This window comes from Schistocerca piceifrons, chromosome X (assembly GCF_021461385.2).
Source record: "Schistocerca piceifrons isolate TAMUIC-IGC-003096 chromosome X, iqSchPice1.1, whole genome shotgun sequence".
Taxonomy (NCBI): Eukaryota; Metazoa; Arthropoda; class Insecta; order Orthoptera; family Acrididae; genus Schistocerca; species Schistocerca piceifrons.
Genome location: NC_060149.1, coordinates 83,738,574 through 83,810,662, shown reverse-complemented (window position 1 = coordinate 83,810,662; position 72,089 = coordinate 83,738,574).

Sequence of the window (72,089 nt, the reverse complement as noted above, 5' to 3'; positions counted from 1 at the left end):
ACGCATATTGTACGATGGTTTTGAACTTTGTCCACTGATCCTCAACACTATCTGTACTTGAGACAAAACTTTTGTGTTGAGCCGTCAGGTACTCTGTAATCTGCTTTTTGTCACTTTTGCTAAACAGAAAAATCTTCCTACCTTTTTTAATATTTCTATTTACGGCTGAAATCATCGATGCCGTAACCGCTTTATGATCGCTGATTCCCTGTTCTGCGTTAACTGTTTCAAATAGCTCGGGTCTGTTTGTCACCAGAAGGTCTAATATGTTATCGCCACGAGTCGGTTCTCTGTTTAACTGCTCAAGGTAGTTTTCAGATAAAGCACTTAAAAAAATTTCACTGGATTCTTTGTCCCTGCCACACTTTACAGCCTCCGATCCCCACGTTCTGTGAGGGGTTGTGGACGTCCAACCATTCAGCGCCTAGTGGTAGTTTTACTATCCTTCTCGCTCTTTCCGTAGTTGCTCACGACAGTAGCACATGAACATTCGAATAGCTGCACTGTTTTCGAGATACTCGTTCACAGGATGCGTAATAATGATCTACCCTTTGTCAAAGTGGCTTATTTCAATGGCTTTCCCCATCTGCAGCCCGTCCGTGCCTGATCTCCTTACACACCTTTGTTACCGCGTCACGTGCCCACATCCAGAGTTGCGGTGAGCAGTGGTCATAATGGTTTGGCTGATCAGTGTATAGTGTATTAGAGCCATGTGATAGCTTTTACCGCGAGCCACCACACATGGAATTCTTATGTCCTCATAGAGAAAAGAGAATCCACCATTATTAATATTTTTTATGCTGGAATTGATTCAATTTTTTCACGGTATCTGTCATGGGCTTTGGATCCCATTCAACTAGTAAAAAGTTTGAGAACCATACGTGGAAATCCTAGTTCCAGAATCTTCGCTATGCATTTTGTTCTGACAGGTACTACGTTTTACTACACGACCACCACTTCTCTGAGTTTCTAAGATGCAGGGACTTCGGAGGGTAAGTAACACATGTCGTCCCACGCCTGGACCACAGCGCAACAACAGTGGCGCATTGTAAGAAGAGTGTGTATGTTACAGGTTTCCTGCAGAAACAGTTCTGATGCGATACCAATATCGAGCGCATCTCAGTGTGTGACTGAAAAGGCGCGGCACCTGGAAATGTACTCGAAACGATAAACACAGCAGATCTCATATGGCTCTGTAGCCAATGAACAGATTTCTAACATAGAGGAACTGAACGACTGGTAGAACGTTCCGATCGTTGTTTACAGTATGGTGATTACTATGTTGAAAAATAGTGTCAAGTATCTGTATCACTTTGAAGTGTAGTGCAGCATTCAATATAAGTTACTTGGCTTGCCGTAATAATGTGTAACCTTTCGAAGTCCCCTCGTATTTTGTTCTCAGAGGAGGCATGGAAACCGTGTGGAATGAAAAAAATAATGCACAAAAAAGTTTTAAACAGTTGGACATACTGACAACAGCTTCACAACACATTGTGCGTTAAACAGTGAACATGGAACCAAATATAGCTTCATTATTTCATTCGTACAGAGGCTTGCATCTGATGTACAATATGTAGTCTACATAAACATAATAATGATCAACATGTAACTGTACTACGACAACTGAAGGTGGTTGAAGACTCGAAACGCGCTTTCGCATAAATAAAGGTTTATAAACAGTGACTGGTGGCTGTACTACGTCAGGTAATTTAATGCACAGCTACGGAGCAGAACCCACCAGTATCATGGATAAATTAATGTAAATGAACAATTACATTATTCTGTATCTTCACTCAAAATGTGACCTAGTTAAAGAATTTCACCTCATAGTATGCTATAAACTTGCAACATAGCACACGGAAAGGTGTCAGAGAAACAATCAAAACAGTCTACGTGGCGATGAAAACACTTACGTGAAGCCAGAGCTAGCTATGGCAACGGGTGTCTGTCACGTGATAAAAATGGATAACTTTCGTGCTGTACAGTTTTAAGGTGAATGTCAGACTATTCCCTCAATGTAAACCGTTTGTTAATGCCTTCCTCAGAATGTCAGGTGGCTCTTGCGCTCAAGTAACAAACTGGCTGCAGCTTCAGTTCTGCTAGCGTCGACGAGAACCTGGGAAAGCAGACGCTGTGAGACTCGGGAAGAAAAGAGCGAGACCTGTATAGCTAAACAGCGCGGAAGGGAAGTCGGCTAATTGAGATGGGAAAAGGATTCCGAGTTGTGCGCGCACGGCATCCGCAGATAAGTCTTGTCTCGCGTGGACCTGGGCCGCACCCTCAGGAAATGCACCAGAATAGATGGGACACCCCGCTCTAGCCATTACCTCTGCCTTCAGCATTAATTCCCAAAATACCTATCGATTCTGCCCTCTTTCGTGACCAGCTGCCAAGGATTTACACTTGCCGAACATCAGCCAGCAGACAAAGGGCTCACATAAGCTAAAGCCTCGAACGACCTACAGTGTTGAACTGTATCGTAGTAAAAATACGAGTAAAAGATCATTACGCTCGTAATTTTTTTTTCATTCTGAGTAGTCTAAGTGTATTCTGACAGGTGTATAATTTGAGTTTCAGATTGAGTAATACCTGCTTGGTTGATTCGGAAGCAGAGGTTTGATACAAAATTTCATTTACAAGATCAATGGGCAAATAATCAGTTTATAAGATTACACACAAAAAATGATAAAATGTCTGTACGAAGAGAAGAGATAGTGTGCTCTAACTGAAATCAAATTACCAGAAATTAAATTGATTCTGAACGTATCAGAACTGCGATGTTACACACAACTGCAGAAAGAGTACTACTTTCTAGTACGTATTCAGTAAAATTCACACGTAGGTTATACAAGGTATAGGACACCAGCAAAACATAGTTACTTTTTTTACTGTAAAGTATACCTCCACAAAAGTTAACACAGCCGCACAGTCTTCAACTTGAAACATATTACTAGCAATAATGAAAGTTTAATACTCTCGTTCCTATTAAATTTAAGCCAGTGTGCTATTTGGTAAGCTGTAAATAACCATCACGTAGCTGTATTCACAAACAAAACGTGTATACGTAGTCAGTAAACTGATTTGTTCCACATCATTACGATAAAAGTCTCGTAAATCATTTACTGAACATGTAACATACATACTGTATTTACGCTACGATACTAATAAATCAAACTATTCTATCCAACACGTTAGTCACAAACTATGTTTGTTCTTATTCGAAAACGCTAAATATTACTCGATAGTGTGAAGTCACATTCGAGTTAAGTATCTTAAAAAGAAACCCATTCTAATGGAGTAGATTGTAAGTAGAACACAGATTCCGAGTGTAACGATCAATCTGCAATGAAACTGTAAATTAGAGCCAGGGAAGAAAGGGAATAAACAGTGCCTTTCCCACGAAGTCGAGCAACGTAGGTAACAAATAGAACAATTCTAGTGAGCATGTAATTGCGTTATTTACTTCCAGACAAATGTCGGTACTTAAAATCTACTCTAAACTGTCTCCAGATCCTGTAGAAATTTGTAACATGGGCATACCTTCATCATTTCATCATTGGATATTATTCTTCAGGTATCATTGTTCTTTACGACTTTTAGCTACACTTCTCTTCCACTTAGCTCCTGGCTCTTCGTGGACGTTTCAGTTCGTGTTGATAAACATTTATTTGTTTCACTCTTCTTTATAGGGCAGCACCATCTCACTTTATCATATCCACTGTTTTTGCTTAACCGTCAACCTCAGCGCGAAGAGGGTCTCTTTCTTTTTCTGTGCCAAGTGCTTCTGCAAAAAATTTACAAGGCGTGGTGTTAAACAGACGGTATCCATTATTTTACACGATTTCATTCCATAGTTCGTCATCACATGAAACTTCATAAAGCTTCTTTCGTCTTCATCATCAGGCATTTATCATTCACTGGTAGCTGTGGGCTCCTTGCACACTTTTCCATATAAGACGCTCTTCAGATTTTCGCAACCAAGTTTGTCCTACTCGTTTCTTCATGTGGTCAATCTCTCTTCCATTAGATTGCCCTCTAGGATTTTTCTTGTCCCGAGGAACCCAACTCATCACACCTTCCATCATTGAATCTCGCTTTATGCACGGCCCAAATCCTCTTCAGTTCCTTAACAGCCATTTAATATCACAACTCCTGTACTTTCTCGTTTTTGTGTCCCTTTGCGTCATGTAAAACATGCATATTTCCATTAGTCGTAGGGCAGCCCTAAATTTTTGAACTATTTGAGCATTTAACGTCAATCTTTCACTTGCGAAAATCTGTACTGGTGTACACTGGTGATGGTCTTGGAACCGACTGCTAAACAGAGCATTTAGTTTTTCAAATGAACTACAAGCCTTTCTTACCCTTCTGATTATAAGATTAAGTGTCACTCCGTTTTTTTGTTTTCAGTTGGCCTTAATACACACGCATGTCTACAGGAACAGACACTGTTCTGTCGATTACAGTTGTGGTAAATTATACACAAATTTTAATGTGTCGCAGACAGCTGACGTCAATATAGATCCGTAAAATACGAATCCATTTCGTACAATTTACCGCAGTTGTAATAGTCAGAACAGTGTAGATTCCTTCATGCTTGCATATCTAAAGGTCACTGTAATGTGAAAATACGGACATTGCATCAACATAGACATTGTAACCATCAATAAAATGATGTAGATTCTTTCGTGGTACTCAGGTAATGCCTGCACGGTTTTTATTATGACAACTGCACACAGTGTGGTAGTTAATATTCGTTGCTTCGCTTACAACTTGTGTATGGGATATTGTGGTATATCCACTCCAAAAGCCTGCTTTCCTTTCACCTAATTAAAATTAATTTCTTTTCTAGATAAGCAGTAATGATTTTTGCAAAAATCTTTTATGCAACTGCCAAAACATTAACGGTCGATTTGATAATCACGTTCTAGAAAAATTAAATTAGTTTGTTTCATTAATGTTGAAATAAAGTGCACTTTTCTAGCAACTTCTATGATAGTTACGTGTAATTAATAAAACAGTAATATCAGAAAATTGAGTTCGCCTTGATGCAAAACACCTTGTTATTGGTTTATTTCTTTAATCTCCGAAACTAGTTTCGGCGACAAATATCACCATCATCAGTGGTTTTTTTTATCTAAAACATGCAGAAAATAGCATGGTTATACAAACACATTAGCACGTTATTACATTTTTACTATTCGTTTTTTAAATATAGTTTTCTATGGACACTTTTATACTACCTTATTTATTGTATGTTACAGCATGTTTTAAGCAATTATTGTCGCTGTCTGCGACATATTTTCTGTGCGCTTTTTATTTCTGTTGCCGTTTTTTACATAGCGAACATGTCATCTGCAAACATGTGAGTGGCTGTTAATAAACAAATACTAAAAGATGAACTTCGTATGTCAGCAATATATACTTGGGGTTGTGGTAGTGTTGTGGAAAGCCAGTTATCTGGTGTGAACTGAGATGTTACTTAGCTATTCCTGTACTCACGTTCGTTGGATGGTATGTGGCTGCTTATATACACAAAAAAAAAACTTTCGCACTCTGTTTCTGATCCAGAACACTACGCCATGACATGATGTTCGCTAAGTAAAAAACGGCAACAGAAACAAAAAGTGCACAGAAAATATGTCGCAGACAGCGACAATAATTGCTTAAAACATGCTGTAACATACAATAAATAAGGTAGTATAAAAGTGTCCATATGAAACTATATTTAAAAAAACGAATAGTAAAAATTTGATAACATGCTACTGTGTTTGTTTAACCATGTTATTTTCTGCACGTTTTAGTTTAAAAAAACCACTGATGATGCTGATATTTGTCGCCGAAACTAGTTTGCGAGAATAAAGAAATAAGCGAATAACAAGGTTTTTTTGCATCAAGGCGGACTCAATTTTCTGATATTACTGTTTTTTCTATGCAAACACGGACCAAATGGAAGAGTTCCAAGATAAAATCATTGTGTAATTAATAATTTGGCAAGAAAGAAGGGCACTAGATAAAGTAAACTGATTATTCATCTGCTTCTTGTGGCTCCTCGTCGAAATCGCGGCTCGTTGACATCATGGCTCACTGTAAGAATAGTTAGTGCCTAGGGAATATGATCAGGTTTTTACCTCTTAGATAACAATAGTTCTTGAATATATTTTATGCTTCGACCTGTTTTATTTTCTTCCTCTCACCTTTAGCACTTTTATATTTTCACACCAATAAATTTACAACTGTTTAACATGATAACTTCAACTTTCGACAACACAATTAGACTGCTACAACTACTGACTCCATTCTCGAAAAGACAATAACTAACACTATGCTACTCCAGACTACACCATACTAGTACTAACTCGTTCCAAAAACATGTTGACACCAGAAGCCTAGCGATAGATTTTTTTACATCTAAAGACATTAGACACATTTAATTAGTTGTTTTACAGATATTATGAGCTATTCAGATGAATTAGGGACTGACATTAATAATTTCAAATGTGATTACAATTTTGAATTAAATTGTAGGTATGAAAAATAATCATGTTTTCTGGAAAATAATAAATATAACGTTAATTTGATCCTGTATATTCATTTATAAATATAACTATAACTAGTGATAGATGTTTAGAGCCTGTCTGAACAGGATGTATTCACTGGGATAGAGAAGATAAATATCAGGGATTACAGACTAAGCATCACTTTCCTGTAGAGTTAACATGTAAAAAGGAGGAGTTGAAACATATGTAAAAGATGGACACACGAAGTCAAAGCTATTGAAAAAAGCAGTTTTTGTGTAGGTTAGAACCCGGAAAACTCTGCTTTTGAGTTGTTACTGCAGAATACATTTCTTGTAACACCCTATAGATCCCTTCTAGGACACTTCCAGCTATCTAAGAGAAATATAGATCCATTATTGAGCTACCTGTGAGGCATGAAGAAACAGTTAGTAGTTTGTAGCGATTTAGATGTACTGTTTTTAAAATATTCTGACACGAAAAATGAAGTAGAATCATTATTTGGGTGTGCCAGTCTGTTTTCAGTAGTGAATTCATGAACTCGTGTGCAGCAAGACGGCAGGACCCTGATTAATAGCACTTTTATAGACAGTGATCAGGTTGAAATAGTTAATTTGTACCAAATTTTTAATGGACTATTTGCTCATGATGGCACAATTAATGGAAATAAACAATTTAGCCAAGCGTAAGACATGTCCGTGCAAAGCAGTGAGGCATATTAATGAGAGCAGGGTACAGTGTTTTAGGAACAAGTTAAGACAGTTGGTATCGGATGAGGTATATTGTATATGGAAACAGATGGTAATGCGAAATTGAGTATGTTCCACAGTAAGTTTGTGCCAATTTTTGAAAGTAGTCTTTTTGACATCACTTGCATTGAAAAAAATGCTGTAATGTTTTAAGAAAAGTCATTAAAATATCCAAAATTATGCACGCACTGCCGGAAATTAATAATACAGATAGTAAGGTCAAAACAATATGAGATACTGTAAAACAGTAGACAGGACAACTGTGTGTTCAGGATATCATGAAAATTGAACGAATCTGACAATGTCGTGGCTGATAATTCACAAGTGGAAAATATTTTTGGCTATCACTTTCCAAATGTAGCAGCAAAGATAGGATTAAATGGTCCAGTGGAAGAAGCAAGAGAATATATTAAATATCTTATTTCATGAAACTTTAAGCAGGTACAAGTAGCACCAGCATCATTCACTAAAATTAATATATTCCTAAAAATTCCAAAAAACAAAAGCTCATATGGTGCTGAAGGAATTTCAAACAGAATTCTGAAAACTAATTCTCACTTAGTAAGTAATGTCATTAGTGATATATGTGGTGCATCACTGGCACAGCGAATTTTTCCAGAAGGGTTAAAACAGACAATTTTAAAACTCTTTATAACAAATGTAACAATATAGACTTAACTAATTATCGTCCAATAAGCTTATGGACGTCATTTTCTAAAATGCTCGAAAAAGTAATGTACTCAACGGTAGTGTTATATAGTAAGTAGAAATAGGATTCCAGAAAAACTGATCGACTGAGAATGCTATTTATACAGTCACTCACCAAGTACTAAAGCCTTAAATAATAAAATATCACAATTTGGAATTTTTTGTGATCTTTCCAAGGTGTTTGATTGTGTTGATCATTTGTAACTCTCTTAGAGACCTTACGTTTTATGCAACTGATGGTATTACACACAACTGGTTTGTATCATATTTAAGAAAAAAAGTGCAAATGCTGTGTTCAATAGTGCAAATATTAATGGAACGAAAGAAAATTTTAGTTAGTGGGGAGAAATAGCGAACGGAGTTCCACAGGGTTACATTTTCGTACACTTCTATTCCTTACACATGTGAATGATCTTCACGTTAGCTATGATCAAGAACTATTAGTTTCTGCAGATGATACGAGTGTTATAATAAACCGTATTATAGATAAAGAAAAAGAAGATATTGCTAACATCGGTTTCCAAAGAACTATTAAGTGTTTCTCTAAAAATGGACTTTCATTATATTTTGGGAAAACACACTATATACAGTTCCGTAAACTAATACCGATACCTAAAACTGATGGATCGCATAAACCGAAGTTAGTAAATGGAGTAGAGTATTCCAAAATTTTGGGTGTACATCTTGCTGGAAAGCTGAACAGAAAGAAACATATTACTGAACTGCTCAAAGAATTAAGTTCAGTTGTATGTGCTCTTCACTGGTCTTGTAAACAAACAAATCAACCTCTTGACATATTGTGGATAGCTTCAATCAATAACGTCTTACGGAATACTTTTCTTGAGCAAATCATCATTTAAAAAGAAAATATTGATCGCTAAAATGCGAGGAGTAATAACAATATGCGGCATTCACCTGCAGTCGTCATGTACACACATAAAAAAAAGTGTTGTATCACCTCGGTTCAGAGAGTACCGGAATTTGTACAGAACTGGAATAGAGATCAACATAAACGTAATTTTCCACCCTCTTTATTGCTAATGAAAACCACACATTGCATATTGCACCACCATATAGCGAGACCTTCACAGGTGGTGGTCCAGATTGCTGTACACACCGGTACCTATAATACCCAGTAGCACGTCCCCTTGCATTGATGCATGCCTCTATTCGTCGTGGCATTCTATCCACAATTCCACAAGTTCATCAAGGCACTGTTGGTTCAGATTGTCCCACTCCTCAACGTGTATTCGGCGTAGATCTATCAGAGTGGTTACTGGGTCACGTCGTCCGTAAACAGCCCTTTCAATCTATCCCAGGCATGTTCGATAGCGTTCATGTCTGGAGAACATGCTGGCCACTCTAGTCGAGCGATGTCGTTATCCTAAAGGAAGCCATTCGCAAGATGTGCACGATGGGGGCGCAAATTGTCGTCCATAAAGACGAATGCCTCGCCAATATGCTGCCGATATGGTTGCACTATCGGTCGCAGAACGGCATTCACGTATCGTACAGCCGTTACGGCGCCTTCCATGACCACCAGCGGCGTACGTCGGCCCCACATAATGCCACCCAAAACCCGCAGGAAGCCTCCACCTTGCTGCACTCGCTGGACAGTGTGCCTGAGGCTTTCAGCCGGACTGGGTTGCCTCCAAACACGTCTCTGACGATTGTCTGGTTGAAGGCATATACGACACTCATCGGTGAAGAGAACGTGATACCAATCCTGAGCGATCCATTCGGCATGTGTTGAGCCATCTGTACTGCGCTGCGTGGTGTCGTGGTTGCAAAGATGGACCTCGCCATAGACGTCGAGAGTGAAGTTGCGCATCATGCAGCCTATTGCGCACAGTTAGAGTCGTAACACGACGCCCTGTGGCTGCGCGAAAAGCATTTTTCAACATGGTGGCGTTGCTGTCAGGGTTCCTCCGAGTCATAACCCGTAGGATCGCGGACATCCACTGCAATAGTAGCCCTTGGGCGGCCTGAGCGGGGCATGTCATCGACGGTTCCTGTCTCTCTGTATCTCCTCCATGTCCGAACCTTGTTGAGAGCCCATTCTGGCACAAAAGTAACAATGCAGACGCGACTGAATCGCGGTACTGACCGTCTAGGCATTGTTGAACTACAGACAACACGAGCCGTGTACCTCCTTCCTTGTGGAATGACTTGGAACTGACCAGCTGTCGGACCCCCTCCGTCTAGTAGGCGCTGCTCGTGCATGGTTGTTATTACATCTAAGGGCGTGTTTAATGAGATTTCTGAACAGTCAAAGGGACTGTGTTTGTAATACAGTACCCACATTTAGCGTGTATCTTCAGTAATTCTGGGAACTGGATTGATGCAAAACTTTTTTTGATGTGTGTAGTTACCTCTTTAAGGAGTAAGGGATTTTAACTGTATTATCACAATACAAACATTCGCTAACGAGTTCCACAACGAACAATGTAGCACAATTTGAGAAGAACAATACATACGACACAAGAGCAGGAAATGACTGGTATTATCCATTACTGAAGCTGTCAGCGGCTCAATTGGGAGCTGAATACATAAAAAGATAAGATTTTTGACAGGTATCAAGGAAGTTTTAAATCCATCCTAACATCGTATCTCGTGGACAGTTCCTTCTATTCTATGGACGAATTTTTATTTAAGACCAGGGAACCTGTGAAAAAACCTAGTTTTGTAAGTGTAGTTACACGAGTGCTTGACTACGACTAAAAATATTTTCATTAATGTAAACTCTAATCATATACACATATCCTATAAACTGACTCGTTACACATCTTTTCAATAGAAGAACCGTTCAAATGACCAATGGAACACGTAACTAACAATTCAGCCAAATTAACAAACAGTCAACTTCTCTGCTTTCTTTCCTGTGGATTAAAGCATTTATAGCATTGTTTCAACTTTCTAGTATAGAAACTTCCTGGCAGATTAAAACTGTGTGCCCGACCGAGACTCGAACTCGGGATCTATGCCTTTCGCGGGCAAGTGCTCTACCAACTGAGCTACCGAAGCACGACTCACGCCCGGTACTCACAGCTTTACTTCTGCCAGTACCTCGTCTCCTACGTTCCAAACTTTACAGAAGCTCTCCTGCGAACCTTGCAGAACTAGCACTCCTGAAAGAAAGGATATTGCGGAGTATTGTCTTTGTACACAAATATTCTATGAATAACTGTAAAAGTTTTGCTTTCACTATCTCTCCCTTCTGATCTTATTATTTCGGCTGTTATAGCATCATATCCTAGAATTTTTCCTATTTCCATGCATTCTACTGCTGTCGTTAATTCTTTTGGTATTGCTTTCAGAACACACTCTTTCTCACACTCTATTACATGAATATTCCTTTCCATGGGTGCATATAGACTTCGAACAAACCTTGAAAAACTTTTAGTATAGTCTCCTGATTTGTCATAAGAATGTTATGTGACAAACTGCCTATTGGCTTCTGTCTCGGGTTATTCGGCCGACGTTCATCTAATGATTTTACTGACGTTTCCCTAGCACGAGTGGCTGGCATTGTCAAAGCTCCACCCTCCACTGCCGGTGGTGAACTGGAGCCGAGCTCGAGGCCGCAGACTATATGTACATGGCGCGCCAACGTATGAGGACTTCTCCGAGGTCATTTCCGGTGCGGTTCTCCTCTTGCTACCTGCGACAGTCGTTCGCTGCAGTACGGGAAGCCAGGATCCGTTTACCTTATGGTTTTTCTCTTTCTTGTTGAAGCTGTTCGCGTGTTTTTGTATTTCTACAGCTTCTCTGGACAAGCGCGAGTGATAGTGCTCGTCTACAGCCAGAATTTCCATGTCGGCGAATTTTATTACGTGTCGCCTTCCCTATCCCACGAACAATCTGAGCCAACTGGGTTTCACACGATCCATAATTGCCGAAACCTTTCTGATTCGTACACAGGACGCAAGTCATGCAGAATTCGTACATAGGAGGCAAGTCATGCAGAATTTATGCTCGCTGCACTATTGAATACTTTTCTCCTTTTTGACTTGGTGTAGAAAGTGCTTGGCAATTGCATCTCTATCATCGTGCAGTTTCTGGCACAATATTTTCATTGATATTACGTTATATGTACGCAGATATACCTCAGCAATAATTTCGTGGCAGTATTTTCCTTAATAGGGCTAAAAATGTCCTACTAACTCTACTTAGCAACTTAAGTAACTCTCCCACAATTTTGCTTAGAACACAGAGTTTTACTCTCAATTCTAAATGAAGTTATGACACGAGATACAATAGCTCTACAACCATGGCAGATTGATTACCAGCTCAGAACATCCTAGGGACGCTATAGTTAATGCAGAAAACAAAAAGGTAAAGTCATTGCGTTACTGATAAATCGGGAAACAAGCTCACGAAATGAGATGTTCATATACTTTCTACAAATCGTGTAATCAGCTTCGAAATAAACTACCGGTCGCTGGTAAATCTTATAACTGTGTTCCATCGATCAACTTCACTTCAGTATAACGTTGTTATAGGCTTAAGCTAACGGATCTAAATAAGATGTAAAGTGCTCCTCTGCCTCACAGAAGCTTTTAATTGGATGTACCGTTTCTTTAGGTTAAAGAGAACATCGATTGCGCAGGTTTAACGATCTTTTTCCGGATTCAGTCATTTGACAATAGCGAGGTGAATACAGGCACAGTACTGGATTAGATGTTACAAGAGACTGGAAAGGAAATGCCCGTGGCTTATTTCATGAAAACAGCAAGTAGTTTAGAACTTTGAGCTGGACTAGGACCCAAGCCCGGAACCTTGCATTTCGCTGGTAATGCTCTTACCAACTGAGCTACCGAGGAACCACTCTCGCGACTTCGTCTCTGCCAGCACCACTTTCCTACCTTTCAGACATCACCGAGCTCTCCTGAATACCGTGCTGAAATCCGTGCTGAAATGGCAGTTCTGAAATAAAGAATATATTGTGAAACAGAGTCATCGATTACGTCTGGATAGTTCACTAACTACAAGCATTGCTTGCGAAAATGAAGCTTCCGGTAGTCCAGTACCGAAACGATATACAATTTTAATCTGATAGGAAATTTCGAAACAGCGTACAATCGCTGCAGAGTGAAAAATTCATTCTGACAACAAATCAATAGGCTATGGCTAAACCATTTCTCCGCAGCAGCCTTTATTCCAGGAGTGGTGTTCCAGTAATGTATGCAAGAGAGTTTCTGTCACGTTTGAGGAGTAAGTGAGACATACTGGCAGAATAGAAGCTGTGTCGTGCCTGGTTGGTTCAGTCGGTAAGACCATCGAAGTTTCGGTACAATACACACTTTGCAGACTGAAAGATCCATTCGGGAAGCCAGGCGTTTTGCTCATAGTGGTTAGCGGAAATGATGGAAAAACAATTCTGGCTGGTCGAGTCAGCACGGTGAACCACTGTCGAATGCAGATTTTTTTACTGGTACATCGCTTTGCGGTAGAACAATTCCTAAAGCCTAAAATTTTCATGAATTAAAATGGGCTACCTCTCACGGAATAAAATGTGTAGGGTCACTTGAATTTCGGTGCAAACGCAAAGCCCACACCTAATGAGAACAAATCACATACATACTGCATAAACAGTGATCAGAGGAATAGCAGTCAAGTGGAAAATGTATCGCCGTTTACAATGTTCCCTCCCCTACCTCCCTTTATTGGGCACTCAGCAGTGTTGCATCACTCTTTGAATCCTTCTGCATGCTGAATATTCAGGACGACGGTCGTCCAAATTCCCGTGTAGCCACCCACTTTCAGTATTTCCGTGATTTTCCTAAATCACTTAGGGGCATAAGTACAAATATTGTTATCATTAGTACTTTCATATGTACTCACTTCGGTGTGTTAGTTGATTTTTCTCTGCGCCTAACAGTCTTTCCACAAACACGTCACATAATTTATTTACTACCTGATGTTTCCTGCATTGTGGTAACTGCACCACTGAGTGGGCTACACTTGTCAATATAGACTTACCATTTTGCATCCACACATCAACACTGACCTCATGCCCAGGAAAGATAAGCATTAGTGGCTTTCTCTTGCAACATATACTTTGAGCTACTAGCCAATCTATAAGCATCCTATTCCTAATAGCTACAACTGCTAGTATATAAATAAAGTAAATACTGATATAATGTAGTTCAGTACACTGTCTTCAGCCACCAATTGCTCTTATACCTATAACAAGAAAATCGTAAAACGGCAACCGAAATTTCTGTTGAATAAGTAGAATGAGTTTTACTTGAATGCTCATTTGGATGTATTCAGAAACCTTCTAGTTTGAGCAGCGTCGGTCTTCCACAAGCTCCGCCACAAGAAAACAAGACCTCCATACAGAGAAGCCAGGAGGCGGCGCCACTAAGATTCCACTCTGAATGTGTCATCGACTATCGAGACAATAATTAATACTCACTGTTTTGTTAATTACATCACATTTACGGTTAGGCTTAATTGTTTAGCCATGCTGAAACGATCCGATTTATTCGTGTAGTGTTACTTTCAAACTTTTTATTCTGATATTTACACAATTGTATGTTATTTACTTTGCCGGGCTAGTAGCATCTCATTATTACTTTTGACATGTTTTATGTGGAGTTTAAGTATGAACCTAACTCCACATATTGTAGGTCAGTTCATGTTTTATTGTCAGATGCTCATTTTGCCATATGAAGTAATTTTAATTAATGACTACACAAACTGAATTTTAACTAACAAATTTACGACACTGGTTACTCATGTACCCTTGCTATAGTACCCTCTGCTGGCCTCAGTTATTTGTATTAATCCTGTACACATCCAGGCCATCACCAGCAATTACTATGTACATACGTATACAGATTCTGACATTGATACCTACATCAGAACATTTTAAGTTATGTATGGTTGATATTCATAGCTGTTAATCATGTAAATACTTCTTATTTTCCTTATGTACACACTTCAGCTAACTGAACTTGGTTACACCACTGTTTTTCTATTTGTAACAGATATGAAGGTGGCAGTAGCCGAAACGGGAATTGTCAATTGTATAATTTGTGTGATCAAGATGGGCATTTACAAATAAAGTGCCATAATATGTTCGTAGACTCATTTACAGACTTTCTGTCTTCAGTAGATATAAGTGTGTGTGTGTGTGTGTGTGTGTGTGTGTGTGTGTGTGTGTGTGTGTGTGTGTGAGCACAAGTGTACACATGTATGTGGTGTGTCCGTGTCTATGTATGTGTAAATACGGATCTATACAGGGTGTTACGAAAAGGTACGGCCAAACTTTCAGGAAACATTCCTCACACATAAAGAAAGAAAATATTTTATGTGGACATGTGTCCGGAAACGCTTACTTTCCATGTTAGAGCTCATTTTATTACTTCTGTTCAAATCACATTAATCATGGAATGGAAACACACAGCAACAGAACGTACCAGCGTGACTTCAAACACTTTGTTACAGGAAATGTTCCAAATGGCTTCCGTTAGCGAGGATACATGCATCCACCCTCCATCGCATGGAATCCCTGATGCGCTGATGCAGCCCTGGAGAATGGTGTATTGTATCACAGCCATCCACAATATGAGCACGAAGAGTCTCTACATTTGGTACTGGGGTTGCGTAGACAAGAGCTTTCAAATGCCCCCATAAATGAAAGTCAAGAGGGTTGAGATCAGGAGAGCGTGGAGGCCGTGGAATTGGTCCGCCTCTACCAATCTATCGGTCACCGAATCTGTTGTTGAGAAGCATACGAACACTTCGCCTGAAATGTGCAGGAGCTCCATCGTGCATGAACCACATGTTGTGTCGTACTTGTAAACGCACATATTCTAGCAGTACAGGTAGAGTATCACGTATGAAATCATGATAACGTGCTGCACTGAGCGTAGGTGGACGAAACTAAAATGAGCTCTAACATGGAAATTAAGCGTTTCCGGACACATGTCCACATAACATCTTTTCTTTATTTGTGTGTGAGGAATGTTTCCTGAAAGTTTGGCCGTACCTTTTTGTAGCAACCTGAATAATACACTCCTGGAAATGGAAAAAAGAACACATTGACACCGGTGTGTCAGACCCACCATACTTGCTCCGGACACTGCGAGAGGGCTGTACAAGCAATGATCACACGCACGGCACAGCGGACACACCAGGAACCGCGGTGTTGGCCGTCGAATGGCGCTAGCTGCGCAGCATTTGTGCACCGCCGCCGTCAGTGTCAGCCAGTTTGCCGTGGCATACGGAGCTCCATCGCAGTCTTTAACACTGGTAGCATGCCGCGACAGCGTGGACGTGAACCGTATGTGCAGTTGACGGACTTTGAGCGAGAGCGTATAGTGGGCATGCGGGAGGCCGGGTGGACGTACCGCCGAATTGCTCAACATGTGGGGCGTGAGGTCTCCACAGTACATCGATGTTGTCGCCAATGGTCGGCGGAAGGTGCACGTGCCCGTCGACCTGGGACCGGACCGCAGCGACGCACGGATGCACGCCAAGACCGTAGGATCCTACGCAGTGCCGTAGGGGACCGCACCGCCACTTCCCAGCAAATTAGGGACACTGTTGCTCCTGGGGTATCGGCGAGGACCGTCTCCATGAAGCTGGGCTACGGTCCCGCACACCGTTAGGCCGTCTTCCGCTCACGCCCCAACATCGTGCAGCCCGCCTCCAGTGGTGTCGCGTCAGGCGTGAATGGAGGGACGAATGGAGACGTGTCGTCTTCAGCGATGAGAGTCGCTTCTGCCTTGGTGCCAATGATGGTCGTATGCGTGTTTGGCGCCGTGCAGGTGAGCGCCACAATCAGGACTGCATACGACCGAGGCACACAGGGCCAACACCCGGCATCATGGTGTGGGGAGCGATCTCCTACACTGGCCGTACACCACTGGTGATCGTCGAGGGGACACTGAATAGTGCACGGTACATCCAAACCGTCATCGAACCCATCGTTCTACCATTCCTAGACCGGCAAGGGAACTTGCTGTTCCAACATGTATCCCGTGCCACCCAACGTGCTCTAGAAGGTGTAAGTCAACTACCCTGGCCAGCAAGATCTCCGGATCTGTCCCCCATTGAGCATGTTTGGGACTGGATGAAGCGTCGTCTCACGCGGTCTGCACGTCCAGCACGAACGCTGGTCCAACTGAGGCGCCAGGTGGAAAGGGCATGGCAAGCTGTTCCACAGGACTACATCCAGCATCTCTACGATCGTCTCCATGGGAGAATAGCAGCCTGCATTGCTGCGAAAGGTGGATATACACTGTACTAGTGCCGACATTGTGTATGCTCTGTTGCCTGTGTCTATGTGCCTGTGGTTCTGTCAGTGTGATCATGTGATGTATCTGACCCCAGGAATGTGTCAATAAAGTTTCCCCTTCCTGGGACAATGAATTCACGGTGTTGTTATTTCAATTTCCAGGAGTGTATGTCGTTATATGTGATCAAAAGTATACACTATGTGATCAAAAGAATCGGGATACCTTGCTAAAAATGATTTACAAGTTCGAGGCGCCCTCCTTCGGTATTCTGGGATTCAATATGGTGTTGGCCCATCCTCAGCCTTGATGGCACCTTTCACTCTCGCAAGCATACGTTCAGTCAGGTTCTGGAAGGTTTCTTGGGGTATGGCAGTCCAGTCTTCACGGAGTGCTGCACTGAGGAGAGGTATCGATGTCGGTCGGTGAGGTCTGGCACGAAGTCGGCGTTCCAAAACATCCCAAAGGTGTTCTATAGGATTCAGATCAGGTCTCTGTACAGGCCAGTCCACTAAAGGGCTGTTACTGTCGTGTCACCATTCCGCCACAGGCTGTGCATTATGAACAGGTGCTCGATCGTGTTGAAAGATCCAATCGCCATCCCCGAATTGCTCTTTAACAGTGGGAAGCAACAAGGTGCTTAAAACATCAATGTATGCCTGTGCTGTGATAGTCCACGCAAAACAACAGGGGGTGCAAGCCCCTTCCATGAAAAACACGAAGACACCATAACACCACCGCCTCCGAATTTTACTGTTGGCACGACACACGCTGGCAGATGAAGTGCACCGGACATTAGCCATACCCACACCCTGCCATCGGATCGCCACATTTTGTACCGTGATTCGTCACTCCATACAACGTTTTTCCACTGTTCAGTCGTCCAATTGATGCGCTCCTTACACCAAGCGAGACGTCGTTTGGCATTTACCGGCGTGATGTCTGGCTTATGATCAGCCGCTCGACCATGAAATCCAAGTTTTCTCATCTCCCGCCTAACTCTCGTAGTACTTGCAGTGGATCCTGATGCAGTGAATGACATGGAAGAGCACATACAACACCTAAGGGAGGTATTCGAGAGATTAAGGTGTGCAAGTTTAACGATGAGTAAAGAGAAGTGTAATTTTGTGTTAGAAGAGGTGACATACCTTGATCGCATAATTAGTAAGAACGGAGTTAAGAAAGGCTCCTAAGGTTGTTAAAGCTATACGTGAATTTCCTGTAGCTGAATTGGTGTAGGGACTGCAATCATTCCTTGATGTCGCAGATTAAAAGGTTCATAAAGGTTCATAAAAAGATTTGTGGACATTACGAGACCATTAACGCAATTGTTAAATAAAGGTTCAACGTTTGTATTGTTGGAGGGTTGCCAGCGTGTTCTTGAGAAACTGAAGGAAGCTTTTAATGGTGAGTCCAGTCTTAGTATTTCCAAATTCCAATAAGGAATTCATTCTGTTATGCGATGTGTCCACCCATGCACTCAGTTGTGTGCTGAGTCAGGAAGGTGAGGGCGTGGAACACCCAGGAGCCTACGCATCAAGGCAGATGAACTCAGAGGAGAGGAATCACTCTATGCCAGAAAAGGAAACGTTGTGCCTTATTTATGGAAGCACCTGTTTCAAATGTTATCACTATGGAAAGAAACTTCCAGTGATAACGAATAACGAAATGTTGAAATCGTTGCTGGGGTTGAAGAATCCACGATGGGCAATACGATTTAGTGAATCTGATTTTGAGATCACACATACACCGAGAAAGAAACAAGGGAACAGAGATGGATTGAGTAGGAAAGCAGCGGTATTGTAAATAGGAGGTAATGAACTTACTCCGTGAACAGTCGCAGTTTTGTGTGCCAGATGGGTTGCTGTGCAGACAAACTAAGTTGGGACTGCGAATGGCAGTACCAACACAGTTGAGAGATTAAGCATTAAAGGAGGTGAATGATCACGTGTTTAGCCGGCCGCTGTGGACGAGCGGTTCTAGGCGCTTCAGTCCGGAACCGCGCTGCTGCTTTGGTCGCAGGTTCGAATCCTGCCTCCGGCATGGATGTGTGTGATGTCCTTATGTTAGTTGGGTTTAAGTAGTTCTAAGTCTAGGGGACTGATGACCTCAGATGTTAAGCCACATAGTGCTTAGAGCCATTTGAACCATTTGATCACGTGTTAGCGGGTCACGTGGCATGTAGCTCTCTACCAACAGGAGAGCAGAGAGGTACTGATGGAGGAATAGGAAGGCAGGCGTGGAGTAATATGTGCGGAATTGCATATAGCGTGCACAGAGAACGGATTTGTGTCAGACAAGAGTACCACTGCAGTGGATACCTAAAGCATTAGCACCGTTACAATTGCTCAGGATTGATGTCTTAGGTCCTTCGAACAAAACACATGCAGGGAACAAATACGTACTCACGATTATGGACCATATCTCTAGATACGTGGTAATGGTCGCGATGCCAAACCAACAGGCAGCAGCAGTGGCGCAAGTGCTAGTAAACAGTTGGGTACTGAATTTCGGGACACCTGAAATGATAGTGATAGAGCAGGGATCCAACTTTATTTCGGATTTGTTCAAAGAATTGTGCCGACTGTTGTGTGTGAAGGAACTAAGAAGCAGTCCTCTACATCCGCAAGCAAGTGGAAGAATGTAAAGCGCTCATAGAACTGTAGGGAAGATGTTGAAATACTATGTGGACGCACGCCATACAACTTGGGATGCCTATTTAAGGTATGGGGTCTCAGCATACAAATCGAAGCAGCACACGAACACGCGAATGTAGAATTGTCAACATATGACGTAATATTTGGGTGTAAGATGCCGCCACCATTCGACATGTTAGAAGCCAGGTAGGGTAAAACAAGACAGTCTGTTAAGGACTTCACGAGAGTGATAACGGTAATACGGAATAGAGTGCACGGAGTTAATACCATGGCAGTAGAAAATCAAGAAGAAGTGAGCCGTACAACAAGAATGCCACAGTACAAAGATGCCATATGAGTAATTTTGTGGACTTCCTACATCCCGAAGGGGAAGATGAAGAAATTTTTTGCAAAATATGAAGGCCCACATCAAGTTGTGGAAAGCAGGTCGCCAGTGAACGTCAAGATCCAACTGCCGACAAGGACGACGATCGTACATGTGGGATGTCTGAAACCGTTTCGGGGGAGTCCAGTTGTTATTCCACGTGTTGTGCGGTTGGAACGAAAGAAAAAACCGAAAAAGAAGGTGTAGAGGAGCGAGCGGGAGGTTACAGACGAATCAAAAGGAGGAAAACCCTGTGCATTAAGCCTACGAGATAAGGGACTTAAGTTTTTATGTTTGTTAGATATAAGTACAGCATAATGTTTAGTGTAGGCAAGATAAACTGCTGCGGGACAGCAGGGCTATTTTAGGGAGAGGAAATGGTGATAGGAAACCCTGCACTCAGATTGGGTACGTCAGGGTACCAGATGAAGAAGGCGCGGATCGTAGCCATTTTTATGTTCGTCGTAGTGAAAGCATTGCGTAAGCAGCAACTGTATGGGGGAGTGCTGTTTGCAAAGCAGAAAATGTAGTAATTACGAGTCACCGCTAGGTGATACAGGTGGTATCTTACACATGGGAAGCGTAGAACGAATTGGGAAGACTGGAGGAAGCATTCGACAGTTTCCAGCAAGGTACAAAGAGTCATGGAATGCTCAAAGGAGTTACGGGCGGATGCATGATGATACCTGGGACTTACCTATATGAGAAACTGAGACACGAGAAGACACAGGTTCTGGGAATTATACCCAGTGCAAGGAGGATGAGAGGTTGGATCGAAGCAGGAGTCAGCCTACTGAAAACTGTGTTCAACAGCTAACGAGGAGGATACGAAGAGAATGAACGAAATATTGGAAGTGGTAAAAGAATAGGTAAAGGCTGCAAAGGAGTGGCACAGAACGCTGTTCACAAATTTCGAGAAAGATGTTTTAAACAATACTCGGTTATCGTGCCAGGTGACTGGGGAAGTAAGGAGTTGCGCGTGAACTGTGAAAGCCTCAGTGAACCAGAACGTAAAGATGTTGAAAGCCAAAGTGGAGATATTAGGTAGGGAAATAGTGATGACGAAGTGGTAGCATCCCTTGCAAAACAGTGTGTAGGAAGCACGCAAAGGAGTACAGGAATTGCAAGAAGCCATCCAGTAGGCTTTGTGAGGACAACTATAAGTGAACTTATTGTCACCAGATCAGTACCTGGAGGGGTTACGGAACCTGCAAAAAGGACTACCCCCCTAACTGAAGTTTGTCGTATAACTTACCCATGAAAACTTGGCTTTCTATTTTAACCTAGCCGGAAGAGACGAGGACTGATGGAGTGAAGATGTATATTTCTGACTCCTTTCCAGCAGCAGGAAATCAGGCACAGTACCAGTGTGACGTACGCCATACATATCCCGTCAAGTGGAGGATACTGAAGAAGTTTGTCAGGGTAAGGGTGCATCGGATGTTGCTAATTGCAGAGAACAAGAGTGGACATGAATAAATGGAGGAAGTGAAGTTACGGAAGTGATACAGGGGTGAAGTTACGGTTTGCCCAAACACAGTAGTGAGAGAGGCTCAAAACTCAAGCACAGTGAAGTTATTGCTGCGTCAGAAAACGGGAAAGGATAGCATGAAAGAGCTGATTAGGCCTGAGTTGTACTTCCAACAGGTTGAGGCAGATTGGCTGTACTCTACCGTCAATAAAGTGATATTAGTAGTCAGTTCCTACGAACAAGGGAAGATCAAGCCAGCAAAGAGGATGGAACTGGATAGGAGTGGATTGCTAATGAACGGGACATCATGCGAAGTACTGAGACCTACTTTCCGTCTGCCCGCTACAGTTTCGAGCTTAACACATCTGAGCATTTCACAGCCTCGGTTCTATTGGCCAGAGGAACCTTGTGAATTCAGTGCATAGACAAACTCGTTAACGAGCAGGAGGGGCGAATCTCCGTGAAGACGCTAATGCAGCATACGGATCAGCTCAGGGAGAATCAGTTCCAGAAAGAAACAACATTGACCATTGCCATACCAAGCACCACAGCAACACCTACTCTGCTTAGCACAGGACTTGTTTACGTATTCAAGAAGCGGAACACGAGACCCAGCCACTGGTCAAATCCCGATGGACTGGATCCCAGAGCCTAAGAGGCAGCAGATGAAACTACAACTCTATGTTAAGTGAAGCTAAAAAGGAACGATCGGACCTTAGTATAAGTAGTGCACAAAAAAATGTACTGGTAACAGCAATTTTGAAAAAGAGCGGATTAGAGATAACTGGGCCACCCGCCAGGAAACTTGCTACTTTGATCTACATAAGGATAATCTATTTTAAGGCGACCTGAGGGACTGGATCTTGTCAAAGAAGAGGGCAGTGTAGTGCATCGACCACATTTAGTAAGAAAAATGCGTGAATTTGGAAGTGAATTGCAGCAATACCAGCCACAGGCAAGTGTGGGTGTTAGGCTTTACAAAATATAACACAGCCTTTGCAATGTTGCGAGGCAAGCCGGCCTGGGAGGGTGTGGAATTAGATGACACAGTGGACCACAGTTCACTTTTGGGCAGTCTGCCCTGAGACTGTGGGACCTGGAGCCACCGCCAATACGGGCAAGCACCGGCTATGGAAAGCAGTTAGCCGGCCATCAACTCAGGGGCTGTGGATCAGTGCCATTACGTCACCAGCTTGCAGTCTTCAGGACAGCACGGGGTGCACGAGCCATGCCACAACGCACACAGGCGCCATTAGTCGAGGCCGCCCGGAGCTGGATCACCACTGACACAAGCACTCGCATCTACGGGCCGCTGCCCCGCCCATACTGTGCTCTATCAGCAATGTGGGGCGAGAACACGAAGGAGGCCGCAGAATGACACTGCCAAGCTGCTGCTTCCTGTACTGATCTATGGTGGGGCACCACAATAAAGCATTTGATATTACAGGCTGTTTAATTGGCGACGCGCTTCCCCCCAACCCATCTTAGTAACTTGCAATTTAGATGATCTCCAAATTCTGTTTTATTATTTTGTAGTGACATATAGGTTCTTTAAATCGGGACAAAATATTTCTAGCCGTTTGACTTATACACTGTGTTGGGAATGCAGGAGGAAGGTGTAGGTTACCTTTAATCAGAAAGATTCTTAACACTTAATAATAAAATAATATTTATTAAATGTGGAGAAATACTCAACTTTAATTATGCTGCTTCTTGTGAAATGTCCGACACAATTAGAAGTTTGAAACTATTACGAGTCCTGTCACTGTGCCTGTGTGATGCCTACGTACAGTCCAGAGCTGGTGTACGATGCCTACGAAGCGTAAGTCTCGGAGAAGACGGACGAACACTGCAGTTTGTAGAATCGGCAGCAACTGGCGACTACACAACTTGTCGCACTGAAGAGAAGCACAGTGTCCCGGTATTTAACGAGGCATTGACCAATCACTATCCACACATGTGATGCCCATGGGTTGGCAGCTGCGGCCCCTGACGGACCACGGTCTAGTTCGTACTGTCAACCCAAACAGATGCTGCGCTACAAATGTTTAGAGCGCTACTTATCGACTGTGGTACGCTACTCTCTGGCGTCTGTTGTTGACCATCGTTGCATTTAATGTTGTACACTCGATTTATGTGTATCATATTTTCTAAATTGGAGAGTTTTGCTTGGGTGAAAGCCAGCTGGCTCTTACTGTAGAAAAATGTAAGGTAATGCGGATGAGTAGGAAAAAAACCAAATAATCGGATACTGCATTAGTAATGTCCTGCTTGACGCAGTCACGTCCTTTAAATATCTCGGCGTAACGTTGCGAAGCGATATGGAAAGGAACGAGCATGTGAGGACTGTGGTACGGAAGGCGAATGGTCGACTTCGATATATTGGGAGAATTTTAGGAAAGTGTGATTCATCAGTAACGGAGACCGCATATAGGACGATAGTGCGAGCTATTCTTGAATACTGCTCGAGTGTTTGGGATCCGCACCAGGTCGGATTGAAAGAAGACAACGAAGCAATACAGAGGGGATCTGCTAGATTTCTTACCGGTAGGCTTTCCCTGCCTCTGTCTGCGAGAGACGGGAAAGGAAACAACTAGTTGCCGTATAGGGTAACCTTCGCCTCGCACCGTACGCTGGCTAGCGGAATATGTATGTAGATGTAGATATTCTTAACCCGATTTTTCAAAACTGTTTCGTTAATGTACCTGACACTCTTCTTCTGTATTCAACTGTCACATAAACAGATTTTTGTGTTCGATGTTTCCCTTTCGACGTATGAGTATATTTTACCATATGTACTTGGTTTTAATTTTTTGATATACGAGGGCGGTTCAGAAAGTAACCTCCGATTGGTCACAGTGCGGGTTGTGGGGGGAGTAGGGACGCCATCTGTGCGTTCACGCACTCAACAGGTCAATCGGCATCAAGCCGTGGTCGAGTGAACGTCGTACCTGCGCTAGTTTAGTTTTTGTGGCAGTTTGAAATGTGTGCTGCAATAGAAAACCCCGCCAAATGTGAAGTGCGTGCTGTCATAAGGTTTTTTACAGCCAAAGGATATTCTGCAGCAGCTATTCATCGTGAGCTTTGTGCCGTGTACGGACCAATAGTTATGAGTGAAGGAGTTGTCCGTGAATGGGTACGTTTATTTAAAAGTGGACGAGAAAACGTTCATGATGAAGAGAGGAGTGGTAGACCATCATTGGTGACTGACGAACTCGTTCAGACAGTTGATGCAAAAGTTCGTGAAAATCGACGTTTCTCAATGTCGGAGTTGTCTACTGGTTTTTCACAGATTTCTAAGACTCTCTTGTACGAGATAGTGGCAGCAAGATTGGGTTACCGTAAGTTCTGTGCACGATGGGTGCCCAAAATTCTTACCGACCACCACAAAACTCAAAGAATCGCCTCTGCATTAGACTTTCTGTCACGTTATGAGGACGAAGGAGAACCATTGTTAAACAGAATCGTGACCGGTGACGAAACCTGGATTAAGTACGTGAACCCTGAGACAAAAGAACAATCAAAGATGTGGGCACATTCAAATTCGCCTACCAAACCAAGAAAAGCCTCGCAAGATTTTTCTGCCAGAAAACTGATGGCAACGGTGTTTTGGGATGCCAAAGGGGTGTTGTTGGTTGAATTCATGGAACGTGGTACGACCATTAATCAAGACGTGTACTGTGAAACAATAAAAAAGTTACGACGGGCTATACAAAACAAACGCCGTGGTATGCTGACTTCCGGTATCGTTTTTTTGCACGATAACGCCCGTCCTCACTCTGCTCGCAGAACAACGGCCCTTCTTGAGTCCTTCAAGTGGGACGTTATCAACCATCCACCTTACAGCCCAGACCTGGTGCCAAGTGATTATCACCTCTTCATGCATTTGAAGAAATGGCTCGGGTCACAGCGGTTTGATGACGACGAAGAGCTCAAAGATGCGGTCACAGGCTGGCTCCAGGCACAAGCGGGTGATTTTTATGCAGAAGGAATTTCAAAGCTTGTGAAGAGATGCGATAAGTGCCTCAATCGCTATGGAGACTATGTAGAAAAATAGTGCAAAGATGTGGTTGTAAGATGTATATATTAAAATATTTTTATTTAACTTGGTGTATTTTTTTAAATCAACCGGAGGTTACTTTCTGAACGGCCCTCGTATTTTAGTGACTACTTCAACATTGCTGCCGTTTATTACGGTGACTTGTTTCAGAATGGCTAATTTATTTATCATACTCTGTTCACTTAATGCTAACTTAAGCAAACCCTGACAGAGCAGAGGTTCACGCCTGCCAACGTGTGCCTGCCGGTGGCCAGACATTCCACTCTGTTTATTACACTATGTCTTACGACTGTGCGTAAAAAACGACGCAAAAACAAAGTTAGAAACGTTGAACAAGATATTGTACAGGAAATCTCCTGTACACCAGCCTCAAGTCAATGGAGACATACAAATTAATACACAGTACTGCACTGTATACTATACCAATCACAGTGCAGCGTGTGGCTCCCAGCAGGCACATGGAGTGATGTGTGAGCCTCTGATGTGTCTGCTAACAGTCTCGTGGCAGTCTATGTATTAAGGAACGAAAATATGCTATTCAGTATATAGTTGGATGCCGTGAAATTCAAGTTGTAATGAGATCTGTACAACTGTGTTTCCTGTAAATGCTGAATTTGTGGCTAACATCTTGTTTAGTGACAGTCACGTCAACGAAAATGATTATCCCTTCGCATTCACGTTCAACAACAAATTTTGATTTGGGGTTAAAAGTATTAATCTTTGCAGCAACATCATTGATTTCCTTTACATTCTTTTTCAACAATAAAATGAAATCATCAACTTGTCAGTAACAGTACATTACCTTCTAGCTAACTCTGAGCACTCATCGAAAAATTTCTGCTCTATAATGGTCATGCATATTTCAGCCACGGTACTAGCACGTGTTACCAATTGCTGAGCCTTCTGGTTGGTAACAAAAATTTTACCGTTAAAAGTGAAATTAATTGTAGGCCAACACTAGTTCTAACAACTTTATTGACTTCATCGTTTTTCCGAGAGATATGTTTTATGTATCAGTAAATTGTTTTTTATTAAATGTAGGGCTTCACTGATTGGCACATTCATATATAAGTTCACTACATCAAACAACAAAAACAATATATTTTGGTATTACAACATGTTTGACACTATCAGCAAAGTCATATGCGTTCTTAATACGAAATAGTTTGCTCAATACATATAAAGCTTTTAACTTTTTGCCGCCAAATATCTTTTAACAGGTGCATTCTGACCTGTTTGTGCGTTGTAGATGAGACTCAGAGATCTGTCTTGCTTGTGCAACTTAACCTCCACTCGTGCGACTGGTATTTGCAGGTTCATAAATAGAAAATATTTCTTTTTAATATCATTAAATAGGAAGTTAGAATTTTGAATTTTACTTTTCAAATCACTATTAAATTAGTTGTAGAATCCTTTTTTTTTTATTTCTTTCATTGTACTGTCCTGAAAAAAATTCTCATTTTTAGTCATGTAGTCAGTTTCAGTCATTATGACTTTGATATTCCCTTTATCCTCCTATATCACTAACGTTTTATGCTTTTCTTAATTCCTCATTTAAACATTGTATTGTTTTGTTATCATTATTTTACTCCTTATTCCTATTTTCAGAACTGTTTCAGTAACATTACTAGCATAACTTTTTTTTTTTTTTTTTTTTTTTTTTTTTTTTTTTTTTTTTTTTTTTTTTTTTTTTTTTTTTTGCTGGATGGAGTTTTGCTGTAGCGCTATAGCATTTCACCTCAGCTATAATTTGCTTTATTTCATTGTCACCTAGTGTGGGCTGTGGATTATATTAAAATCATTTTCAAAGAAAGGAAATCTCATCATTAGTGACTGAAATGTCTGTTAAATTAACAACTTTGCCGTAGAACTTACGCACGTTCTGTGAGATGTGCTATTTCCCTTAATTTTACCGCTCTCCAGATTTAAATGTTTTATCTGATGTCTCACTTTAGTTCTCTCCTCCTCATAATTTACTTTATTGTCAATTAAGTTGAGAGAAATTGTAAAACTGTAATTGGGACAAAATCTTTGCAAGCTTTAAATATTTTATGTACAAGTCACAATTAAGCCTATCTTCATTCCCATTAGCTTTCCTAATCTCAGCCATGACCCATGTCATGTCTGTTAACGGAATGTTTGTGCCGTTGGCTTTTTATTTTTTATCCGAATTCTTGAATATTTCCGAATCGAATTGCATGCAAGACATTGTTCATTAAATTTCATTTTAAGCCAATGACCTATTACTTTAATCTTTAGTTTTATATAAAAAATTCAATTTCTCAAATAAAGAGGCACACAGGAATTACAGCGTTATTTCACAGGGACGAAATTTCCCATTACTAACTCCCCAGATATCTGGAGGTTATATTGAAATATCTGGACGTTATATTCGATCAGCTACTTTCATGTAAGTAGCACTGGACCAACATGTCAAAGTAGCTTGCCTTTACTAGTACACCTACTCCACAAAATATCCAGAAATAGCTAAGTAGCAAATGCAGATATGTTATTTAATATTTCAGTTTCACGTATGGCCTCAGCTGCTGAATATTGTGTCACCGTATGAGAAAACAGCTTATATAAAACTAAAGTAGATGAACATTTGAATGATGCTATGAGAACTATTATTGGCGCTATCAAATCTCCTGCCACTCAGTGGTTGCCTGTTTCGCCCAATATTGTCCATATAGGTCACAGAGGAAATGCTGACAAGGTACAAATTCTTAACAGGGACCGGGCGAGGTGGCGCAGTCGTTAGAACACGACTCACATTCGGGAGGACGTCAGTTCAAACCCGCGTTCGGGCATCCTGATTTAGGTTTTCGGTATTTCGCTAATCGCTTCAGGCAAATGCCGGGGTGATCCCTTTGAAAGAGCACGGCCGACTTCTTCCCCATCCTTTCCTAATCTGATGAGATCCATGACCTCGCTGTTTGATCCCCACCCACAAATCAACTAATCTTAACAGGGTAAAGCCCCATAACAAATCATTTCTACATGCCGATTTCCAGAATTCACCAGCTACGTGCCTGAAGTCACGCAAGCCAACTTCGGGTTTGTCTTTGGGTCAAAGAAGTTTCCAGTGTCATCGAGAAGTGGTAAAAAAAATGCCAGAACGCATGTCCAGCCCAGACCGCACATTTAAATCAAAGCCCAACATCAAAGGTTGCAGGTTTTGAACTTCCTTGTCGTGAATGATCGAGACTCAGCTGCTTCAGAATGGGATAAGGACGATGTCGCCACATCTTGAAGAAGTGCTGTGTGTGATTGTAGTGCAGAGTAATGAACAGTAGGACATATGGTGGAGAACTGCCCTCTTGACACTTTTAAAGGTGGTCTGAAAGACTTTCATGATGTGGTACTGAGTGCTGTGAATCTATATGTCTATATTTAAATATTAACCTGTGAATCCATTGTGTATGTACATGCATATCTTCCGTTACGCTATACAACACCAATAATACCAAAAAACTGGTAAATTATGTGACACTTTTTGCACTTTTTGTAACATAACCTTATACAGATACGTAAATGACATTAAATTTCCACATATATGGAATTTTATGACCTTTATATCTTAGTACTGATAGCAATAAGGTTTTTATTCCCACTGAGCAATTTAGAAAGTAGAATATTAATGGAAAGTAGGCTACAGCTCTGTCTCGGTCTCTTTGCTACTACTGTTTTCTTTCATGTTCGTTTCAGATCGCAGCTAATCTTTCATTCGCTGTAGCTAATCTTTCATTCGTTGTGTAACGGTCTGGTGTGCAAATGACCACTACTGGACGGGGGGAGCCGTCTTGTTGCGTGTCAGAATGGACTTGACTCCCACCTGGCGTATCCTGGGTTGTTTTGATGGCTTCGGAGATGTGTATGACGTTGTGGGAAGCTACAGATAAACTATCAGAGAACATAAACAGTTATTTATGAATCCATTAAAGTCGAACAGTCATTCTGGTGTATCCTCGTCTCTGGCTTGATTTGGGATCGGCTTGTAATATTTCCATTTGGTGTGGTAGGCAACGAAGGCAAAGCAAACGGCCTACAGTATAAACACACTGCCTGTGAGGAGGTGTGCTAACTTGGCACAGCTGGTGCGCCAGCGCTGAGTCGGTGGTGGCAGCAGGGCGTTAGAGGCGGCTCTGCGGAAGACGCGAGGCAGCCAGTGGTGTCCTTTAATTAGTGGCGTCATCCAGATCCAAACCCTGAAGCGCAGTGGGGGGCGGCTGGGGAACTCCAGCAGCATGGAACTGGGTGACAGTCCATTCGTGTTCCGACCACAAAGTGGCAGCAGATATTTCAGTGAACAGTCTCGTAGAGGATTCGGCAGATTGTCGGCTGCCGAAGGCTTGAACAGTGAGGCAGCAGTCGCCAGTTGGGACCGACGGCGGCGTCGGCGCCTACAACGCAGTTAAGGCGTATACTCAGAGGCTACATCAGTAGAATTTGTGGTGGTCGCTGACGCATGACATGCACCATGCATGGCACTGCTGTTCCACTCATCTACTCGGATGGGCTTGGGGTTTAAAGGCAGCTGTTGCAGAAAGGGCCGCATTTGCGTGTCACGCGGAAATGTCTGGAACAGGGTCGCTGAGCGTGGCCCAGTGTTATTACATGGCAGTGGACCGAGTTGCAGAAGTTTCCCGAAGGCTGGTCACTGTCACAGGCCATAGACGCGTGGAAGTCTGACAGCACGGAAGCGCTTCAGTGTTACTGAAACTGCCAAACAGGCCGGGTGTTGTCCTGCAGTGGTCATTGCTCCTGCCCCAGCACTCTTTTTGCAGATCTAGCTGTATTTATTCCCGGTACACCTGTATTTTATTCTTGACGGCGTTTGAATATTTTGCATTCCACGATACCAGCAAAAGAAATTATTTCCATTTGAAAAAAAGGTAGTTTGTACCAATATCTCTGCAATAAATACGGCTATGCAAATACACTACACCTCGTTTAGTAAGGATCTTCTAACAGTTCAACTGCGTGGAAACAGAATTACGATGTATTAAACAGTTTCGGTAACTAAACTGACACAACGAAGTATAGAAACGTAAGTAGGAATAGCAGTATGTGGAACCCAGCACGTGTCTTTCATGTTTTCGGCACATTTATGACGAGTAAACAAAATCCTCGTATACAAAAAGTATCTCTAGGTATGCGATTGCGAGTGGCTCGGAGAGAGCCACTATGACAGCGCACGCGATACAAAACCGGCTGTCGCGCAAATAAATAGGCTAACAGGCACGCGGGCGACGCCGGCCTAAGTGAAGACGCGCAGCCATCATTAACGGCGAGGACTTTGTTTGACGCCGCCCCTACTCTCCACTTCGCAATTAAACCCTCTCGTACGCGATTATAGCACGGTGTTACGCGTGTTAGAGTACGACACGAAAATTCCGAGAGGCCTCCCGCGTAAAACAGAAAGTCGATACCACTTGCGTGTAATGCGCGTTCTTACGGTCTAATTGTATATTTTCGAAAACGCGTTGCGGGGCTCGTATAATGATGTGCGGCGACAGACGTCATTACCTGCTACTCGCGCCGTCCTCAATAGCGTCCGCGCCCAGCTTTGTTTCGACAGTCGAGTCGCTATTTGAACTTCTCTCGAGCGCGTTCGAAAAAAGGAACCTTCTCGTTTACCTTCTAATGAAGTTACGATATTTTGGGGGGAGTGTGTTTATCGGCAATGTGCGCGTCACAGCCGCGCTGGGGCCCGTGTCTTGTAGCCGAGCTTCTGCCCAGCTTCCCTCGGGAATTAGTTAATTAAAGCGATTCGCTCGTGGAGAGTACATCGATATACGCACCTACAGTTGGAGTATTTGTCATCGGTTTGGCCGGGACGGGTGGAGGGAGAAACAATTATCGTTTCGGAAACTCCACACATGTGGCTTTCATATGGGAAGACTTACAGCCCTGAAACAAATCAAATTATTTCAGACCCTATTCCTTTAGTGCGGAGTATTTGAAATAGCCAGCAGTTAGCGCTCCGCTACAACCTACGGCAATAAAAATAATTTGTAGATTCCCCACCTCTGGCTTATAGGCGCTCCAAGAAGAGAGTGCAGTTTCCATTCTACAGCCCGCGCAGTTAACGAAATGAGAGAGCGAGTAGCGGCAAAATTAAAACCCTCCTGTCGTTATTTACATCTGCGTGCTTCTCCTTTGTTTGCAACCTGTAAAGAGATTCTCATCGTTAAAATTACAACGTTAAAAAAAGTCACACACCTGAGACGACCGATTTCTGATGCCCTGAGATACACAAAAACATTACCACAGAGTGAAAATTTTCCGACAATTTAAATATATTTTAAGCGGGCCAGTACATTGGCACTTTATTCTTTTCGTGGTTTTGTAATAATATGTCGTTCTTTGATATCCAAATGATGAGAAGCTGCCAGTTAAGTTACACGGAAGAGAATATGAGACTAAAATGCTGGTATCTTCGATGGAGGAATCATCCCTAAATTTTATCCTAGTGTTTAATGACAACTACGGAAACATCGCGCTGATGGGAGATCCGTCCACTACATCACCCTAAATTCCGATTTATTCCGAAAATGTGAGCGAAACTACTCGTCTCTTAGATACTTTTTTCATTATCTTTATATCAATGAAAGATAATTGCCAATTATAATATACTAATTATAACTGTTTCACAGTTCCTCTCAGGCTGTAAACTCAATACTCTGGAGCTTGGCATACCTAGAAGTAAACTTCCCACATCTACATCATCGACTCTGTAGCATACTGTAGAAAACCAACCAAGAATCTAGCTTACGGAATATCTTCGCATATAAGCGATTGGATGGATGAATGTTTTTACTCTTACAACCCAGTAAGTTAAACGCAACGGCGGATGCTTAATACATACGAAATTAACACCTGGAATTTCCTAAAGAAGCAACATTAAAATGGCAATGTTATCAGTATACATAAAAGAATAACCAAATCGGGTTAAAAGCAGTTTCAGATTGCTCACTAACGATGCTGCTGTCCACTGGAAAATGTCGTTGCTGGACAATCGCAAGAAATGCAGAAACTTGCACCAAATTGTCACCTGCTGCAATGAATTGCAGCTGTCGTTAAATGCAGACAGGCCATCCAAATGTAGGATCGGTGGAATAAGATCTGGAGTACATCAAATCTTTTAAATATTTAGAACTGCAACTGAAAAGCCAAGTCACTTAAGACGAAGACATGAAATCAGTATTAAGAGAGGCAAACTGAAACATATTTTTGGATGGGTTCTCGGAAAGTGCAAACAGAAGACGTTAGTATGACCAGTTCTATAGTACTGCTCTAGCGTTTGGAGTCTTTGTGCAGTATATGACAGCAGACATCAAAAGAATTTAGAGACGCGCTGCTGGTATCGTAACAGTTTCGTATAACCATACAGAAGAGTAATAAAATGCGCCGGTAACTTGAATGGAAACTCTTGGAAGAAAAACGACGTAATTCTAGCAAACCCGGATCGGACGAGGACTGCAGACACACTGAGCCACTGTCGTGTATCTCTCGCAGAGATCACCGAGATACGTAGATTCATTCTTTCGTCGTTCTATATGCCATGGAGTAGGAGACAAAGCCGTTTGTATTAGAAGGAAGTACAGAACGGTGAGTGGGGAAAATGTGAACAGATGTACATTCACACAGACGGATAAAAATGTCAACACGTAGAAGGGGCTGTGCGACATAAACGAAAGTTGGTAGGCGTGTTTTGAAACGTCCCCTTAGAAAAATTTAAAAATAACAGTGCTACAAAACCTCTTACGTTATTTGATTTTCAAACAGCTCAACAGAACTGAATGTAGTCAGACATTTCTCTCTTTACGTATTCTGATCAACACTAAACTGACACACAATATTTTTAGCGCAACGCAATCTGACTTTCAATAATCCCTACAAAAGAATGGCCCTGACTAACAATAACCTATACCTTTCATGAATCACCTACCTCACAAAAATCTTCGTTACTCGAACTACTGCAATACAGCGAGCGCCAATACTGCCAGCTAAATAAAGGATTCTAACTACTGAAGGCACTAACTACTGATAGGCATAGTTAGTAAATGAAAGATTTTGATAGAGAACAAACAATGTATTTACCTTTATAATGTTCAAAATTGTTCAAATGGCTCTGAGCACTATGGGACTTAATTTCTGAGGTCATCAGTCCCCTAGAACCTAAGGACATCACACACATCCATGCCCGAGGCAGGAGACCGTAGCGGTCGAGCGGTTCCAGACTGTAGCGCCTAGAACCGCTCGGCCACCCTGGTCGGCTTTATAACGTTCAAAAGTGATCGTATATATATTAGTTCATGATATCCAGTATTACAAATTTACTCTTTCTGATGGACACCCGTCCAGATTGTCCGCTCTCAAAATTCTGCCATCTCTCTTCCCCCATCCTCCAACTGCGCAACTCTACGCGCTGTTCACATCCAACTGCCCAAAACTACAATAGCAAATATTCGAACAACGCAAACCAACCACAGACTACACACAGCACAGTCAGTGATTTTCATACAGAGCGCTACGTGGCGTTACCAACACAAAAACCTAAGCAGCCTACTTACAGTTTTTACATCTGAAACATGATATCTATTCAGATTTCAAGTCAGTCCTACACGAGTGGCGCTAGTAGGCCACTATGAGGATGCGAATCAGATTTGCCTTAAATATGCCCTGTAACTTCTAACAATACCACCACTTGCAAAGTAACTTAGAAATCATATTAATAATGTTGCTCGCGCAGCATATGTTCGCTTTATTGGGCAACAACAAAGTTATTGACGGTGGATGGTATCGTCAGAATGGAAATAATGAAGTCACTGTAAAAAAATCATTAATTTTGGCACTTATCTTGAATGGATTCCGACGTAAATTTCGTCGAAGTTGTTATGGCTCATCTTGTTGATTCTAGGATGATTCCACTTTGACTGCTAGAAGGTCCGGATCCGTATTTTAGCAATATTTGAAGACCTAACATATGCGTTTTTCAGGAAATTCTTAATGATCAAACAATCCCAGATCAGAACAATGGTATGGTAGAAATAATTTTTGACTTGGTGTTCACGATCCACATTTTTATTAAACTTCTTGTAAATTCACATATACTTCTTCTTAACTGTCACATCGTCAAGAAAACAAAAAATGGTTCAAATGGCTCTGAGCACTATGGGACTCAACTGCTGAGGTCAATAGTCCACTAGAACTTAGAACTAGTTAAACCTAACTAACCTAATGACATCACAAACATCCATGCCCGAGGCAGGATTCGAACCTGCGACCGTAGCGGTCTTGCGGTTCCAGACTGCAGCGCCTTTAACCGCACGGCGTCAAGAAAACAATTTTTATCAATCTTCATATATTTAATTTCCACTTTAACCAAACACAAGACTTGACTGTTCTTTTACAAAGCGAAAAAACAACTTTACTTCTGCAAAATGAAACAAAGACTGCTCTGTGCGCATTCGCGCCAAAACGGTTACAAGTAAGTCAAAGATTATGACAGTCTCACAGAAATGAATACACACAAGAACCATATCACTGTAATATATCGATACATCGGAGTACCTATACATTAATAAAACCAAATATGAATATTGTCACAAAAATATGTCTGTTACTTCGCAGAAAAGTAGTACGATATTACTGGTATCGAGAACTGGGGTTGGAGTGCCGTAATGGTCACGCAAATAAAGAACCATTACAAACTGTCGTGAGGGTTAGTTACCTTTGAGATTGGTCGTGGTGAGCTGATTTTAGTCAACAATACCTTTAAGGCGACAAAGATGCCATTATCAACAGCTCACTAAGTTTTAACGAGGTCGTGTAATAGAGCCACGAGGAGCTGGATGCTCCTTCTGCGATACTGCGGGAAGGCGTCAGGAATCTAGCCACTGCACATAATTGCTGGCAGCGGTGGCTCGAGAATATGCGGCTGCAAGAAGACCGGACTCTGACGGCCACCTGGCCCTACCGAAAGGGAAGACCATCGTGTTCGGCTTATGGCTCTGGTGCATCCTACAACTGCAGCAGTAATTTGAGCAACAGAGGGCTCCACAGTAAACATATCGGTTACTTCAAGGACAGTTCCCAGACAGATGCCCTGCAGCGTGCATTCCACTGACCCCAAACCACTGGCGTTCGCGACTTCAGTGGTATCAAGGGAGAGCTCAGTGGCAGGCAGGGTGGACGTCTGCTGTGTTTTCTGGTGAAAGCTGGTTCTGCATCGGTGGCAGTGATGGCCGTGTGTTGATTAGGGCGAGGCCAGTTGAGGGCCTGCAGCCAACCTGTCTGGCATGCTAGGAACATTGGACCTACACCTAGAGTTATGGTCTGGGTGCGATTTCGTATAGCAGCAGGAGCAATCTCGTGGTTATCTCACGCATTCTGAATGCAAATTTGTACGTCAGTCTGGTGATTCGCCCAGTTGTGCTGCCATTCATGAACAGCATGCCAGAGGGTGTTTTCCAACAGGTTAACGCTCGTCCACACACCGCTGTTATAGCCCAATATGGTCTACACAGTGTCGACATGTTGCCTTGACTAGTTAGATCACCAGATCTGTCTCAAATTGAGCACGTATGGGATATCATTGCATGATAAGTCGTGTGACACCCACAGACAGCATTAACTGTTCCTGTATTGGAACAGTATTACCTATTCCTGTGTTCAGAATGAGATTTTCACTCTGCAGCGGAGTGTGCGCTGATATGAAACTTCCTGGCAGATTAAAACCGTGAGCCGGACCGAGACTCGAACTCGGGACCTTTGCCTTTCGCGGGCAAGTGCTCTACCAACTGAGCTACCCAAGCACGACTCACGCCCTGTTCTCAAAGCTTTACTTCTGCTCAGTTGGTAGAGCACTTGCCCGCGAAAGGCAAAGGTCCCGAGTTCGAGTCTCGGTCCGGCACACAGTTTTAATCTGCCAGGAAGTTTTATTCCTGTGTTGACCGGCCAAGTTCAACAGGCATTCGCCTCCATCCCACAAACTGACATCTGGCACCTGTACAACACAATGCAGGCATGTTTGCATGGGTGCATTCAACATTCTGGCGGTTACACCGGTTATAAAGGTAGCACCATTTCACGTTTGTAATGGCGTATCTCGCGCTTATATTAACCTGGGATCGTGCAATGTTTATATCTTAAATACGTTACCTTCACAAATGTATTCCCTAAATTTCATTACTCTACATTAATTATTTTTTGGTGTCGAGTTTTTTTCCGTCAGTGTATATCGAGAACATTAGAGGTACATTACGCATCGTTGCCGTACGACCAATGTTACTTTTTTTCTTTTGAACATTGGCTGTCCTGTATAACACACTGAGAATTAACTTAACTAGTTCTTAATTTATCGAATCCATCGCATATCAGGAACACACTCCGCACTGTTTTATCACTATTATTAGTCGACCCCCACTCTGTCAAACGTCTTTCGGAAATCTAGGAAGACTTAACCTACCCGATTAGCTGCACGTACTGCCGGCAATCTTTAATCCGTCACTCACAGCGACGACAGACCGCGCGGCTTCACCTCTCTGCCGGGTGTGCTGCACGGTCGATAACGAACCGCTGTGAGTCTGCCGCACTCAAATATTCTCAGAGGACGAAATGTCAAAAACGGGAAGCGAAAATGAGACCTTAACGACATTTGTCACCTAGGCCGGACGGAAGCTGCTTTCACCGAAGAACTCGCTAGCGTAACGCGCATGTGAGCGGGGGATACGGAGAGTAAATGGGCAATCCGGTTAATTAGCGAGTGACGCAAAGTGGCGTGGCTAGGCGCGACCCGGGCGGCGCGCGTCAATTATCGATGGCGACCGGCTCAATCACGCGTGATTAGCTGCGTCACTTCTCGGCTTCTTGCCTGCCTCTCCGTGGCCGTCGGGGCCTTCTCACTTACCGCCATTATTAATGAAACGCTTTTTGAAATGTTTCCCCCGAGGGGAGCCGGCTGAGCTTAAAAAAGCGGAATGTTATATTTAGTGTAAGAAATATTTTATGGACTGTAGTCGGAGCCAGTGGCCAGCGCCTCCTCCCTCTCCAAGTAGCTGCGACGGAACCCCGTGTTGATTTCGGCGACCGCGACAATTATTTTTTATTTCCGCGGTATAATGTAGCCTAATAGATCCTCCATAAACAAGCGCGGATTATTGCAGCCTCATTTATAAAAAAATAAAAACCAGTAATATCTGGTCGGCAACTGTTTAATTGCTATTCATGTGGAAAAGGAGACCAGTATTTCACGATATGCATATAATTGCGCGCCGGCCCCTGCGTGCGCAGTGTATGTGGATATTGTGCTTGTGGTCTAATTGGAAGCGGCGTTTATTTATTGAATCGCAAGTTTGGCAAGGCCCGAGCTCCAGATGAGCTGCACGCCGCCACTTCATTAGCCCCCCATTCCCTTAGCCCACACCCCACGCGGGTCTTTTTCCTCGGCACAATTACTGTGTAAAACCGAAGGCGATGTTGCGGTCGTAATGTAAAGCAGCAATTTCGTTAATCAGGGGCCGCTGGCTAGCGGCTCGATGCCTGATTCAACGCGCGTGCACACACTCTGCGGATACCCGACGCAAATGCTCCCTGGGAATATTCTTCCTTCTCCTCATTAACCGATGTGTACGATAACTGACTTTTTTTTTTTTCAAACAACAATTAGATTCGGTAATCAGTGGTCATCGAAGCCCAAGCTGTGGGAAAGCGTCGTCTTTAGCGCCCTCTGTCTCAGGACGACACGTGCGGAGTGAACACCAAATAAATTATTTATTTAATTTATTTACGCATTTCAAACTTTTTCATTTTAAACACAATCACTAAATATCATTATAATCGTAATCGGTTTCGGCCATACACGGGACTCTGGGCAAGCTAATTCATTTCAGGAATGTTACTGTCCGCAAACCACTGCCTCACAGATGTTGCTTTATGGCAGGATGCATTGTAATGCTTATACAGACACTCATAGTCTCCGCACAGTTTCTTTATTATATGTAATACACAATGCTGTAAAATTTATTGAAATCCTTCCGCATTTGCATTTTCTTAAGTACAACAATGGGACCACAACCTTACCACGGAAAATACTGTTCGCACTACACATGATGGCAGGTAACGTTCCCCAGCCATTCACTAAACCTCCATCTGATTGCCGCAGGGCATAGCGTGATTCACCACTTCAGATCACCCGTTTTGCTTAGAACTTACTGCTAAAATGTGTGGTTTATGAAGAGCTGCTCGACAATTGTGCCCCATTCCTTTTAACTCCATATGCGCAGTCTTTGTGCTGGGTTGAATGCTGGCAGCACTTCACAATCCCATCACCAACAGTAGACTTGGGTGTCTTTAGAAGGGTTGCAACGTCCCTTACGGATTTGTTACCAAGATGACATCCAATGAATGGTCCACGTTCAAAGTCACTGTGCACTCTTGACTGAACCATTATACTGTTACTGCTTCTGTACTGACAACGCATTACTCCCCGCCTCCATTTACACTGGCGGGTCCAGGTCTCATGACATCTATACTCGATTACGTTTTACATAGCGGTGTCCGGTTTCTTTTGTTGAGGCAATGTTTGGCAAGGTTCAGAGAGAGTCTAATGTGGAGGAAAAGTTCGCAGGTCCAGAGAAGAGCGAGAAATAATACGGGAAAGTTAACAAATGACATGGAAGAGGAAAACCAGAAATAGATGTGTATGACGAATGCTGGAATAGCGTTGGCAATGTGACAGAAATACTGTTTCGCTGTTGGACTGACCGAATACAGCTGGTATATGCCGAGAAGTAAGTAACGCTGACGTTGAAGGGAAAAGCTTTCATCTCGTCCTCATTGCATCGTGATGCCGATTAAAGGGTAATTTCTTCCAGAATCATATGGCTAAAATGATGAATATATTTTGCAAACGCAATGCTAAGATACTGAACCTATCAGATCGTTTATTGGAGTTATTCAATGATAGGTATTTGGTAAATAAGAGAAAGTAATCAGATAACCAAATAATACACATTTATTATGCCTGCCTTCAGGGCGGACTTGAATTGTCTCTTGATTTCGCATCTTGAGCAGTGTTGAAGTAAATCAAAGTAGCGTAGTTCTAGCTGTACTTAAAACAAGACTAGTTTTGTTCTGCTTTGAGTGGAATTATTTTTCTAAATTTTTGATATGCATGTAAGCAAGTGAGAGATTTTTTGCAGTCTGCTCTTCCCTGTTTAGATTCTCATCAAAGATTATGCCAAGATTATGCCGAGATCTTTAACTGTTTCTGAAAGAGTGACTAGATACCGACAAGAAGTACGAGAAGAACTGTGTGACAGAAAGTTCGTTGGTCAACTTCTGGTGTGGTATGAGGACCACCTACGGCTTCTTACAATTATCTCTATCATGATTTTGAATAAATATCGCCATTCATTAGTCTTAGGGCTGCCATTTCGTTACAGCTGGAAGTCCGCAGCATGTAACCGATAGTTACAAAAATGTACGCTGATGAGCCAAAAGATTATGACCACCAACTTAATAGCTTGTTTGTCCATCTTTGAAACGAAATACATCAATGATACTGCGTTTCAGGGATCCGACAGTTTGTTGGTCGGTTTGTGGAGTTAAGTGGCATTGTATGTCTACGCACAGGTAATATAATTCGCGTAAATAACGGGCCGCTGATTTGTGTACGCGGTTATGGTGCCCGATAGCAACGCAGATGGTTCCATAGAATTTACATCAGTCGAATTTCATCGCCGGGACATCAACGTGAATTCACTGTAATGCTCCTCTAATCAATGTAGCACAGTTTTGCTTCATAGACACGGACAGTAATACCGCTGAAAGGTGACATCGCCGTCAGGGTAGACATCAGATATGAATCTCTAAGCACTGTGGGACTTAACATCTGAGGTCATCAGTCCCCGAGACTTAGAACTACTTAAACCTACCTACCCTAAGGACATCACACACTTCCATGCCCGTGGCAGGATTCGAACCTGCGACCGCAGCAGCAGCGCGGTTCCGGACTGGAGCGCCTAGAACCGCTCGGCCACACCGGCCGGCTTACCGTTAGTCTTCGTAGGTCATACAAAAATGCTGACGTAAGGTCTCTTTTCTTTCCTCGCCGTAATGTCGTCGTATTTAACTATATATGTAGTGTCATTGACTGTGATGAGATTTTGCGCATTATAATCTGTTTTTGTTGATATCGGTTCATTATGTAAATCAACTTAAAAATGAGGATGAAACCCAATAACAGACCATAGTATTGCCCACTTCATTAACACTAAGCGACCACCTAGCGTGGTGAAGCAATCCTACAGAAGAATGACTATCAACAACGTCGCTCGTCGTCATCACACGATACACTACTATGAGGTTTGAGTGCATAGCACGTTATCAGGAACTGTTCGCAACTACCTCTCTTTTCTTATTGTGCTTCGCCAGGGAGCGGTTTTTCCTGAGGCGAAGGTTTCTAGTAACTTAAGTCGAAATCTCTGACTCCCACCGGTTGATCAGGAAGGGCGGGAACTTCAAATAAGTTATTCTAACTAACTAACATGGAAATAGAAGTCCAAATTCGTAACAGTGACTTCCGTACAAAATTTCATTCTCTTAGATGTTGAGACTGTTGCAAAGATAAAAAAGAAAACTGCAGCACATCTAAACTTCATCTTGACACAAATAAAGATAATTTGCTTTCCGACTGCGTAGTCATGACCGCAGAGTCAGAGGAAATGCTTCGCTGAGTGACAAGTTAAGTAACAGGAACACACCATGTGAGAGTCCGTTCACTGTCACTGGTCAAATTCCCGTCCCTTCTATATTTTCAGAGCCTTGCACCTCGCTAACCAGCTGTACGTGGGTCAAACGACTGCGTTCTCCCATACCTCAGACTCGCTCATCGCCTTCTACGGTGTTACAGGAGAGATCGCACTGGCCGTAAACTTCGATATTCTCCTTAGTTCATTGCAACCGCTGACCAGTTTTGCTTCCGTGGCCGGAGATACCGCTATGCCAGTCTGATCCTACGACAGATAAGTGAACATGTTAGTAGTGTCTGTTAAGCCCCAGATAAACTTCGACCAAACGGTTGAGTCTGCACTTCCATGCTAACATTCCAGCCAGTCAAGAAGTCTGATCGCTCTTTCAGTTGTTTTCTCGTCGTTCAATTCCATTTTTAATTATACATCGAGAGAAGTGATGTTGCGATCAAACCAGTGGAATCACGGTCTATAGCAGAGGCATTTAGATCCCCGGATATCAAGATACAGTTTTTCATTTATCTCCTTATAGAGACTGATGTGATGCCTGTTGGTTTCTTTGCAAAAGACACGGTAATTTCCCTCCCTATGTGCCCTAGTCTAATCTGGGTTGTACTGCGTCTCTAATGACCTCTTCATCGGTTGGCCATTAAGTCACAACATTCCCTCCTGTTAGAGAGACATTGGCCAGGGCGTGTCGTGACCAGAACTGTGAACTGGTTGGTTTTAGGGAAGGGGACCAAACAGCGAGGTCATCCGTCCCGTCGGGGTACGGAAGGATGGAGAAGGAACCATCACGGCATTTGCCTGAAGCGATTTACTGAAATCACGGAAAACCTAAATCATGGTGGCCGGACGCGGGATTGAACCGTCGTCCTCCCGAATACGAGTCCAGTGTGCTAATCACTGCGCCACCTCGCTCGGTACTGTGAACTGTTCCTTCCTAATGGAGCATAGCGTCATCCAAGGCTCGCAACCATCGGACAGCAGCTACAGCACGCAGAGGAATCTAGCATTAAATGATTTCATCTGGACAATTCTATACAACAATTTTTAAGTAAAAAACAGCACATGTGGATCAAAAAACTGCATAGGTGAGTGTGTTTCACTAGATACATTATTAATACTAAAGACTTATTTGTTCTTACTTAATCAATTTGAGCCAGTTTGCTATTTAATTAACCTGTAGCATATAGCCACATTCAGAAACGCATCGTGTGTAGAGGTCCTTAAACTGAACAGCTCCACAACATTTCGATAAAAATCGTGCAAATGAATTACGGAACATGTAACTATAAGTAAAAATGTGACTGACAAAATTAATAACCGGGCTTAGGATCTTTGATATTGTGCGTGAATATACGTGGAACTTACCAGGTTGCCAATCAAATAATTGTCCGCCAAACATAAAATTTTTGGTGTGCCGGATTTGATAAACAACTTTACCATTTTTTACATTCACTATGAATTTGGGTTTTGCTAATGTTAATGATGATAACTAGAGCTGATTAATATTTCCTCAGTACAAAATTCAGTAGAAGATGATTGTAGTAAAGTATGTTTTCTGCTACATGACGATCACATAAATTTTAGCTTCTGTTCGTTATACTCTCAGAACAAAAGATTATAGGAAAGGGAAAATTTATAAAAATGAAAGAGTCAGTTTATCCTTTTACATGTTGTGGTACACCTTGGCACACTGCGACTAACTTCTATCCTTACACTTGTTCGACATGCCACAGATGACGGCGAATCAGATTTATTACGCATCCTTCATCCATTTCAGCTTAGGAAACTTCACTGAGTGAGGTGGCGTGGTGTTAAAGCGTTTGATCTGATATTAGGGAGAATGGAGGGACGTTCACATTCCCATTTGGCCATCCAGATTTAAGTTCCCCATGATTTCTTTAAACCTCCGTCCAAACAGGCCTTGGCAGGCTCAACGATCCGACCGACCGCCGTGTCAGCCTTCATCGATAGGCGTCTTTTGATGTGGACGTGGAGGGGCATGTGATGAGCACACCTCTCTCCCGGCCGCTAATTCTCAATCAAGTAGCTCCTCAATTGGCCCCGCTTGCCAATAGCGATCGACAGATCCGGATGATCACCCATCCCAGTCCTATCGAAGCCCGACAGCGCTTAACTACGGTGATCTGACGGGAAGGCAGTTGGAATATCCTTAAAACTTTGAGGCAAATGCCGTTTTGACAGTGAGAGCCTTGGTAAAATGCCTCGATGCGGTAAAGAGGACACCTGCCACAATACGCTGACACAGCATTGCGCCACAGCACTCGCTGGGTGCTGCCGACTGCCTGCCGTTCGGTGCCTGCTAGTTACTGAAACCTGGGAAACTTCGGCACGCAGCACGTGTGACAGTTGCGGCAGCAACACACAAATTTAGGCGTTCCTCGCCACCGTGCCTCTGGGCATCCGCCAGGGCCAGATGCCTCCCCAGTCAGACGCTGAACCGGGGTTCGCTGCCAGGTATCCACGTTCCAGGCCTGGGGCAGGCTGGTAACAATTGTTACAACTGGCCAGACCGTACCAGTCTTCCAGCCATGACTGTTTACAATGCAAGGACGCACTGCATCTTCGCTACGCAGGGCGCAGCAGCTGAAGGCGTTTTCACGAAAATGCTCCGTCTTGGAGACGGCGGGTCGATGACCATCTTCCAGCGCCTACCAGATTTGGGCTTCAGCTACTAAAATGAACTGTTGGAAATTGATAAGGAGATTCTTCAGGTATGGGCTTCAGCTACTAAACTGAGCTGTTGGAAATTAATAAAGAGATTCTAGTGCAACTGAATGGGTTTTGACTCACCTCGAACCACCATCTTCCACCGGAGAACAATCGTATCCTCTACACTGTGATGTTTCCTTTGGAAAGGAGAGGTCATGGTCCATCCACAACCAAGATTCCGCTCCAGCGATAAAGAAATGGCTGTTGATGGGACATTAATCCCTAATCTTCTGTCTATCATAACACAATCATCAAAAACCGACCAGTACTAAATTCCAAGGCGTGAGCATAGACCGACTTATCAGTCACGTGTCTGGGTGCATTCATACACTAGCTGGATAGCTTTCCTGATTTTCCTTCAGTAATTCTCAATGAATGAACTCTACCCATTTCAGATACAAAATTATCCAGATGGTATGTCAGAAAACTGGACTGAAGTTCCATCCACAGTCAGGAACCTGTACTCTTTCCAGAGATGTACGAGGGGCGTTCAGTAAGTAATGTAACCGTTTTTCTATGAAAGCAAATTGGTTTTATACAGGATTCAAATAGACCATATTATTCCCCACTCTTCTGACTACAAAACTCTGTTTTTCAGTATAATCTCAGTTCAATGCGGCGGCCTTACACCACTTTACTGGGAGGGCCTGTATACCCGCATCGTACCACTCTCCTGGTCGACGTCGGAGCCAACGTCTTGCTGCATCAATATCCTTCCCATCCCCCAGCACTGCTTCACGCTGAGTGGATCCTTCATTGGGCCAAACAGGTGGAAGTCGGAAGGTGCACATCCGGGGACTCCTGTGAAGGTTTTTGAGCTTCTCTCAGGTGCGCAGACTTCTGTGAGCCCTTACGTTCGCATTTTTGTGGCAACGAACGCACTGAAGTCGTTTCTTCAGTTTCCTGAGATTAGCACAATACACTTCGGAGTTGATCGGCGCACCATGAGGGAGGATATCAAACAGAATAAGCCCTTCAGAGCCCCAGAAGACCGTCGCCACGGCTGAGGATGGGGCTTTGAACTTCTCCTTCGGAGGAGAGGTGGCGTGGCGCCGCTCCATGGATTGCCATTTTGTTTCCGGTTCAAAGTGAAAAACAATGTTTTATCGCCTGTGACGATGTTTGTCAAAAAGTTGTCACGATCAGCCTCGTAACGCGCAAGTAATTCCGCACAGATGGTCCTTTGTTGCTCTTTATGGTCATTTGTTAGGAGGCGGGGAATCGAGCGGGAACTCACCCTTGAGGGCCCTAATTGGGAGACGAGTGTGTCATTACTACCAACAGAGTTCAGTTGAGCAGCGAGGTGTTGAATTGTGATGATTGTGATACGTCGATTACCTCGAACGAAAGTGTCCGCACGTTCCATTATCGCAGGAGTCACAGCGGTGTGCGGCCGTCCGGCACACTCGGGATCGGACAGGTTTGCGCGACCTTGTTACGATTATGAAAGATGCTTGGCGCAACGACTTACCGTGCTTTTGTTCACTGCCAGGTCTGCATAGACATTATGCAAGTGCTTATGAATAGCTGCGATGCTGTGGTTTTCTGAAAAAAAGCAAAAAAAAAGAGCCAACAAGAACAGGTCTCTGCTTGGAACGCACCTCCCCATTACAGACGTCATTTTGGAGGCTATAGCACCGCCACCTGTCAGAACTTCATGAAACCATAGGGGCTGAAGCGGCAATATTCCACGATGTCCCACAGCAAAATTCGCATTTTTTCAACCGAAATTGGCCTAAAAAAATTAGTTGCGTTACTTATTGTACGACAATCGTATGAAGCATGTAAAGAAGTGTTAGCAGATGCCCAGTCCAGTCTTCTTACAAAGAAAGAGAACCAAAATAAATTAAAATTACATTTCCAATCACAGATTCGTATTGCTTAAGTAATCACTAGCTCAGGGACAGTAGTTCCACAGGACTTTAAATCAATTGATTAAAAAATCATGAACTTAATCAGTCAATTTACGCATTAAACCCAATTTTTCCCGGACAAATAAAATCACCGTTGTTTCACCTAAGTGGAGGACCTTAGGAATAGTGAGCACGGAGTAGTTTTCATGTTCACCAGTCAATTTATTTCAGAAAATTCATAAGACAGCTAAATTCAGTAGTCTGGGACAATTATTTTCAGTTTCAAGTTGCTGCGACTATGACGTGTAAAGAGAGCAGCCCCGCTTGCGTTCGGAGAACTGGTGTCACTACAGGATCACAAACCTAAGTGCCAACAGGACAAGCTGTCACTCCCTTCCCCCCTCCCCCCGCAACGGCCATGCCATCACCGCCACCATCAAGTGGAAAGCAGCAGCAGTCATCTGCTTTGTCGCCCCAGTCAAGTTGGCTATAGGACCCTTTTTTATCAGCGGAGACACCTGGGTACAAGGTTACAGAATTACAGAGGAATGTTTTCGCAGCCCAATTTCCTTGTAACTCTTGGTCGGCTTCACTACGTTATTAGCAGCACAGCGAAAGTTGGCGCATTTTCGTTATACGTGTGTGTGTAGATTCAGATTCAGCCACGACATTTCGCGGTAAAATTTTCGTGACAACTCCAGCCATGCGAAAGACGCAAATACGCTAATTTTTTCCATGAGCAATAGCCATAACGATTTCATCGACGTTAAGGAGGTACGCTTTGTCGCGCTGCCCTTGTCTATTATGTATTATGTGACTGCTGATGGCTAAGTATTTCTTTTCATGATTCTCGATTACCAAAATTCATCTGTTTTTCCGATCATCACTCTGTCTAAGCACTAGCCCCTGTATCATCTCTTGTTTGATTGGCGTTGTTTTTCATGTACATTTATCTTGTCTACAGCAAGTCGGTGGCTAGCCACGAAGCCCAGAATTGTGAGTTGGTTAAATCTCATTCTTTGTGACAAGACTGCCTCGTATTTACGCATTTTATCACGAATATGAAATTCGCTGTCTGTTTCTGGTCTATAGCTTTCACCTTTCACTTCATTAATTAAATCATTTATATAGGAAACAGAATATGCCGCAGCAAATGATCAAGACTGACGTCTCCACGGTCAAGGGAACAGAAGATTAGCACCTGAGTTGTATCTGTCTGCTGATAGGGAAACGGTGACAGACAGTACACCTCATTTGTGTCTAGCCAAGCAACCAAAATACGGCATCTACAAGTGCCAGCGCTCCTCGTACTTACGCCCAAGAAAGGGAAAGAAAAAGGAGGCTACACTGCACATTCATATGCTCTTATTCGAAAACATGTGTTCCCTATAGTAACTCTGATAACATCTACTCAACATGCAATATATGTAAATCCAGATTTTGTCTAACTAACCGCGGACGTTTTGAATGCATTTATCGTTCGTCTCACTGTAATATAGCATGGCCTCTTCGAAAATAGGTTTGTCGTTCATGCACAATTACTCGTTTTATATGACGCAACGTAAATCGGAATAATACAGGCACTGCAATATCGTATTTATCCGCCGACACGGGGCAAGTGACTTTCAAGTAAAATGTCTCCCCTGTACAGTAATGTACGTAGTGGATGTACGATTACAGGTTGTAGATACATGTTTGACGACATACGGAAGTTTGGGTGTGACGGGCGTAGTGTTCGGATAGCCAAATGTGTTTAGCTACCCTTCGTAATAAAAAAACTGAGTTTACGGATCAACGAAGAACCTGAACGGCTGTCATGGGACGGGTGTCAACGAACAATATAGATCAAAATGAGATTTTAAAAAAATGGTACGGTGACCGCTCGCGTAAGGTGGAAATCCGCGTTCGCGTCCCGGTCCTGCACAAATTTTCGTGGTCGTCATTTCTTTATACAGCCGATGATCTTCCACATTCGCAACTGTGAATATACAGGGTGTTACAAAAAGGTACGGCCAAACTTTCAGGAAACATTCCTCACACATAAATAAAGAAAAGATGTTATGTGGACATGTGTCCGGAAACGATTAATTTCCATGTTAGAGCTCATTTCAGTTTCGCCAGTATGTACTATTCTTCCTCGATTCACCGCCATGATTTCATACGGGATACTCTACATGTGCTGCTAGAACATGTGCCTTTACAAGTACGAGACATCATGTGGTTCATGCACGATGGAGCTCCTGCACATTTCAGTCGAAGTGTTCGTACGCTTCTCAACAACAGATTCGGTGACCGATGGATTGGTAGAGGCGGACCAATTCCATGGCCTCCACGCTCTCCTGACCTCAACCCTCTTGACTTTCATTTATGGGGGTATTTGAAAGCTCTTGTCTACTCAACCCCGGTACCAAATGTAGATACTCTTCGTGCTCGTATTGTGGACGGCTGTGATACAATACGCCATTCTCCAGGGTTGCATCAGCGCATCAGGGATTCCATGCGACGGAGGTTGGATGGATGTATCCGCGCTAACGGAGGACATTTTGAACATTTCCTGTAACAAAGTGTTTGAAGTCATGCTGGTACGTTCTGTTGCTGTGTGTTTCCATTCCATGATTAATGTGATTTGAAGAGAAGTAATAAAATGAGCTCTAACATGGAAAGTAAGCGTTTCCGGACACATGTCCACATAAAATATTTCCTTTCTTTGTGTGTGAGGAATGTTTCCTGAAAGTTTGGCCGTACCTTTTTGTAACACCCTGTATTTCATAACGGCTGTAATCGCCGCAGTGCCTGCCCCTCAGGAAATGCGTGCATCTCGGAAGGAACTTTGCATAGTAAATCGGAATAACACAGGCAGTGCAATACCATACATTCTCAAGTAGGTCAGCGGTGTAGCAGAAACCCTGTATTTTGTTTTCTCCTAAGCCACTTCAGATGAAATGCTGTGTTCGCTTCTTCCCAAAAAGGTTACAGCCGAAACCTTCCACCATTCATGTCGCACTAGACTGATTGCTGCTATGTTGTTACCTCATTATTGAGCAGATATTGTATCCTGAAAATTAAGATCACAGGTGATTATGTCACTGGCTGAAGAGTGTCAACAACAACTTTCGGAATATCCGAATTCCGAATACAACGTTATGTTTCGTATAAGAAAGGTATTGGCAGAGAACTACAGTCTCAAACATAAACAATACTCGACACATTTCATTCTGTGAAAAATGGCTCTGAGCACTATGGGACTCAACTTCTCAGGTCATCAGTCCCCTATAACTTAGAACTACTTAAACCTAACTAACCTAAGGACATCACACACATCCATGCCCGAGGCAGGATTCGAACCTGCGACCGTAGCGGTCTCGCGGTTCCGGACTGTAGCGCCTAGAACCGCACGGCCACTCCGGCCGGCTCATTCTGTGAAACTGAGGTACACCGGAGAGAGCATTGTGCATCCAAAACATCTGAAGTTCATGTGGAATCGAATACCCGTACTCCTGATACGTGACTGGTGCTTTAAGATATCGAATCCTTGCGCAAGCTGTGAGCGTATAAGCCTCCCAAGCATATGTGAGAATAACAAATTTACTATCTATGTCATCCTAGTTTCAGTAGGCTGGGTGAAAGCTGTAAAGTTTCGTTCAACGGGCACGGCCAGCTGGCGACAGTTACCGTCGCCAAAAATTTGAGAACTTTGTCTAGTAGGCCAAGACTCCTGATGCCGACAAGTAGCAGAGTCTGGCACAAAGTGGATGTAATGGTTTTCAGGAGGAGTGAGACGCGAGATTTGCTCGTCAAAACTGCCCAAGTACATCAGCTAGGTAATGTTCAAGGTGGCGAAATTAGTTAATTACCAAAGAAACAAAGTGTTTATTCTCTCGGTTTTCAAACAGCTTAATGTCTAAGTTGGAACTCGAGCTTTTGAAGATATTAGCCATCTTTTTTTGTCAGAAACTAACTGGCAGCTGGGACCGATGTGTGAAACACTCATCGGAGAAGATGGGAATATCTTGGGAAGCTAGAGTTTCAAATCAGACGCGAGGAAACAAGCTAACAGGGGAAGTACCCAAGTTAGAACGGCTTAAACCCATTGGAAATACGTTCAAAATATAATGTTGTACCTGCTCGAATAGCTATCACCGTCATTCATCTGTAAAACTATGTGTACAGCCGTTAGCACAGTCTGAAGGTCAGCGTACTAGCCCAACTGCGCCGTAGATGGACAGACAGTACGAGCGTGACTTGCAGTGTACGATAGCGAAGTGCACATACTGAGGTCAGACATGAGAAGGCAACAGCCAAGCTTGTGAACCTGCTGCGCGGAAAGATACGTCGAACTAGGATGTAACAGGAGTGGAAGGTGAGCCGTTTGCATGCCTATTATCTGAAATCACAATGCAAAACTTTGACAACTTAACAGAAGTACATACTGATACGTTGGATAGGAATGGTGATTTTGAGTCTGACGGCGGAGAAGGAACTGCAAATGGGTAAGAGAGTACCCAACTGATGGAACGTCCTCGACAGCAAATGAAGCAACTGCAAGTCAACGACAATACGCACTTTCGCCCCAAGCATATCAGGACCCAGCGTGCTACAGTGTATTGATGACCAAACTTTGGACAATATTCATGACGATTATTTTAATCGTGGCTACTAATCTTTCAGAAAACGTATGAAAAGTTATAGCTGCATCCGTTCGAAATCCAATTGTTTGATAATTTTATATTACGTGACGCGCAAAAGTTAAGCCCCAGAAAGCCAGAGACTTTGGATGAACAGTCCGCTATTGGCACATTCAAGTGTGGGCTTTGGAAGCTGCTGGGGCACTTACTCTGGACAAATGGAAAGCTTCTTTGCGTTTCGTCAGTGACTTCAAATGACAGTTTAACGTCTCGAGCGGGCATATCACTTCGGTCATGGCGGACTGAAGAAGACCAAATTATTAGAAAGAGAATAGAAACATATATGGCTAATATAAACACGTTTATTAAAGACAAAACCATTGTTGAGGCATACGTGTGCAATAGTGAACAGAGCCAATTTTTTTTTTATGAACTACCGTCTTTTTCAACACTGTCACACAGAGGTGAAAAATCAATAGTTGGTATGGTACAATCTGTTCATAGTGCCACACATAATTAGAGAATAGATGTGGCTGTGTCAATGGATGGTAGATTAGCGAACAAGCTTTACATTTGTTTACAGGAAACACATGGGACGTTTGGTCCGTAGGTTGCAAAGAAACTAGCGGCATTGCGTCTACGAAACATCCATAGTGAAGCAAGTAAAAGTGAAAAAAATACCAAAATACATATGAAAAGCTTTCTCAGCTCGCTCCCTTGTGAACATGTTGATGAGAATGGACTATTACTTTGGGATTCATGCTTAGGGCACAAACACTACAGAATGATAGAAGAACGTTTTCTCAACTAGAATATTACGTTACAGACACTGCCACCAAAGAGAAATAATTAGTGGTAACCTCTGGACGTATAATTCTTTAGATAATTCTAACTCTGCTGCAGACGTCTTGTTGATTTTGTGCGCTTGCAAATCGACAAACCACAGGTCACATTACATGTTCGATATTTCATCGCCCACCTTCCCTCTGTTTTCTAATACCAGCTTTCTGCACCGCGGTATAGACCTATGTTAACACATGCATGACAAAGGTCGGGATACGATGGTGATGTTACTGTCGCATCATTTGATAGTGTGGTCACTGTGGATTTTTATACTGGACTGTTTCAATGTAGATACACCGAAAACAATGTCGTATGTCCACATGTTGCCCTTATCGAGTGTGTATACTGTTCAATTTCACTGTGTTTTAATCACTTCACTGAAACTCCACATTTGCACTTTGATAACGTATAAAGGAAGAACCTTCCACAACGTAGCATCTACTAGTTTGGAAAATACGGACAGGTACGTACTGCATCTGTTAATATATTATGTTGTTCATAACAAATGTCATGTAGCCTTTTTCCAGACAATACCTTATTTATGTCTTTTGTGGATTTACTGGTCATAACTGTGTGTTACAGGGTATTATTTCATTAGCGACTTGTCCTTTTATAGTCTTTGAGTTTTTTGTCATTCATACATCAATTGTAAACAACTATGGACTTTTACAGATAAATAACTCTGATGGGTGGTAGAACAGGCACAGATTCGTATTGAAAACGCATATTTACACGGTTCGAACCTTTCGAGCTGGCGCACATACTTCCTAAGTGATATTTATACATGCACGCGACAGAGAAAATCCAGTGAAACAAAGTGGTTGTTTCAAGTAAGAACAACCTCACGCTGGACAATAACTTCTTTCAAGAAATTCAAAGCAATAACTATAAAATACTACACAGGTCTTCTGAACCAGCTGTCTAAAAACTTGTGAGAATAGGACTGAAGGAAAAGGACGCTGCGCGATCCCGCGAAGATCCTTTACTGACGGCAAATCTGACGGATTTGTAATCTAAATTCTTATGGCGTTCTCTTTAGTCACCAAATTTCCAATCCTGTGTCTTACAACTATTCTCATACTTGAAAAAACTGTGACAAGGAAGAAACAATAAGCATTACGTTGTTGTTCGGGAAAGCGCTCCTTAGATTCACGCATATTTGTCATTAATTGTTTACAATGACCCAGATATATTAAACGTTTAGAGCCAAATGACGACTTTATGTTACACTGAAGCGCCAAAGAAACTGGTATAGGTACGCGTATTCAAACACAGAGAGATGTAAACAGGCAGAATATGGTGCTGCGGTCGGCAACGCCTATATAACACAGCAAGTGTCTGGCGTAGTTGTTAGATCGATTACTGCTGCTACAATGGCAGGTTATCAAGATTTAAGTGAGCCTGAACGTGATGTTATAGCGGGCGCACGAGCGATGGGCCGCAGCATCTCCGAGGTGCCGATGAATTGGGGATTTTCCCGTACGACCATTTCACAAGTGTACCGTGAATCAAAAATGGTTCAAATGGCTCTGAGCACTATGGGACTCAACATCTTAGGTCATAAGTCCCCTAGAACTTAGAACTACTTAAACCTAACTAACCTAAGGACATCACACACACCCATGCCCGAGGCAGGATTCGAACCTGCGACCGTAGCAGCCTCGCGGTTCCGGACTGCAGCGCCAGAACCGCATGGCCACCGCGGCCGGCCTGTACCGTGAATACCAGGAATCCGGTAAAACATTGAAACTTCCCCTTTGAAAATGAAGAATGACAGTGCTGGAAAAACTCCTACGTTATTTGATTTTCAAACAGCTGAGCAAAACTGAACGTACTCAGACATTTCTCTCTTTACTTATTCTGATCATCACTAAACTGACACACAATACTTTAGCGCAACGCAGTCTGACTTTCAATAATCCCTACAAAAGAATGACCATGACTAACAATAACCTATACCTTTCACGAATCACTTACCTCACAAAAATCTTCGTTATTCGAACTACTGCAATACAGCGAGCGCCATTACTGCCAGCTAAATAAAAGATTCTAATTACTGAAGGCAGTAACTACTGATAGACATATAGTTATCAAATGAAAGATTTTGATGGAGAACAAACAATGTATTTGCCTTACTAATGTTCCAAAGTCATTATACATATATCACATAGTCCGTTCTCAAAACTCTGGTATCTCTCTCCCCACATCCACCACTGCTGGCGGCTCACCTCCAACTGCCCAACGCTACGCGCTGTTCACATCCGACAGCCCAACACTACATAAGGGAATATTCCAAAAATGAGTCCAACCAGCCACAGACTGCACACAGCGCAGTCAGCGATTTTCATACAGAGCACTACGTGGCGTTACCAACATAAAAACCTGAACAGCCTACTTACAACATCAAATCTCCAACATCTCTGCGGCCAGAAAAAGATCCCGCAAGAACGCGCAACGACGACTGAAGAGAATCGTTTAACGTGACAAAAGTGCAACCCTTCCGCAAACTGCTGCAGATTTCAATACTGGGCCATCAATAAGTCTCAGCGTGCGAACCATTCAACGAAACATCATCAATATGGGAGCTACTTAGGGGTTTGTAATATGTTTATAGGATCATCATTCGAAGCTGATCTGCAGGAGTCTGCCAGTTCAGTTTCTTCAGCATCTCTGTAACACTTTCCCATGGGTCAGACAAACCTGTAACCATTCGTGCTGCCCTTCTCTGAATACGTTCAGTATCCTCTGTTAGTCCTATTTTGCACAGGTTCTACACGCTTAAGCAATATTCTAGAATGGGTCACATGAGTGATTTGTAAGCGGTCTCCTTTGTAGACTGATTGCACTTCCCTGGTGAATAGTGAACAGTTTCCTTTCCATGCTTACGGAGCCGAAGGCCCACTCGTGTACCCTTGATGACTGCACGAGACAAAGCTTTACTCCCCGCCTGGGCCCGTCACTAGACTCTTTATAATTGGAAACATGTTGCCTGGTCGGACGACTCTCGTTTCGAATTGTATCGTGCGCATTTACGTGTACGGGTATAGAGACAACCTAATGAATGTATGGACCCTTCATGTCAGCAGGGGACTGCTCAAGCTGGTGGAGGCTCTGTAATGGTGTGGGACGTGTGCATTTTGAGTGATATGGGACCCCTGATATACGACTCTGACAGGTGACACGTATGTAAGCATCCTGTCTGATCATTTACATCCATTCATGTCCATTGTACATTCCGACGGACTTGAGCAATTCCAGCAGGACAGTGCAACACCCAACACGTCCGGAACTGCTACAGTGTGGCTCCAGGAACACTCTTCTGAGTTTAAACACTTCCTCTGGCCACCAAACTCCCCAGACATGAACGTTATTGAGCATATCTCGGATGCATCGCAACGTGCTGTCGACGAAAGCTCTTGACACCATCGTTCTCTAACGGATTTATGGACAGCCCTACAGGATTCATGGTGTCAATTCCCTTCAGCACTACTTCAGACATTAGTCGAGTCCATGTCATGTCGTGCTGCGGGGGCCCTATAACATATTAGGCAGGTGTACCAGTTTCTTTGGTTCTTCAGTGTATATCTCTGTGTATAATGTTCGGTCCTACTCTCTCTACACAAAAACATGTGTATAAGAGGTAATGTAAAAAGGTGTCCACCCGTATGTGTTGCCTCCCTGATACAAGTGCAGTAATACGATGTTTATTTCTTTATTTGTCTAGTCACAGTGAAAAACAGATGTAGAGAGCGAAACATATCCAGTACTTAGGGATAAAAAAGTTGTACCGGAGGCAAGGACGGTGTTACTCAATGAATATAAAGCAATTGTCAGTGCTAGCATATCGAAATGACTATAAAAGAAAAGCATCAATATTCAGCTATCTTTGAAGCGTGTAAGAGTTTCATACGAATTGTAGGCGCGGTTCGAGTCAGTAACTTTCAATAGAGATAGTGGTCTTTGTTGTAATTCCATTAAGTGTACCAATGCCAATACTTACGTTTTTTTCACAAATCATTAAACAAGATTTGCTGGAATGCCGAATTTTACTGTGATTGTATTCTGACACATTGCACTAAATTATTTATGAGATCACGCCAATCGACATTAGTTCTGAAGCGACATCAAGAAGAAAATGGAAAAATGAGTTTCATCCTCCTAGAGCTGACCCAACGATTTGCAAGCCTGAGAGTGAGCAACCAAAGTGAAGTTCCATGAGCCACGATTACAGCAACATGAGTCAAACTTTGGAAAACGAGGGTAATGACGGTATAGATCACGAGAGACTTCTCAACAGTGCACAGAGTATGTGATTAGGCACAGCAGATGGTGAAGTCTCTAAGCTTCAAAAGTACAGCTAGGGTCTCCACTTAAAAGGCTTACTGAGGAGTAGAAACAATAAGTATTACGTTGTTGTTGGGGTAAGTGTTCCTAAGCTTCACGATTAGTTGCCATTCATTGTTTACAATAACCTGATATATTGCAAACATTGTTACGTTTGCAGAAAGTCGTCTTCAGTGTCCAAAAATTGAATACCATTCAGATATGAATTCCGTTCGTTGTTTTCCGTCCACTGGTACTGAAACCTGCCAGCGAAAACGTACACAACGTGGCGTAATTACAAGAGAATAAAGATTTCGCAAGTAATAAATATAGTTGTATCGGGCGGAGGACGGCACGGCTACACTTCCATACTTCATGGAGTACTGGAATAGCCTTTCAGACGGCCGCTGACCGCTCCTTATCCGCTGCAATAATCCATCACGTGGAGACACGCTGCCTATCTGCGACGCCAGTATTATTTTAGCTACAGGTATCAATACAGCAATATATAACGCGCGACATCTATAAATAGCGCCAGCTGTTGACAGTCCCATTCACTGCAGTCAAAGAACGCAAATAATCCGTTTTCTCGACACATGGTCAGATACAAGCCTTTTGTCCCTGAAACGACGTAGCTTGTTTAGTTACGGTCAGTATTTTCGCTTCTCTCACAGCCCCTATGTTTCTAATCTCTTTTCGCACGTTTCTTTGCACCACTGTTTTCTATATCTTTTGTGTGATTATGTGATGAAGCTGACATATAGAATGCTTATTTCTTTCACATTAGGTAACCTTTTATTTCCCATCTCCGACACGGTTGTTGTAATTTCACAGATTAGTTCCCATTTTCATTCTGATAAGTCTTCCTTAAATACGTTTATAAATTATTGTGATGTAAGCATAATTTATTTTCAGAGTAAGTACTGGACTACAAAAACGAAGGTCCTATAAGGTATTCAGAAACGACACAACTGTGTACGGAAAGGCTACAGCTTTAGAAACGTGTTACGAAGTGCAAAAAGTCTTGCAGATCAACACTAAATGGTGCAAAGATTGTCAGTTGATCATAAACACAAACAGAAGCATTGTGGCTGTTGTGGTTGTCAGTCACGCTAGTCTATCGTGGGCAAACCTCTTCATCTCTTCATAACTACTACAACGCTCATCAAATTGCACGTCCTTACTGTAGCCAAAGCTTCCTACCCCTTTACAATTTTTACATTACCAAGTTGACAATTCCTTGATGCCTAAAGTTGTGTCCTACCAATCGATCCTTTTTTCTAGTCGAGTTGTGATATAAATTGCTTTTCTTTCCAGCTCGGTTCACTTCATCCTGCTTGATTATCCGATCCACCAATCTAATCTTCAGCATTGTCCTGTAGCGCCACAAATCATAAGCTACTCTTCTCGTCTCGTCTGAACTCATCATCGTTCACATTTCACTTCCGTACAAAGCTACATTTCAGATGAATACCTTAAGAAAAGACTTCCTAATTTTTAAATTTATAATAGAAGTTAACATACATACCTTCCCCAGGTATTCTTTTGTTCCTAATGCTCGTCTGTATTTCTATTCCTCTATACTTCGACCATCGTCAGTTACTTGACTGCCAAAAGAACAAAACTCGTCTACTACTTTCAGCATCTCGTTTCCTAATTTAATTCCCTCAACTTTGAATGATTTCATTCCCTTACCCATGTCATTGACGTTTGTTGATGTTCATGTTATAACCCATTTTAAAAACACTATCCATTCCATTCAGCTGCACTTCCAACTCCTACAATGTCAGCTCCAGTACTCAAAATTTTGAATTCTTCTTCCTGAAATTTAGTTCCGTTTTCAAATGTCTCCTTATCTTCCTTAGCAGTTTGCTCAATGTAAAGACTGAACAACATCGGGGATGTGCTGCAACACTGTCTCACTCCTTTCTAAGCTACTGTTCCCCTTTCATGCTCTTGAGCTCTTATAACTGCAGTCTGATTTCTGTGCGAGTTTCATCCCTACTACTTTCAAAATTTCAAATAGCGAGTTTCAGTCAACATTATCAAAACATATTTGTAAACCTACAAATGCTATAAACATACGTTTCTTTTTGCTCAGTCTGTGTCTAACAAATGTTGTAGTCGATTTCTACCAGTTTTCATATTCTTCTGTAAATAATTTATGTCTTTTGCTGCCATGAGTTAATAAACAGACTGTTTGGTAATAATTCGCGAAAACAGAAGAAACGATCTGATATGACTGGACTAACTGGCCAAACAGCGCGGTCACATTCCCGCCTAGCTTTCCGAGCGCTGCGGAGAGTGGGGCTGAGGGGTGACGAGGAAGAGGACGCTGGAGACCGCAACTGAATGCTTCTAGAGCTGGACAGTCGCCAAGTGGTTTGCTGAGAGTAGTAATTGCATTAAATTAGATATACGTTCTGCATTAGGAGTTAAATAGCATCTACGCACTTGTCCAAAAAAGAAAAAAAATGCACATGTCACTCGTCCAACGGCAAATGTCTCACTTTTCGTATCGTTTAAAGGCCAAGTAAAGGGCTTAATAATCCATTATGAGCTGAAAAATCATTTATTGGAACTCCATTACAACACCAGCCACAAAGACGATACAATGCACTTGTTTCCTGACGCACGATGATGAACGCTGGCTGAAATGAAGGCGGCCATTAGAGAGTAAAACTTAGTTAAGTGTAGGTAGGGTGCTGATAAATTCCATTATTGTTGTCATCACATATTATTTGAATTCTTTAAGTGTCTTAATACTAGTGAAGAATAATTTGGGGATCGACGTGGTGGATAAGACTGATGCTATCAAACAGAAATTAATTCTGTGGAAAAATCAGAATCTGATTCATGACACGAAACATTTGACTTAACTCAAGGAAATCAATACATTTCAGTAATTGAAACATTTCATCATGAGTTCTCAAATAAATTACAAGACACAGCATGACCTAAAATAGATTTCGATTTATTTGTCAGATCAGTTTGCTTTTCTCTGCTAATGCACCTCATTACTTCTGACTTGAGGTGACAGATGTACAGTGGAGCACCCAACTCAATGATTTGTTTGTCGAATCAAGGAATTTACAAGACTTTTATAAAGTTTTACCAGAAGAGCAATATACTCTACTAAACAGACAAGCCGCTAAATTTATTTCAATGCTTAGTTCAACAATGTATGTGAATGCTTTTTTTTCTCTCATGAAATCCACAAAATCCCACCAATGTTCCGGTTTAATGGATTATAATCTGCATAACTCCATGTGTTTGACTGTATCACAAACCATGGTTCCAGAATTATTATATATTCTAAAATCGAAACGGGTGCAAATTTATAAACATCACAACGTAATGTTAAACGCCTGTATGTACTGTTTTCTGTAGTTCTGCTCACTTTATTAGCACCACATAATGTATTTTTAAATCTAGTAATGAAAGTAATTGCTTTGGGAAAAAATAAAAAGTTGGAAATAGATGCACATGATGAATACTTATACAAGTATGCTGTAGTACTCGTCTCTTACAAGGGAACCTCCCCATCGCACCCCCCCCCCCCCCCTCAGATTTAGTTATAAGTTGGCACAGTGGATAGGCCTTGAAAAACTGAACACAGATCAATCGAGAAAACAGGAAGAAGTTGTGTGGAACTATGAAAAAAATTAGTAAAATATACAAACTGAGTAGTCCATTCGAAGATAGGCAACATCAAGGAGACTGGGAGTCAAGGAGCGCCGTGGTCCGTGGTTATCGAGAGCAGCTACCGAACGAGAGGTCCTAGGTTCAAGTCTTCCCTCGAGTGAAAAGTTGAATTTTTTATTGTCAGTTTATGTGACAAACTCTTATGTTTTCATCACTTTTTTTGGGAGTGATTATCACATCCACAAGAAAACCTAAATCGGGCAACGTAGAAGAATCTTTTTACCCATTCGCTAAGTGTACAAGTTAGGTGGGCCGACAACATATTCCTGTCATGTGACGCACATACCATCACCAGTGTCGTACAGAATATATCAGACGTGTTTTCCTGTGGAGGAATCGGTTGACCTATGACTTTGCGATCAAATGTTTTCGGTTCCCATTGGAGAGGCACGTCCTTCCGTCTACTAATCGCACGGTTTTGCGGTGCGGTCGCAAAACACAGACACTAAACTTATTACAGTGAACAGAGACGTCAATGAACGAACGGACAGATCATAACTTTGCGAAAATAAAGAAAGTAAAACGTTCAGTCGGGGGCAGACTTGAACCAAGGACCTCTCGCTCCGCAGCTACTCACGGTAACCACGGGACCACGACGCTGCTGTGCTCAGATTTTCCTGAATGTTGCTTATGTTGCGCATGGACTACTCAGTTTGCATATTTTATTAATTTTTTTCATAGTTCCATACAACTTCTTCTTGTTTTCTCGATTGATCTGTGTTCAGTTTTTCAAGGGCTATCCACTGTGCCAACTTATAACTAAATCTGAAGGGGGTGCGATGGGGAGGTTCCTTTGTTAGAAGAAACTGCAGTGTTTTGTAAACACTTCTTCCTAAGTTTCATGCGTGTGTAACCTTCAGAATATAGCCGTCTCATTCACAGCTGCTCGGAACAGTGCAGTGGTGGGGGAAGCCGTAGCGCTCAACAGACTCGACTGCGCTCGCGAAGCGTGAGCGCGCCCCTGGAGTGCAAATGTTATCCAGGCCTGGACTAAGCGAACATCTATCAATAACTGGAATCAGTACAAACTTCTACTATCAGGAGCTTGTGTCTGGAGAGATTCAAAGCGAAACAATCATGAAACTGATCTTTGAGGACAGAATGCAGTTGCCTCAGACTAATTAGGAGGGCCATCCTCGATGGGATTGTTTAGTTAGCTCGAGAGTGCCACAGAAATGTGTATTGAACTACGGTGTGCGACGGTAAAAGAAAGAAGTAGGACAGCCTTATACAGAAATTCCAAGAGCTCACTTTACAGAACGAATGAAGAAAGGTATTAGTTCTTCCAAAGTATACATCAAGTAATGACCACTATGCTGAAATTAGAAAAATTCTGTCTCATACAGATGGTTATTTCCCAACATGTGCACCAGCTGTGAATGGTGTAGGAAAGAGGGGATAGGGACTGCTACACTTTGTACACTCAGCCACACATTGTATAGTGGCTTTTGGAGTGCAGATACAGATGTATATCCCGTGACAAAATTTTTCTTTGCTGAGAATCAGGCTCCGCATTAAGCTGTAGGTCACCCTCTATAACGACTGGTATACCTGTCACATGTCAACTAGACCGGAAAGTCGCACACTTCAGCACGCCACTTGCGGGATTCGGGGACGGGCGCCGTTCAGGTGTTAACTACTAGGACTGGGTTGGTGGCCGCCTGGATATGATTCTTAGACGGTTTCCCACATCCGAATAGATGAATACTGGACTGGTAGTCTTATCCTGCCTTAGAAAATTTTCTCAAACAAATAGGGTACACAGTTTCTTCCTGTGTGGGAAGGGATGGCGACAGGAAGAGCATCCCGCCATCCTCTACCACGAACATTGCCCAATCCAAAATAACATGCCGACCTCCTGAAGACACGGGATAAGGCCAGGAAAGAAAGAAGATACCTTCCACAAGTCTGAGGAAGGCTATGTCATAAGCAGAGCACTGCGGTGTTCAAACAAAAGTTTATGACAGCATATGCCTCCAAAAGCTCTGCGCTGAGAATTAAAAAAAAATCATTTGTTTCATTCTACATCCACCTCTGCATATACGTCTATACTAGACAAGCCACAGTACGGTGCGAGGTGGGTGAAGCGGGGGTTACTACAGATCCCACTATCATTTCCCCCGTTCCCTGCTGTATTTAGAAACGGTGCGTTGGGAGGACAACTGTAGATAAATCTCCACATGAGCTCTCGAATGTTTGATTTGATCGTTGTGATCATTTTATGAGGCGTGCGTGGGAGGAGTTGATATGCTCGCGGATTCATCTGCTGTTGCTATAATTAGTTTTAAGTGGTTCCATTTTAGAGCACTCCGAACTGTGGTTCCATTTTAGAGCACTCCGAACTGTGGTTCCATTTTAGAGCACTCCGAACTGTTATTCATAGGTACGTCACGGTTGTTATTGTTTCCAGTGATTTCACGCAAGTGGCGTAATTGAACACAAATGGATCAATTCGCGCAATGGAACAGAGGGGGCGGGGGAGGGGGGAAATGTGACTTCGGCGCGATTTATGCCCTCCGCCACACACCGCTTGGTGACCAGCGGAGTATATATGTAGATATATATTAAGTAGGTGGTCATAATCTTTTGCCTCATCAGTGTACATTCTTGTAACTATCACTTACATGCTGCGGACTTCCAGGCGTAACGAAACGTATTTCGTTCCAAAGACGGAAAAAAGGAAGTCATGATATTTTGGCTCATCAGCGTATATAAATTCAATACATTCCCCGTTTCTTTACTGGAAGTGACATAAGGTGATCCTAAAATTGTTCAATCGCATTACAAAGAAATAAATATTATACACTACTAAAAAAAAAAAAATCGTCACCCTTGTGAAACCCTGTAAGTGTCTCCCACTGATAAGCGTAAGTTTGAAATTTGGCTCAAAGGTGCCTACAACCTTCCTCTGTAATGTTGCAAACGCGTGGCGCCTTGCGACGTCAGCTTTCAGGCTTTGTGACATTTCAACCAGCAAGGTGTTGAAACCTGTGAAAAAGGGGGCCACAGTTCAGGAATTCATGTGAGGTGTAAGGAAGGTTAATGATGTCGCATTGGCACCAAATATCACCGCAACTCTGCCAAACGCCATCATGCACGTGACATGTAATTGGAGGTCATCACACCTCCTCTCACCCACATTTCACCCCTTCTTTGACGCATTTGAGATGGAAGTCACAACCGCGACACCCAATATTGTAATCACGCGATTTTCTTATGGGAAGCCGAGGAAAACATTTAAGACACAACGTCACTCAGACTCGACACGAAAAGTCCTCAGCAGGTGGCATAAAGGGCGCCAATGAAACCACCCCTTCCCTTGGGGCGTTGATTCCCACACATTTAGCGGTCGATAGCGACAGTTTGCAACGGGTTGAGCAACAGTACGACGTTCTTGACAACGTCGACGCCGGCCGCGGTGGTCTCGCGGTTCTAGGCGCGCAGTCCGGAACCGCGCGACCGCTACGGTCGCAGGTTCGAATCCTGCCTCGGGCATGGATGTGTGTGATGTCCTTAGGTTAGTTAGGTTTAAGTAGTTCTAAGTTCTAGGGGACTGATGACCACAGCTGTTAAGTCCCATAGTGCTCAGAGCCATTTGAACCATTTTTTTTTAACAACGTCGACACTACCGACAACGTTCCGAAGATTCAACGCTACTCTAAGGATATGATGGGGCTGCAACCTCATTGAATCTGATCTGACTCCTTTTGAGTGTAGCGCGAACGCAATTTTTTTGCTGTGGTATACAGGTTGGAAGCCCTTGGCACCATTCAAAACCATTCGACGGAATTTGAACATGGTCTGAAGTAGCAGGAGGTGTTTACGCTTTATCTGCCCTCCTATGGAGTGGTCTAGGAGGGGGTGGAGGGGTGGGGGGGGGGGCAACATTTTCATGTGTGTGAATGAAACGGTAAAAGGTCTCTGATACCCCACAATTCGGTAACAGTCTCACTGACACTCACGCACCTTCGATGAGGACGTTAAAAATGTGCCTGGGAGAGACTTTGTCACATGTTCGGCCGGATGGCGATTCGCGGTTGCTCTAGCGCCTGCGGGCAGGCGAACCCCCCTAAGGACTGCCGAAAGGGTTTTTATTCACGCAAATGTCAACGTTGCACCCATCCGTGAATATGCCGAAGGAGGGCGCGAAACTGGATGGTTGAAAAAGCATACACACCCGTTGGTGCTTCGGATCACGTTCAAATTTCGTCGAATGGTTTTCAACGGTCCCTAGTCCTCCCTTTCTGTATACCAGAGCAAAAAATTGCTGTCGTACCACACTCCAAAGGAGTCAGATCGCGTTCAATAGGGTTGCAGCCTCATGATGTCCTTGTAGTAGGGTTGAACTGTCCGGGGGTTGTCCACTGTGTCAAACGTCGTCAAGAACGTCGTACTGTTGCTCATCACACAGCGAACTTTTGCTTTCGACCGCTAAATGTGTGTGAATCGACGAACAAAGGGAAGGGGTGGTTTCACTAACACGCTTCATCCCACGTGTTGAGGGCTCTTCGTGTTGATTCTGAGCGGCGGTGTGTCTGCAATGTTTCTCTCGGCTTCCCATAAGAAAACAGGGTGATTTAAAACCTGGGTGTTGCGGTTGTGATCTCGACCCCAGAGGCGTCAAGAGATGGAATGTAAACTGGTTAAGAGGAGCTGTGACGACAGTCCAATCCTGTGAGACGTCCACGATGGCGTTGGGCAGAATTACTGGCAAAATTTGGTGACAATGCGACAATATGAACCCCCTTACACGTCACATGAATTCCTGAGCCGTGGCCTTCTGTTCCGCAGGTTTCAACACGTTGCTGTTTGAAGTGTCGCGGAGCCCGAGGGTGACATGACGACGCAACGCTCAGTCTTTTGCACCACTACACAGGAAGGTTCTAGCCACCTTTGAACCAGATACGAAACTTGTGTTTCGTAATGAGAGACAGTTACAAGATTTCGAAAAGTGGCTACTTTTTTGTACATTGTAGTTTATCTTCCTGTCGACTGAGTAATTACTAGAGGCTGAGCACAAGCTCCGTTAGAGAACAAGGAATAAATTTTTAGTAGCCTCTTCGAAAACCATACTGTTGTTATCTTGGATTGATTGAGGAAAACGACGGAGAACCTAAACCAGATTGACTGGACGTGAAATCGAAGCCTGAATTAACTTTCACACCTTATTACCCAGTAAATAGGTTAAGTCATCGACAATATGGGAAATAATTAATTTATATATTTTTAATTTCTACTATTCCATCCATTTCTGGAGGTACCTACCCAAGTGAGCTGCATTATCTTGTGGAGGGATTATGTGCACCGGGTAAGTGTTTACGTCGTTTTTTGAACAGACCTGTCAATATCGCCGTCCACATCCAGTTCTGTCCCACTGCAAGTACTACCGGTATCCAGATGACCTCCAGTTATATTTCAATGCAAAACAATTCACTTGAAGACATCTATCGAAAATGACTGTCTTGACCTGTATGGATTATCGAAATAGACATACAATGTAGTGCTAAATCGCAATCCAACTACACCCAAGCTGTACTGTTTGGTAATTCTATGCTCACTCGACAGAAATTGCGAGAATCCCCCCTATCTTTAATCCAAAAGGGGATACATATTAATCTATCAGTGAAGATTTGAGGAGCGATAACAGATCAAAATCGAAAGTAGGTTGAATACACATCAATAAATCAGATAAATCCTAAGTTTTAAATATTCCACTTACTTCGAAACTACTAATCAGAGTGTGAAGCACAGTTGAATTCGACTCTCTGAGATCTAAGATACGACCAGTACAAATTACTAAAGTTCTGATTTAAAAAAAAAAGAAAAAAAGAAACGACAATAACAAATTTACACGCATATTTATGTGACTCACATACGTGTGACAAGAGACTATATGTTGACATCTTGGGTTGTCGGGTGTTCTGCCGGATATCAGCGTCGTACTTGCACGATATTTCAGTCACGTAGCTCGTAACCTTCATCAGGTGCGACCTGTACAACACGGTCCTAGTAAAACTAGGGACCGTGTTGCGCAAACGCCTCGTTCTGCGGCAAAGTCCCGCTCAAGGTCACCCGCCTTACACAGCGGCATACGGTGAACGCACACAGCCATAGAAAACTCCCACCCACCTCCCCAGGGGTCGTGACCCCTTCAACCCATAGAAGAGAAAGATGCTTCAGTAGCTGAATTAGTATTTTTAATTTAAAAAAAAAATCTCACGGGATAGATAAGGATGGTTCTCTTTATTAGGAATGGTAATACAAAGTAATATCTCCTTGTACAACAATATATTTAGTTAACACACCAGACATTTTGCACCAAACATTTAACTAATCATCTGCATTAATCCTCCTGCGATTCCTCGTGTAGAGTGAAAATGGCTTGTCTGATGTAACAACACATGTTCCATAATCCATGCTGGGTACAACTCCAACTGCAAAAGTGCGATAAGAAATAATGTCTCTCTCATTGTAGGCCTCCAATCCTTGAAGAGGTTTATCAGTACCTCTCAGAATAGCAATTGTTAACCAGGTCGCACCTGATGAAGGTTACGAGCTACGTGACTGAAATATCGTGCAAGTACGACGCTGATATCCGGCAGAACACCCGACAACCCAAGATGTCATTAGATCGCCAGGAAAGCCTGAAGAGTTACAGACTATATGTTGTTTAGTAAAGCCTCTCTTACAATTCAGATGGGTTAAGAAAGAGTTACATTCTCTTACGTGGTTTCTGAAATATTTGTAGTGAACTCCTCATTTGGATCACCCTGTATGACATAATTTGACAGAAACGTAGACTGGTATGTTCTTTTGCTTGCCTTTGGACTTGTATTCTGTCTCATTAGCAGCGCACTTAACATTTTAACACTCAATTCATGTTTATAATGAAGTGTAACATTCCTGCAACTTGAGATCGCTGAACATGCTTTTCTGGCACAGAGTTTTCTGCTATATCAAGCGTGTTCAGCGATATCACACAAACACGCACGCGTTTGACGAAGTTTGTGACGCCGTTTACTTTGCAACAACGTTTGTACATACTGCTAACACCCGACGTTAAAAGCGACGTTCCTGTATTTGTTATTCTTGCCTATCAAAGGAATATCAGATACAGCACACTAAAAAAGGACCTTAACACGTGATTACGTAAATGGTACTTACTGTCTGCTTTAAAGTCTTCCCAGAATGTTCTGTTTGTTACATTGATTGAGCAAACTCTGTCCTGCTTGCACATTTCGTGCCCGTCCAGTGTTGTTATTTTTTTTTCTTTTTTGCGTTAAACTGCTTGCTTACTAAGGCTACTGTTGCGAACTGGTGACCAGTACATATTTACTCAGAAAATGAGAAGCATGTGAACCGAAAATTGTAACTATTTACGCGCTCAGTCACAGGTGGAAACGTAAAGGAACCCATGAATAGGTCCTTTGTTGGTTTCTGGCACTCATTTACGTGAATGCTGCAATAGTTCTGAGTTCCCAATAAATAAGTCCAATATACGAATGTAATTCTCGACGAAACATCCAGGCGTTTTGTCCTCTTGTAAGATAAAAAAGACGGTAATTCGCAGAGACCATATCATTGAGGTTCTCATCCGACCGGAATGATTTTGATCTTCCGTGGTTTCTGTAAATTATTTGCGAAGAAATCTAATGCGGCATTTTGGAACAACTTGCTGCATTAAGAACTTCGAGTTCAACAAGTTCGATACTGACCGGTACAAACAGGCCTTACCTTATAGATGGTGTGAATACAGAGACAAGGATTAATGATCCTGATGTCCTCAAAGTAACAATGGTTACTAAAGTTAATAAATTAGCCATTTTTGCTAGATAGAGCACATTAGAAGTTTCTAGCATCCCACTTAGGCAATGAATGGATATTACTTAGTTCCAGTATGATGGAAGTAGAGGAACTATGGGCAAAGTCTAAAAGGTTTTCAAATCGGACTCTGGAGAAATGTGTGCCGAGTAAGTGAATTCAGGACGGAAAGGACCCACCATGGTTTAATAACAAACTTCGGATTGTTGCACTTTCGGTTCAAAAGAGAACGCGCAAACGAAGTTTGTAGAGATTCGTCCGTCTCTAAGAAGATCGATGCGCGAACCACACAACAACTACCACCGTCACACCTTAGTAAAAGATCTAGCTGAGAACCCGAGAAAATTCTGGTCCTACGGAAAATCGCTAAGCGGCTCAGAGGCTTCTATCCAGTCGCTCATTGACCAATCTGGCGTGGGAATAGAAGATAGCAAAAGAAAGGTTACAGTTTTAAATTTCGGGTTTAAGAAATCGTTCACACAGGAGGATCGTACAAACATATCATTGTTTGAACATTGCGCAGACTCCACTATGGAGGACATAGCAATAGGCATGCATGGCGTGGACAAAAAATGGTTCAAATGGCTCGGAGCACTATGGGACTTAACCTCTGTGGTCATCAGTCCCCATCACACACATCCATGCCTGAGGCAGGATTCGAACCTGCGACCGTAGCGGTCACGCGGTTCCAGACTGAAGCGCCTAGAGACGCATGTCGTGGACAAACAACTGGAAGAATTGAAAACAAATAAGTCACTAGGTCCGGATAGAGTCCCTCTTCGATTTTACTATAAGTACACTGCAGCTTTGGCCCCTTACTTAGCTTGCATTTATCGAGTAACGTCGTAAGCAACGGAAAAAAGGCGCAGGTGACTCCCGTATATAAGAAAAGTAAAAGAAATTATCCGCAAAATTACAGACCAATATCCTTAACATCGGTTTACTGCAGAATTCTTCAACAAATTTCCTTGAGATGAAAAAGCCTCTGTCCACAAATCAGCAAGGTTTTGGATAGCATCACTCGTGCAACACTCTGCTAGCCGTTTTCTCACGTAATATCGTGCGAACTATGGATGAAGTGCAACAGGCAGATTCTATACTCCAATATATCCGGAAAGCGTTTTACACGGCGCCCAACTAGAGGCTGTTAACGAAGGTACGAGCATACGAAATAGGTTCCCAGACGTGTGAGCGGCTCGACGGCGCGTGTTCATAAGAGACAAGGTTATCGTCAGGAGTGCCCCACAGCGGTTTCAAGGACCACTTTTATTCTCCATTTACATAAATGATATGACAGGCATGGTGAGCAGCAATCTCCGACTATTTCCTGATGGTGCTGTGGTGAACGGGAAGAGGTCGTCGTTGAGTGACTGTAGGGCAAGACGACGTAGACAAAATTAGTAGTTGGTGTGATGAATGGCAGCTAGCTTTAATTGCAGAAAAATGGACGTGAGTAAGAAAAAACGATCTTGTAATGTTCGAATGCAGGAGACAGTCACATCCATAAATTATCTAGCATAACTTTCCAAAGCGATATAAAATGGAACGCTCATGTAAGAACTGTAATGCGGAAAGCTAATAGTCGACTTCGGTTTATTGAGAGAGCTTTAGGAAAGTGTGGTTCTTCTGTAAAGGAGATCGCATATAGAACACTAGTGAGTACTGCTGGAGTGTTTGGGATCCCTACCAGATCGTATTATACGAAGATATCGAGGAAATTCAGAGGCAGGCTGTTAGATTTGTTACCGGTACACGCACGTGTAACGGAGATGCTTTGGAAACTAAAATGGGAATCTCTGGAGAGAAGGCGGCGTACGTTTTGGGAACGCTATTGACAAAATTCAAGGAACCGGCATTTCAAGCTGACTGCAGTAAGATTCTACTGTGGCCAATGTAAATTTGGCGTAAGGATCACGAACGTAAGATAAGAGATATTAGGCCACATAGATAGCCGTTTTTCCCTCGCTCTGTTTGCGAATGGAACGGGAAAGTAAATGTCTAGTAGTACTACAACGTACCCTCCGCCACGAACCGTGCGGTGGCTAACATGCGGAGTATCTATGTAGATGTAGACTGAACATCGCGCTCAAGCCTTTCTTTTGATGACGTTGTTACCAATGAGACATACCTCACTGACAAAAAGCCTTAAGTGCTTAAGAGAGGACGAAGAGAAATGACACTCCCAACGTTGATAGCTGATGTAGTTTTATTTCAATGATAACAGAATGAAGTTAAATGGACACCGTAACCGGCAGTACGAGCGCACAACTTATTCCTCGTCAGCAGGATGTTACGCCTCTTTGGGTCTGGACGCACGCAGTGACTCGGTTGAAAGGATGTGCTTCTGAGATACGTTGGCTCACAACTGATGCAAATGAAATCGATATCTTGGATACTGACACTGGAATGACGTTGACAACCAAGCTCTTTCCACACTTAATGTATCGGTGGCAGGTCGGAGGATTTCACTGGACGAGGGATTACATTAAAAAGGTAGTCCATAAAATCTATTGCCCTGTTGAATGTCGGTACAAGGGTACTTCCTCACGAGAGGTAATTCATGAGGACACAGGAATTCCGTAGGCTACTGGTGGGCCTTTATGGCTCCCTGAACAAGTGCCAGCTCGCCTACATTCATGTCCGACGGCTCCGAACACAATACCGCTACGGGATTAACAACGCTGGTGTGCGTCTCCAAAACGTTGGAAGAATATATACTCTAAACTCGGCGCTCCTATACTCACAGACGACGATCATCCTCATTAATGAAGAACCGAGATCTTCATTTAAACGACGCGACGCTCTTGTGAGCACTCCATTCTTCCCATGTGCAGCACCACTCCGATGATAGCCGTCTGTGTTATCATGTTAACGGTAGTCTACTCCAAAGACCGCTATTCAGCAGCTCAGTTTATGCTAACCAGTGGTGTGGAACGAAACGGGGTGTTTTCGTGAGTCCATTGCTCATGGCCAGTTGCTAGATGGAACAGCTAGAAGGCTATGGGGTGCTTCTTGCACAATAGCACAATCATGCCTTAGTGTGGTTAGATTCGGTTGACAAGTATCTCATGTGCCAGTTCATTGCAACATTGCAGCACAGTTTCATTCTAACACCCAGTGTGCACAGATATTCGACAAGCCGGCCACACGTAGAACTACAATTACATCTTTTAAAAAATCCTAGCAACTTTGTTTGTTTCTTTCTTTCTTTCCTTCGCTTACGCCATAGTCCCGCAGCGATCGCAGGGTCGGCGTGGTTACAACGGATTTGGCAATGTTAGTTTTAGGGATGGCCGGATGCCCTTCCTGCAGCCACCCCGTACCCCCCAGGACAGAATCAGTGTACCCCAACTGTCTGCGTCTAGTGTAAATCGTGAAATAGTGCGCACGTGTTTCAAATGTCTGCGACGCGTGTAACTGAGGCGGAACGTGTGGACCATCCCAATATTCACCTAGCGGGATGTGGAAAACCGCCGAAAAACCACATCCAGGCAGGCCGGCACACCGGCCCTCGTCGTTAATCCGTCGGGCGGATTCGATCCGGGGCCGGCGCGCGTTAGGGCTCTCGGCTACCCTGGCGGGTTAAAAAAACTCTACCAACTGCCCAGAATTTAATGTCACATGAGCAAGCAGTGTACTTCCTCACCTGCCCCCGCTTTTTAATGCGTTTATCAGTCGCCTTCTTGTCTGTCTTTCATGTCGAGTACTAATTTTGGAACTGATTTTAAAGTAAAACTTCCTGGCAGATTAAAACTGTGTGCCGGACCGAGCCTCGAGCTCGGAACCTATGCTTTTCACGGGCACGTGCTCTACAAAATGAGCTACCCAAACACGACTCACAAGCCCTCCTCAAAATTTTACTTCCGCCAATACCTCATCTCTTACCTTCCAAACTTCACAGATGCTCTCCTGCGAACTTGCAGGAAGTGCACTCCTGGAGGAAAAGATTTTGTGGAGACATTCTGTAAACATACCTCAGACTGCGGCTAAGCTACGACTCAGTGATATCCTTTCTTCAAGGACTGCTAGTCCCATAACTTTCACAGGAGAACCTCTGGGAAGTTTGGAAGGTTGGGGACGAGATACTGACGGAGGTAAATTTGTGAGGACGGATTGTGAGATGCACTTGAGTACCTCAGCTGCTAGATCACTTGCTCTTGAAAGGCAAGTCTCGATCGGGAGCACAGTTTAAATCTGCCAGGAAAATTCATATCAGCGCACAGTCCGTTGTAGAGTGAAAATTTCATTGTGAATTTTAAACAAACTTCCTGAGAGGCTACAAACTTGAAATTTTAAACATTGCTCACAAGTGGATGATAATTCAATAACGCTCGCTTTCTTTTCGATCTGTTTGAAGGGGGTGGGGGTGGGAGTGGAAAAGCTTGATAACACCAGGCATCTCAGCTGCCCTGCAGGACCAGATGATTGTGCTGGTAGTATTGGAATTCGTTCTAAGTGGTATGCAAACTGACAGACATTAGACATTGTTGAGCAGAGAGAGAGAGGGGGGAGGGGGGCATGAGGAGATGGACAGACAGAGGGTATGAGAAGAGGTGTGCAATATACACTGACGTGACGAAAGTCATGGGATCCCTCCTAACATCGTGTCGGACCTCATTTATGCCGGCGTAGCGCAACAACTCA